The 72,089-nt window shown below is 42.9% G+C and overlaps 2 protein-coding genes across 3 annotated transcripts; both read left to right on the top strand.

Annotated features, from left to right (window-relative positions):
* Window positions 1-5,298: 5,298 nt before the first annotated feature.
* Window positions 5,299-18,023, top strand: LOC124044437 (serine/arginine repetitive matrix protein 2-like). The gene is made up of 9 exons (XM_046364072.1): window positions 5,299-5,435; window positions 6,358-6,469; window positions 10,870-11,077; window positions 11,537-11,613; window positions 11,699-12,734; window positions 12,782-14,874; window positions 15,872-16,395; window positions 17,043-17,147; window positions 17,270-18,023. Exons 2-9 carry the CDS (start codon window positions 6,454-6,456, stop codon window positions 17,270-17,272), a joined length of 4,062 nt encoding a protein of 1,353 aa, XP_046220028.1. The 5' UTR covers window positions 5,299-5,435; window positions 6,358-6,453; the 3' UTR covers window positions 17,273-18,023.
* A 10,278-nt stretch (window positions 18,024-28,301) lies between these two features.
* On the top strand, window positions 28,302-48,540 carry LOC124042953 (neuroligin-4, X-linked-like). Of its 2 annotated transcripts, none has more exons than XM_046361103.1 (9): window positions 28,302-28,638; window positions 32,991-33,645; window positions 34,197-34,349; window positions 38,841-39,026; window positions 39,167-39,447; window positions 45,030-45,191; window positions 45,365-45,726; window positions 45,852-45,998; window positions 46,858-48,540. In XM_046361103.1, the coding sequence occupies exons 2-9, from the start codon at window positions 33,159-33,161 to the stop codon at window positions 47,672-47,674; spliced, it is 2,595 nt and encodes an 864-aa protein (XP_046217059.1). In that variant the 5' UTR covers window positions 28,302-28,638; window positions 32,991-33,158; the 3' UTR covers window positions 47,675-48,540. The 2 variants fall into 2 exon arrangements, with proteins under 2 accessions (XP_046217059.1, XP_046217060.1); XM_046361104.1 differs by having other exon boundaries at window positions 39,182-39,447.
* Window positions 48,541-72,089: the final 23,549 nt, after the last annotated feature.

A 72,089-nucleotide genomic window follows, 5' to 3' on the forward strand; every position in this document is an offset into this window, starting at 1 on the left:
AACTATCATCACCGTGCACTTAAGGAAATCACAAATATTATGGACACATTAGAAAGAGTGGATATTTGGAGCTATAAAAACCCGACCTAGTGAGATATACATGGAGGAGACTTAATCAAGCTAGTCGTCTTGACTACTTTCTTGTCTCTTTCTCTCTTGCATCATAGGTTAAAAAAGTTTTAATAGGAGACAGAATGCGATTGGATCATCATCTAGTTGGCCTTCACATAACTCTTATAGAATTTCCACGTGGACGGGGATATTGGAAATGGAATCAACATTTACTGGAGGACAATTTATTTTTAACTAAGACATAGTCATTTATAACTGAATTCTTCCAGTATAATATAGGTTCAGCAAATCCCCTTATTGTTTGGGATACTTTTAAGTGTACCTTCAGAGGTCATTCAATTCAATATTCATCAATAATAAAAACACAGTTTCTGGCTAAAGAGACAAGAGTAACAAGGGAAATTCATGAACTAATAGTACAGGTAGATAGCAATAAAAATGATACTACAGAGATACAAAATAAGTTACAGGAAAAACAAAAAGAACTGGAGGAACTTATTCAAGAACGATCTAATGTAATCTATTACATAAATAAAGCAAACTGGATGGAATATTGACAAAACTGCACCAAATTCTTCCTGAATCTCCAACACAGGAACGCTAACAAAAATAATTTGCAGAAATTCGTTCCTGAAAAGGGAGTCATCTATGATTCTCCAAATTATATTTTAAAAGAGGAAGCTAAATATTTTATGCAGATGTTCTCTTTTCCTCCTCATCCTCAACCACTGAATTCTGATTATTGTAAGGAATTCTTTCCAAATAATAATTTTAAAAAATGAAAATTAACAAATGTACACAAAGATCAGTGCGAAGGCCAAATTACAGAGGAATTACTTTTTGAGGCTATTAAACCATTTCAATCTGGAAAAACCCCAGGGCTTGATGGATACTGGTAGATGTATATCAAGTCTTTTTTGATCAACTCAAAGTTCCATTGCTGGCTTGTTTTAACTACTCCTGTAGAACTGGTAGTCTGTCAGGTACTCAGCAGTAAGGTCTGATTTCACTATTATTAAAACAAAACCCAGATGGCAAATATAAAGACCCAGTATATATACAAATCTGGAGGCCTCTTACACTTCAATGTTGTGATGAAAAAATACTAGTGAAATGCATAGCACTCAGAATTAAAAAGGTTTTACCATATATTGTTCATCCTGATCAGACAGGTTTATTTTTACATGGACAATGCATTGGCGATAATATACAACTACTAGAAATAATAGAACATCATGAAACATCTAAGAAGCCAGGCCTGGTATTTATAGAGGATTTTGAAATGACCTTTGATGAAGACTGGATTTTATTTATAAATGCCTGGATTTTTTCAATTTTGGTGATTCTCTTATAAAATGGGTAAAAGTAATGTATAACAACCCCAGGTGTAAAATAGTAAATCGTGGCTACTTCTCAAGAGTTTTGAATTGTCAAGAGGAGTTAAACAAGGGTGTCTGCTGTCACCATATCTATTCGTTATGGCCATTGAAATGCTAGCTATTACAATCAGATCAAATAACAACATTAGAGGATTAGAAATCCAAGGCTTAAAAACAAAGGTGTCCATGTATGCCGATGACTCAAGTTTTATATTAGGTCTACAATCTAGATCCCTGCAATGTCTCATTGGAGATCTAGATTACTTTTCTGGACTAAAACCTAATTATAACAAGTGTACATAATTATGTATTGGATCTTTAAAAAATACAACTTTTTACATTACCCTGCAGTTTACCTATAAAATGGGCTGACGGTGAAGTAGACATACTTGGTATTCATATCACAAAATATATTAATGAGCTCTCCACAATGAATTTCAATAGAAAATGTGTAAAATGTTTACAAGATCCTGCAACCATGGAGAGGTAAATACCTGTCTATTTTTGGAAACAAATTCCCTGATTAACTCCTTAGTCATCTCAGTTTACTCACATACTTATGGCGCTGCCTACTCCTGATGATTAGTTTTTCAAATCATATGAGCAAAAAATATTTTGCTTTATTTGCGATGCTAAACCAGACAAAATAAAGCGTGCCTATCTACTGTATATAATGAATATGAATTGGGTGGGTTGAGATTATTAAATATAAAAGCACTAAACCTCTCTCTAAAAGCTTCACTTATTCAAAAGTTTTACTTGTTGTCAAGATCGTTGGAAGCATACTCGGACCAACGTGCAGCGTGATCTGGGTTCCACATCTTTTTATTTAAAGTAAGTAAACCACACAACAAAACAATAAAGACTAAACGAAGTGACAACGGAGTGCTAACATGCAACTACACATAAACAATATCCCACAAAACACAGGTGGAAAAAAAAGCTACCTAAATATGATCCCCAATTAGAGACAACGATTACCCTCTAATTGGGAATCATACAAAATCATCAACATAGAAAAACAAAACTAGAACCCCACATAGAAATAATAAAATAGACTAACCAACAGTCACGCCCTGACCTACTCTACCATAGAAAATAAGGGCTCTCTATGGTCAGGACATGACACTTGTACCCTAAATGGTTCTCAAGTAGATTACTAAGAAAAACTAATCCATTGTTTAAAAATGTCATTTTTGCCTTTGTGCAGATTGCCATATCTAATTTTCGATTAATTGAAAATTATACTTTTTCAAAGTATTTCTCTTTTTCAAACACGCATTACAGAGCTGGCTACAATTTCAATTTCATTGACCTGAAAAGAACAAATATTAGAACAAATATTCTGGCTAAACTCAAATGTGCTGGTTGATAAAATACTTGTATTTATGAGAAAGATGTTTGAGAAGGGTATTTTGTTTCTAGTAACACGATGATTGATCCTTGATTGCTGTTTGACAAATACAAATATTCTCGTTAGGCCTATATCCATAAAAATGTCATTATGTAGACTAGCCTAACCGCACTGTACCTGCGAGTTGCTGGCTAGAGCGCACGTGCCAGGACCAGAGTAGGCACATTTGCTATTTGACACAATTACAGTTTTTGTGACAGAACTATCATTAGAGTTGAAAAGGTGATGGAAACACAATGAACTTTAGATTTTTGTTCGGTAAGTTACATGAAAACCTAAGCGCAAAAGTAGGTTACATTTTGTGGAAACACACCACTGGTGTGAAAATACAGATTTGTTTAATATTCGCATGAAAATCTGCAGCTAATTGGATGGAAACCTAGCTAGTGATGTGTTTCCATCAAATTGACTTGTTGCGGATAAGATTGCCTGTGCGTAATTCCGTGGTGCATATCAAATCAAATGTTATTTGTCACATGCGCCGAATACAACAGGTGTAGGTAGACCTTACAGTGAAATGCCTTACAAACCCTTAACCAACAATGCTTTACAAAGTTTTAAGAAAAAAGTGTTAAGTAAAAAATAGATAAGTAAAAAAAAGAAAAAAATTAACAGCAGCAGTAAAATAACAATATCGAGACTATATCCAGGGGTAGCGGTACAGAGTCAATGTGCTGGGGCACCAGTTAGTCAAGGTAATATTCACATGTAGGTAGAGTTAAAGTGACTATGCATAGATAATAAACAGAGAGTAGCAGCAGTGTAAAAGAGGGGTCTGGGTAGCCCTTTGATTTGCTGTTCAGGAGGCTGTTAAGACGCCTTTTGGACTTGGACTTGGTGCTCCGGTAGCAGAGAGAACAGTCTATGACTAGGGTGGCTGGAGTCTTTGACAATTTTTAGGGCCTTCCTCTGACACCACCTGGTATAGAGGTCCTGGATGGCAGGAAGCTTGGCCCCAGTGATTTACTGCGTGGCAGATGTGTTGTTACCTACCCTTACCACCTGTCCAGGATCCAGTTGCAGAGGGAGGTGTTTAGTCCCAGGGTCCTTAGCTTAGTAATGAGCTTTGAGGGCACTATGGTGTTAAACGCTGAGCTGTAGTCAATGAATAGCATTCCTACATAGGTGTTCCTTCTGTCCAGGTGGAAAATGGCAGTGTTGAGTGGAATAGAAATTGCATCATCTGTGGATCTGTTGGGGCGGTGTGCAAATTTAAGTGGGTCTTGGGTTTCTGGGATAATGGTGTTGATGTGAGCCATGATCAACCTTTCAAAACACTTCATGGCTACAGACGTGAGTGCTACGGGTCGGGAGTCATTTAGGCAGGCTACCTTAGGCAGGTTACCTTAGTCTTGGGCACGGGGACTATGGTGGTGTGCTTGAAACATGTTGGTATTACAGACTCAGTTAAGGACAGGTTGAAAATGTCAGTGAAGACACTTGGCAGTTGGTCAGTGCATGCTGTGTTTACATTCCCAAGTAGCCTACCGAATAAAAAATACTAGTTCATTGGGTTTCCATCTCATTTTCAACTCCACTGATGGTTTGTCTCAATTTTTTTAGCCTTATACAGGCTAGTAAATGCGCCCACCGGTATTGGCGCTGCACTAGCCAACAGCTCGCAGATAGGCTACACTGCATATAAAACCAATAGTATACATGATAAGATTATTATGGACAAAAGATAGATTATTTTTAATTGTCAAACGACAGTCAAGCATCGACATCATGTCACCAGAATAAGACCCTCGATATTTCTTGGAAAGGAGCATCAAGCTAAACAGCGTGCAATTTTCACCACCGTGAAGTTCATCATAACATATTTCATATGTAGCCTAATAAACTCCATGCTTGACAGAGTCAAGTGGGAGGACCACACAACATATTATATCAACATTTGTTCTTGTATAATGTATTTTATCTACACAAAAAGAACCCACCTTATCTAGCGTATTTTGTTTTGTCAACATTTGGAAATTTTACTGGCAAATGTGCTGTTTCCACCAGGCCTTTTTTAGGCCTACTTTACTTGCGTATAATGTAGGATGGAAACCTGGTTTAGTCTCAGCTAAACTGAGGTGGTAATTATTAATTGAGGTCTCTACTAACCAAATATGTTTTGTTTTTTGAGGGACATTGTGTCACACGGTCTGCTGCATGGCTTTTTACTCTGCCCCATGCCCCAATGAATACACTGTATATAGGCTACTGTATAGAATAGGCCTACATATTGGGTTGTAGAGAAAAAAAATTACAACCTGTCTCAGCCAAAGTGTCTATTTATATAGCCCCTGTGCCCTATGCCTCTGTCATAGAAATAGCTAGAATATTTTGGTCGAATTAATAATATAATGTATGATTTCTTTGATTTTTCTTTGTTGATTTTTAAAGAAGAGCCTTCATCTCTGAGTTGCCATGGAGATTCCTCTAGGAATTTGCCGCCCAGGACGGCATTCTGGGATTACCGGGTCTCCCCAAACTATCATGGCGTCCTGTGAAGATGGCGACTACCATTAAACAGGCGTTGCTGGATTTCCTGACAATTTAAATTCAAGGAATTGGAGACATAGGTAAAAAAAAAACACAAAAAACGGTGTGCATATGCGTTATAGCGCAAGCATCGATTGTCTGCATTACATATTGTTGGTTTTGTGCGACGAGTTAAGTAAATCTACAAACTGTTAGCTAAGCTTGTCGAATGAATGAGGCCGCGGGTGCTGATACGGCGTGTCTTTGTTAGGTAACACGTAGTGGATAACTAGCTAGCTACGTTAGTAATTTTAAAGTTCACAATTTTTTAAAAATTGTTACGCTTAAGACTTAACTTTTTTTGGGACCATTGGGTGGGATAAAAACGACACAATCCTCTCGTTGATAACTAGCTAGCATTAGCGTGCCACGTTATCTAACTATACGCCAACAAGCTAACGTTAGTGCTAGCGGGGTAACGTTACTTTACTTTGGTTGCTATGTAGCTGCCCAGCAAAGTACATTTCTAACTCTTAGCAAGTGTTCAGCACAGTTGTTTTTATCTAACGTTACAGAGCAAGTGTTATTGCCAGTTGAGATGAACGATTACAAAAAGGTTGCATGTAAGTGGGTCATTGGTTATGTAATACTGCTGCAGTGTTTCTTTTTTGTTGTGTGCCCAGACTCAGTGTAACCAAGAGGACATTCATGGCTGTTTGTAGTAATGTAATTAATTTGTATTGTCTTGACATTCTGAAACAGGCAGGGGTTATTCATTAGTCAGATTCAGTTGCAAAACGTTTTGCAATGGAAACCGTTTATTATAGAAAGTAGTAACCACAGAAAAGGGAAGGGACCTACCTGAATTTGTACAATAGAAACACTGATTTTCGTTGCAAAATGTTTCAGTTCAGAGTAGACCTATAAACAGTTTTGAAACAGATGGAACATTTAACAACGGAATCTGACTAATCAACACATCCCTGTTGAGTGCCCTGGAGTAACTACTGTTTTTCCTTATAGAGTGAGAGACGAGGGCCAGGAGAACTGTGCTAGTGGCCAGAAGTTTTCAGGCCATCACTCACACCCCCACACAGAGCTGATAAAACGGAGTGTGCAATGGACACTCGGCAAGGTGTGTTATCAAGATTTACTATAGAAATATGCCTGTAATACGATGGATGGTTATTCTCACAGAGGGTTATACCTAAATACGGGAAATTCATGACCAAAACTATTTTACTTGGCAATGCTTCTTAAATTCTCATTTGGAAAGCACCAGTGTTTTATAAACGCCTGGTTCTAGTTGCTGGTGGAACTCCAATAATTAAGAAATATTCAGAAGTATATTAAATCCACGTTTTGTATACAGGTGAGAGATGCTTCTCGTGTGTGATGTAGATCTTTGTTTGGGTTGTGTGGGTGCTGTCACCTATTTATACACATGGCCACGTCTTTTAGAAATAACTAGCTCCAGCTTAGATGTTGGGAAATGTGATATGTCTGGCAGCTAAAATGACGAGGTATCGCCTCACTCAGTACAAAAGGTGGATTTAATATCTTTCTGAATATTCTCTGGTTATCAGAGTTTCACCAGTGACTGGAAACAGACACCCATGCCCAGACATGCTCAGAAACTTTGGTGGCTAATATGTATTTTTTAAACCTCCCGCTTTGGGCTGCATGTGTAAATGTGCAGTATATACAGTACCAGTCAAAGGTTTGGACACACCTACTCATTCTAGGGTTTTTCTTTATTTGACTATTTCCTACATTATAAAATAATAGTGAAGACATCAGAACTATGAAATAACACATATGGAATCATGTAGTAACCAAAAAAGTGTTAAACAAATCTAAATGTATTTTATATTTGAGATTCTTCAAAGTATGTAGCTACCCTTTGCCTTGATGACAGCTCTGCACACTCTTGGCATTTTCTCAACCATCTTCATGAAGAATTATTTTCCAATAGTCTTGAAGAATTTCCCATATGCTGAGCACTTGTTGGCTACTTTTCCTTCACTCTACAGTCCAATTCATCCCAACCATCTCAATTGGGTTAAGGTCAGGTGATTGTGAAGGCCAGGTCATCTCATGCAGCACTCCATCACTCTTTTTTTTGTAAAATAGCCCTTACACAGCCTGGAGGTGTGTTGGTCATTGTCCTGTTGAAAAACAAATGATAGTCCCACTAAGTGCAAAGCAGATGGGATGGTGAATTGCTGCAGAATGCTGTGGTAGCCATGCTGGTTAAGTGTACCTTGAATTCGAAATAAATCACACACTGTCACCAGCAAAGCACCATCACACCACCACCTCCATGCTTCACAGTGTAACTACACATAACGAGATCATCCATTTAGTCTCACAAAGACAGAGGTTTTAACCCAAAATCTCAAATTAAGACTAACGGTCCTCATGAGCGCCAGTTTCATAATAGCGCTTGATGGTTTTTGCAATTGCACTTGAAGAAACTTTAAAAGTTCCTGAAATTTTTTGACTAACCTTCATGTCTTAAAGTAATGATGGATTGTCATTTATCTTTGCTTATTTGAGCTGTTCTTGCCATAATAAGGAATTGGTATTTTACCAAATAGGGCTATCTTCTGTATACCACCCATACCATGTCACAACACAACTAATTGGCTCAAATGCATTAAGAAGGAAAGAAATTGCACAAATTAACTTTTAACAAAGGCACACCTGTTAACCTCTTACAGGTTAGGCAAAAACCTAGGGAGAAACCTAGAGAGGAACCAGGCTATGAGGGGTGGCCAGTCCTCTTCTGGCTGTGCCGGGTGGAGATCACAGTGGTTGTAGAGGGTGCAACAGGACAGCACCTCGAGTAAAAATGAACAGTTTACGGTTCCATAGCCGCAGGCAGAACAGTTGAAGCTGGAACAGGGGCAAGGCCAGGTGGACTGGGGACAGCAAGGAGTCATCATGCCAGGTAGTCCTGACGCATGGTCCTAGGGCTCAGTTCTTCCGAGAGAGAGAAAGAGCGAATTAGATAGAGCATACTTAAATTCACACAGGACACCGGATAAGACTCCCATTCGGAGTCAGTGTCACTGTGAAAGAAAATGTTCCGTTAGAATAGTTTCACATGAGCCCTGTATCAACAGGTATAATAAACAGATATATATAGAGAGTTGAAGGTTGAATATATTAGGTTGAATATATTATATTATTATTACCTGCTAGATCTACTGTCTCTTTTATATTATGACATTTCAGCTAGATCTACTGTCTCTATTATATTATGACAGACCAGCTAGATCTACTGTCTTTATTATATTACAACAGACCAGCTGAATCTACTGTCTCCATTTCACTTTGGCCATTGATGTGGTCCTGCCCTTTCCTCAACAGCCTCAAATTGGCTATTTCATGTGGGTTGGGGTGGGGCGGCAGACACACGCATCTCACATTTCATGACATTACATGTTTATATATTGCTTCTAAAATAAATAAAAAATCACAAATAATATTTTATATTATTAATTTCAAACAAGGGCATTAGCATGATACGAACTTACCAGTCCAAAACGATGTCCTCTCCCGTTCAAAAAATATTCCTCCACAATCGCTAAATGAATCGTCCTACAAGAATTTATGTCTCACCTTCTCAATCAATTTATTCTAAAATTGTGTGTACATCTGTATATCTAGACTTAGATTTAGCTTTCCCTGACTTAGTCGCCATAATGACTGATATATAAACAGCTGAATCTGCGCATTCACCAAACAATGCAGTGCGTAACATGTGTTTCTCCTTCCGGTATGAAACTTCAATAGCGAATGACTCACTTTACGCTGGAGCTTACTACATGGGTTGGTCTTGCAACACATAAACATGGCGTATTGCCGTTTAGCTCAGTTCATTGGCTATCTACCTAGGTAGATTTCAAGACGATCAGTGGTCATTGGGTTAAAAGACAGTCAATCAACGAAACAGCGGGCAAATCATTGGTGCACAATGATGACATGACTTGTTGTCTTCAAATCGGTTTATTTCAGTCAATACATCCCGCGAAATGGTCCATGTTTGATTGGGTTACAAACAAACCAGTTGATTGCAGTGAAACCAAACATGACTGGAAAAGTCACATTCTGTGTGGGTAATTTACCTGGAATGTGTCGTCGAAAATGGAATGAGACGGAATTCACGACACAAGCGGTTCACAAAATGTTTCGTGTTAGGCTATAAAAATGGATTTGATCAAACAAAGGATCATTCATTGTGTAACAATGAGCATTGGAATTGCAAACAGACGAAGATCGTCAAAGGTAAACAATTTATTTTAATGCAGTTTGTGATTATGTTACGCCTGTGCTGATTAAATTTATTTTTATGGGGCTCTATGCTCAGATAATCGCATCATATTCTTTTGCAGTAAAGGCTTTTTAAAATCTGACAACGCAGTTGGATTAGCAAGATTCTAGGCTTTCGATACATGTGAGACACTTGTATTTTCATGAATGTTTAATATGACTATTTATGTAGAGATCACCGTATGTTGTGGAATTTCAGCCTGCTAGCGGGTTCCGTGCGCAGAGGGGTTAATTGAAATGCATTCCAGGTGACTACCTCATGAATCTGGTTGAGAGAATGCCAAGAGTGTGCAAAGCTGTCATTAACCGATAAATGTAGCTATCTTGCTTTCACTTTATACAGTTCCAAACAAACTCGCTAGCTAACTTGCTAGACTAGTAACTTTAGTTAATCATGTTTCTATCATCAACATACTTTTGGATATTTGTTAGCTAATTGCCATTACAATTGTGGCAGCAATATTATAGAGCTAAATTATGTTCGTTTTTAGGTTATATCTATCTTATGTAGTTTACTAGTTGGCTAGCTAACGTTAGTCAAACAACCTAACTTACCTTTCTTGCAGTTTGTCATGCAGGATCACTCTGAGGGGATTCAAGTGAATTGTGTTTCAAGCCGCAGGGCTTCTGTGTTGTGCACTGGTTACTCGTATACTGGTCCCTGGCACGGGTGTTTCTTGAGTTGTAGGCTGCCTGCCACAGCTCACAGAGCTAAATAACCTTTAGAACTATGTTGAACCCAGACAGTTTTTTTTACCAAGAAAAGTGAATGTGCTTTACAGAACTTTATTGAAACTATGTTTGGTATTTATTTTGGTATGGTAGAAATTATTCTGCCGTGGAGCAGTGCAACACTTAAGTGAACCTAGAGGAAACCCTGCCCCAAGTAAATGTTTGTTGAAAGTTTCTTTGCCGTGCTTTCGGTAGACTATCATCTCGGCCTCAAGATAGCTATAGCTATGCCGCTGGAGGTTCGAGCTGGATTGGCTAGATCATGAAATGCCAATGACACACACACCAGAGGTTGCCAATTCTCTTCCTGGCCACCTTTCGTTAGGAATGTATGTCCCATGTTGCTGATGAAATTCACCAAACTCGTAATTTATCCAGACAAAGAAATGCGATTGGTTAATCTGTGACTAAAGAATGTGGTTGGCTAATCTGTAAATAAGGAATATGATTGGTTAATCTGTGCAGGTGGGGACGAGGCAGCAGAGAGTGAACACACTCTAGAGGAAACGTCTGCAAAAGAAGGAAGTGAGATGATGCACAAGAAGAACAAGAAGCACAAAAAACACAAGGGCAAAAAGAAGAAGAAGAAACGTGGCAAGGGAGAGCGGGAGACCAGCTCAGAGTCGGTCCCAGAGTCCGACGTAGAGAAGCCACCAGTCAGAACCAGAGCAGGGTGAGGCTCCTCCCATTAGACCCAGAACATTGTTTGATTCCTCCCGTTAGAACCACAACAATGAGGAAGTTAGATTAAGCTTAACTGCTGTGCACGTGCTTAACCTATGTCCCTTTTGTTTTGAGAAGACTTCGCCATCGGCCAGAGCAGGGCATCTGGCTCACACCCGGAAGGCAGCGCAGTTCCAAAACAAATGCAATTACTTTTCACCCGGCGCATACTCCTCCACCAGAGCAACATGGGCCAAATAATTGAATGCACTCACTGCTAGACTCTGCCCATTACACCCAGACCTGTGCTGTGCCTGGTCACCCCTAGATGGTTTCCTCACTGGAATATAGGAGACAAAGCAGCAGAAATGTTGCACTAATCAGCCAACAGGCTCTTGTTTGTCTTTATACTACTGGGACGATTGTGAATATTTGCTGTAATAATAAATGTTTTCTTTGTTGTTTTTAGCTTGAGGAGTGCTGGCCTTGTGGCTCCTGATGCAGCAGCAGGTACAAAAGATGAGGCAACAAAGGGCTTGATCACAGGTAAGGAGTGTGGCTCTGGGTTCAGGTGTAGGAAATTAACAGATACTAAAGTTATTTGTTGCTAATGCCTGTGTACCGGTCCAAGCAGATAAACCTGAGGTATGTGATGCTAAAGCCAGAAAACACAAAAGACATTTTGGGAAAAAGAAGAAAAAGAAGAGGAGAAAAGGGGAAGAGAAGCAGGAGAAGAACTCACCTTTACACTCAGAGAGCGAATCTATGTCAGGGTCAGATTCTGAGTCTGAGGAGAAGCCTGCTGGCACGGATGTGCAAGCAGTTCCCATCCTGTCTAAGGCCAGACAAGAGGAAAATGTGTCCTCCCTACGTCTAACTCTCGGCCAAAAAGAGGGATCTCTGAAAATGTGTCAAACCTTGGATGAGCAGTCTGCGGATGCACGAGGAAAGACGGAAGAGAAGGCGCCCCCTGCTGACAGGGAGGAACAGACCGTCTCCGTCATAAAGACAGAAGCTTCACGGAGCGACAGGTGCTTCAGTCACTCCCAGGAGCTTCCGGACATCATCCCCAAGCAAGGCGGCCAGAGAGAGGAGACAAACGCAGGGCAGAGGTCAAAGGTGAATAACCATGCTCCCTCACGGTCAAGGTCACAGTCACTGACGGAATCTAAAAGAGCCAGATCGAGTGTGAGTCGTTCGACAAGCTCCAAGCGGTCCATATCAAGCCGCAGTCGTTCACTAAGCCCCAAGAAATTGTCGGGTCTGCCTGTGTCTAGCAGGGGCAGGTCTCGATCCTTCTCAAAGAGCATGACTCCCAAGAGGAAGCAGTCTAATTCCCTTAAAAGGACAGGGTGCAAGTCCCCTTCTCTGTCCCCCAGGAGAGGACCCAAGTCCCCTTCTCTGTCCCCCAGGAGAGGACGCAAGTCCCCTTCTCTGTCCCCCAGGAGAGGACGCAAGTCCCCTTCTCTGTCCCCCAGGAGAGGACGCAAGTCCCCTTCTCTGTCCCCCAGGAGAGGACGCAAGTCCCCTTCTCTGTCCCCCAGGAGAGGACGCAAGTCCCCTTCTCTGTCCCCCAGGAGAGGACGCAAGTCCCCTTCTCTGTCCCCCAGGAGAGGACGCAAGTCCCCTTCTCTGTCCCCCAGGAGAGGACGCAAGTCCCCTTCTCTGTCTCCCAGGAGAGGACGCAAGTCCCCTTCTCTGTCCCCCAGGAGAGGGCGCAAGTCCCCTTCTCTGTCCCCCAGGAGAGGGCGCAAGTCCCCTTCTCTGTCCCCCAGGAGAGGGCGCAAGTCCCCTTCTCTGTCCCCCAGGAGAGGGCGCAAGTCCCCTTCTCTGTCCCCCAGGAGAGGGCGCAAGTCGTCTCCTCTGTCCCCCAGGAGAGGGCGCAAGTCGTCTCCTCTGTCCCCCAGGAGAGAGGACCCGCAAGTCGTCTCCTCTGCAAGTCGTCTCCTCTGTCCCCCAGGAGAGGACGCAAGTCGTCTCCTCTGTCCCCCAGGAGAGGACGCAAGTCGTCTCCTCTGTCCCCCAGGAGAGGACGCAAGTCGTCTCCTCTGTCCCCCAGGAGAGGACGCAAGTCGTCTCCTCTGTCCCCCAGGAGAGGACGCAAGTCGTCTCTTCTGTCCCCCAGGAGAGGACGCAAGTCCCCCAAGAGAGGACGCAAGTCCCCTTCTCTGTCCCCCAGAAGGGGACGCAAGTCGTCTCCTTTGTCCCCCAGGGGGGGACGCAAACTGTCTCCGTCTCCAAGACGAGGGCGGCGGTCTGAGTCCAGGCCTCGTGGTCGTGTCAGGAGGTCGAGGACCAGAACCCCCCCCCCTCGTCGTGGTAGACCCTCGAGGTCCCGCTCGCCTGTGAGGCTGACTCGCCGCTCATGCTCCAAATCTAGACGGCTCCGTCATTCCCGGTCCCTGAGAAGAGGCCGGCGCTCCAAAAGCAGCTCCCCGTCTCACAGGAAGAGGTCCCCCCCCAGGACACGACGGTCCCGGTCTCCGGTCAGGAAAGGCAAGCGTACTCGGTCCCGCTCTGTCGTGATCCTGAAGAGGAACAGGAAAGGCTCACTGTCCAAATCCCCAACAGGCAAGAACACCAAGTCCCGCTCCAGGAGCTGCAGGAAATCCAGTTCACCAGTACAGAAAATACTTTCTAGATCACCAAAGCGGAGCAGGACAAAGTCCAGATCCCCAATACGCAGTAAACCATCAAGATCACCATCCCCATGTAACAGGTCTTGTACTCCTAAATCCAAATCGCTGAAAAGAAACAAGTGTTCACTGTCAAAATCGCCCAAAAGAGACATATCGAAATCTAGGTCTGTCTTAAGCGACAGGCAATCTGAGAGCGTATCCCCAGAACGCTCAAGATCCAGGTCTACTGACCTGAAGTCTCTGAAATCAGTCAAACATACTGCAGACAAGACTGTGAATGATGAACCACCTACCAAGCCTGTTGGGGAGGCTGTAGCAACAGCTGCAACAGGGCCCTGGAAGCCCCTCCCTTGGGCTGCACCCTCCAGTTCTATCATACAGGGCAAGCCAGTGGCTGGGCAGGCTGACGAGAGCAGCTCTGAGATTCCATCTGAAGACCACGACTCCGCAGCAGAAGAGCCAAAGGGAGCAAGAAGCCCAACAAGCTCCTCTGAAGAAGAGCCAGATGAGCATGCTATCTCCAGGTCTGTGTCACCAGAGACCGTTTGTGCTGATCGTCGCTACAGGGTATCATCTTCTAAATCCTCCATCAAGAAGGCATCATCTTCGAAACAACGCCAGTCCTCAAAATCAGCATCTCCTGCCAGGAAGTCCCACTCACCTGCCGGCAGAAAGACATCCACCTCTCCCTCACGGAGGTGCTCCCGGTCCAAGTCTACCTCTCAGTCCAAGTCTACCTCCAGAAGGAGGCGTTCCAAGTCCCCATCCAGGAAAAGGAAGTCTGTCTCCCCGCCTGCCAGACGGAAGAAGAGGTCCAAGTCCAGAAGTCCTGTCTGGCGCAGGAGATCACGCTCTAAGTCACCGGCACGGCGCAGGAAGTCACATTCCAAGTCCAGGACCAAGCACTCAAAGTCCCGCTCCCCGGCCAGAAGGAAGAGGTCCAAATCCACAGACAGGCGCAAACGCCTCAAGTCTCGTTCTCCAGGCCGAAGGAGAAGGTCCGTGTCGCGACGGCGCCGGCCCATCATGCGAAATCGCTCGTTTGATCGCCGCGACCGATGGAAACGGGAACCAAGCCATTCACCCATCCTCATCCTCCGCAAGCGCCGGTCCACATCTCGAACCCGCCGCAGTGCCAGCAAGACCCCTCCTCGTCTCACTGAGCTGGGTAAGACTACAAGTATGGAGTTCTTTGGAACCCTCTTCCCGACAGCTTAAGCTACGAAGCTTCTGCGCATGTGCAGGATTCTCTATTTTACACACAATCTGTGCTCTACTTGTTCAGCTGCCTAGAGTGCAGGCTACTCTGGCGAAAGCGGAATCAATGTCTGCAAGATCACATAATGATAGTGTTTTACCAAATATAATAGGATAGTATAACGTTACTGTAAGACAAAAATAATCACCTAATTTCTTACGAGATTTTTGGAGGATTGTGCGAATGGTCTCAATTCTCTCATGCAGCCAAAACTCAACCGAGTGCACCACTAGGCAAAATATGTGCTTTGATTGAAACAAACACAGGTATGCTACATTTTTAACAAAAATGTACAATACATTTCACTCACTGTACATTCAAAACAACACTGTAGGTTACTTCAAACAACACTGTTGCTAGCTCAAGAAGATCTAAATGCATATCCCCATGAAACTAATTGATGCTGCATGGACGTTTCATCAGTAAAACTTGAATGTGAGAATTCTCACACCAAGTTTCTAATATTTTAGGGTGTTTTTAGTCTTACAGTGACGTTATACTATGCTATTATATTTGGTTCTGTTATGTAGAATACTATCATGCTGTCTAGTAGACATTGTTTCAGATTTGATCGAACTTTATTAAACAAGCACCATTCGCCAGAGTAGCCTGTTCTCTGGACAGCTGAACAAGTACAGCAGAGACTGGGTGTAAAGTAGAGAATCCCACACATGTGCAGAAGCTTAGAACCTTTAGCTGTCGGGAAGAGGGTTCCAGAGAACTTGGATCCGCAGCCACTCCGTATATACATACACCAATCCAATGTATTGTCATAGTTAAGTACCCTCGGTTTAATGGTGGCTGTTCTAGGCACCTTAGAACAGATTAGGTTTGAATATGTAGTCTAAAATACCACTGTTGACAGATGTCTATTCTCCACTTTCTTCTCCCCTTTCTCTCTTCACAGACAAAGACCAGCTACTGGAGATAGCGAAGGCCAATGCAGCAGCCATGTGTGCTAAAGCAGGTGTGCCCATTCCAGAGAGTCTGAGACCCAAGGCCATCCTCCAGCTTCCCCTGCCCAACCCAGCCCCAACCCCTCTGAATCTGCCTCTTCCCCTGCCCCTGCCTCTCAACATGCCCGGCATGGGAATGCCCAACATGAACATGCCCAACATGAACATGCCCAACATGAACATGCCCAACATGAACATGCCCAACATGAACATGCCCAACATGAACATGTCCAATATGGCCATGAGTGCTGCCATGGCCAGTATGAAAGCTGCCACCATGACTGCAGCCCTCACCAACATGGCCCAGATGTCAAACATGCCCCAGATGGCTCCCCTCCCCACCATCACCAACAAGCCCCCTCCTAGCCAGGCTCCCCAAACAACCCTTCCCCCCCTCAACCTGGACCACATAGAGGAGGTGAAGAGGAAGGTGACTCAGCAGGCCAACATCTACAGCATCAAGGAGCTCACTGAGGTAAGACTTACAAGAGACTTGTACTGTATGTAATAACAAAGACTTACTTTATCAATTGTGGATGTAGACCCCCCCATGATGTATTACAGCAAGAGTCAAACTTTAGCTCAGACTCCCATCTGTATTGTTTTATGTAATGATTTTGGCAATTAAGCCCTTTATCTGCTTCCCCAGAATCATGATCTTATGGATACCATTTTTATGTCTCTGCATGCAGTTTGAAGGAATTTGCTAACTGTGCAATTGCTAACTAGTGTTACCGTCATGCCTGGAAGTCTATGGTAACTGCTAGCACGCTAGTAGATGCCATAGTCTTCCAGTCCATTGTGCTAATGCTAGTTAGCATTGGCTCACAAAACTACCTCTAACTTACTTCATACTGGATGCAGAGACCTGATCTGGGGAAGTAAAGGACTTCATTGCCAAAATCGCGAAGTATCCTTAAAGGTTACAAACATGAAGAGAATGAACCTGCATCTTACTGACGAGTTAACCGGTTCCAGATGTTTTATGTAGTGTCTTAAGGTTACAAGCACGACTCAAATGTGAAGACAACTGTGTTGTTTGGGGTGTTCTCTTGTATTATTCTGACTGTGTTGACTTCACAATGATTTGTTAACGTTTCTAATATCATTCTGTGTGTGTAGAAATGTAAGATGATAGCGGCAAGTAAAGAGGAGATGGCCATAGCGAAGCCGCATGTGTCTGATGACGAGGATGAGGACAGGAAGCCTTGTGGCAAGAGCTTAAGTGTAAGAACTCCCAAGCTTCATTCTAGCATTCACCCACTATACATTCAAATATTCACCCATATTAGATGAATGATGAGTAGTAGAGTGATTTAGTAACATACATTTTTCTCTCTATTCCGCAGTAACTTTCTTTGTGGCGCATCAGAGGTACTCCCCATGGATACCATCACCAGGTGTCAAGGTTGTGTTGTGGTTATAGAGCAGGAACCTCATCAGATACTGCCAGCCCTTCTTCTCTGGACAATCATTCCCTCCCCAACCCCTCCCATCAGTACTCTAGCTGTCTGGGGAAGTGTTTGAAATGTCAGTGATCCTGTGTCCCATTGGACAGACTGACCTGAGTGTTCTTGTGTGTCATTGGACGGATTGCAGTGTGTACAGTGTGGTTATCCCTAGCTTCTACACGTTGCTCAGACAGAGCTCTCTGGACAATGACTGAAGCAAAATGATATAGGAACATATTTTCAATGTTTTGTCAACCCTTTCTAATGTTAAACTTCTGTTCCTTTTTTTATTGTGTTCAGTAATAATATTTCCACCTCATGGTTCCTTTAGTGACATTTTAACCTGTAATTAAGTGAACTGCTCGGTCTGCCCTCAGCACGCACGGGCACACTAATACACACATCAGTAATATGATGGTCAGGTGTGTCTTTAGTGACGGGCAGACGACCAGGTCTCTCCATTGAGAAGACAAACTTATCAGGTCTTTGTAGGATCCACTCTAAATGTTTTCATTTCTCTACATATTAACTGATGTAATCTTTAGCTATTTTAATAACAAATGCATTTTAGGATTTCCTTGATCAGTAGTAGAATATTATTTGGCTGACTTTGTACATAATATGTTGATTATTAAAGGAAACCAGAAAATCACCTGTTGTCTAATGTTCTTTATGTAGGAGCCTCTAACGGTTAAGGTCCCCCTTTTTTTTCTCTAAATCTTTACCTTGTGGTCAGTACGGCAGGGGTGGATTCATAACGCCAATTCTGTTGCAAAACGTTTCTCCAATAGAAACTTGTTTTAATTGTTTGGATTAAATACCCCTGATGTACTATATATTATTTGATTCTAATCAGAGACTGATTCAGACCTGGAACACAAGTTTTTTTAGTTCGCTTGAATGCTTGCTCCATTTTGAACGACACTTTACACCAAAATGTTCTTGAACAGACTTTGAGGTACGTTTGCTCCCGTTTGGTGAGTGTGGCGAGGTGTGGCTTGAAGCAATGAGTGACGTATTTAAAAGGCAGTGGCCATGCTGACAGTATTCCACAACCCCTCCCTGTTTTTCATCTGGTTGTTCAGTACAGCACCGTTTCCGTTCAATTGAATTTTCCGAACTTAAAAACGTATTGAACGTTGCTCCTGTTTGTTATTTCTGACCTCACAGCTATATGACTAACTCTGAGCCGTGTAAGTAAGTTTAACCTCTCCCATTCCAAAGGAAAACCCTATTGACCTCAGCCAGGGATCTAGTGCTAATGGGTCCTGAGTCACTGGAGGTCCTTCTGCCTTGCACTTCGTGGGTTCTAAAGATCCACAGTTCATTGTTTTACTGGCCCTTATTTGGGGTTTTCAGACCGCACGTTCAGAGCAGGGCCAGGGGTGTATTCATTACATTTACATTTAAGTCATTTAGCAGACTGTTGCAACGATAACCATTAGCCGTTTCTTCTAGGAACCAAGAATGGCAAACAAAATAAAATTGAGGGACCTACCTGAATTTGTCCAATAGAAACTTGTTTTCAGTTTGAGAAAAAAACGGATTCTGTTGCAAAATATTTTGCAACCGACTAAATGTTTTGCAACAGAATCAAATTAATGAATACACACCAGCTATGATCATGCCGTTGTGACCATGGTGGCTCAAAGGCTCATGGAAGCTCTATAGTATTTAAAAAAATGGTGGAACACTTTCGACAGCCAGACCATAGTGCCAGGAAAACGGGTCTCACACACTCATTCGGCAGCCCCAGTCAGTCCCCTAAATTCTGGTGGAGAGATCTGAGATTAACTGTTCTCAGAGTTAGATAGTGAAAATGACAGACTTTTCTGAGGAAAGGCTGGACCACTACCTCTTGAATCAAGTGAGGATCATATGCTGCTATGTAGCGTGTGTTGTGGTTATCGTGTGTGTTGATTATTGTGTATGTGTGTAATTGTGCTTATTGTGTGTGTGTGAGGTGGACCTGGTGGTACAGGACAGTGGACAGGCGTGTTGAGGTTCTGAAGTTGTCAGAGATCTGACCGCTGAGGTCGGCAATATAGATGGATGCTTCCAGTCCATTGCCCACGCTGGAGTCAACAACGAGAACATCAAGATAACACAACGACTTTGATATCTTTCACACATTAGCATTCAGTATGTCAATCTACAGAATTATGGGATCCCATCTCTGTCTGTGTGTGTGTGTTCAGTACCAGCCTGCCATGGTGTCTAAATGGGGCCACTGCTTGTGTGTTAATATTGTATGTGTTAATATTGCGTGTGTGCCTGTGAGGGGTCTGATGATTGTGTGTTAATATTGTGTGTGTGCGTGCCTGTGAGGGGTCTGATGATTGCGTGTTTTAATATTGTGTGTGTGCCTGTGAGAGGTCTGATGATTGTGTGTTAATATTGTGTGTGTGCCTGTGAGGGGTCTGATGATTGCGTGTTTTAATATTGTGTGTGTGCCTGTGAGGGGTCTGATGATTGTGTGTTAATATTGTGTGTGTGCCTGTGAGGGGTCTGATGATTGTATGTTAATATTGTGTGGTCTGATGATTGTGTGTGTAGGTCCTGACTCCCAGCCTGGTATTGGTGAGAGGGTTGATTGGATATCATGAGCATGTGACTTGTCAGTGAAGATCACAGGAGGCTGGTGGCACCTTAATCGGGGAGGACGGGCTCGAGGTAAAGATTGGAGCGGAATTAGTGGAATGGTATCAAATACATTAAACACATGGCTTTCATGTGATTGATGCCATTCCATTTACTCCGTTCCAGTCATTCATGAACCGTTCTCTCCTCAGCAGCCTCCACTGGTAGAGATACTATTCTCTGACTGGCTCACTCCTCCCCACTCCTGTCCATGAGCCAGAGAAACTCTACCAATGGTTGGAGCTGGAGAGCTTCACAAGACCCGCCCAGGACTTGCAGGTAGGATGTCTTAAAGCAGTTCAAAGAGTTAGCCAGTAAAATGTATTAAATATTCTCAAATAACTCTATTGATCTGCGTGCGTTTGTATGTTTGTCTTTTATAGGATGCCAAAGTGTGTGGAGGGAGACATTGTTTGTTGTTGCCATAGAGACAGTGGAAGGTGTGACGGAGGCGGAACTTGTTCCAACAGTAGAGCTGATCAACTATTATCTGAAGAAGGCCCACTGGAGCGCTGGCCAACCACAGAGAGAGCCCACTGCATCAATGTCAGCTGGGAGTCATGCTTACTAACCCCTACTTCCCTACACCTAAAGGACTCTCATACCATGAGAAACAAGATTCTCTGGTCTGATGAAACCAAGATTCAACTCTTTGGCCTGAATGCCAAGCATCACGTCTGGAGGAAACCTGGCGCTACAGTGAAGCATGGTGGTGGCAGCATCATGCTGTGGGGATGTTTTTCAGTGGCAGGGACTGGGAGACGAGTCAGGATCGAGGGAACGATGAACGGAGCAAAGTACAGAGAGATCCTTGATGAAAACCTGCTCCAGAGCGTTCAGGACTTTGGACTGGAGCGAAGGTTCACCTTCCAACAGGACAACCACCCTAAGCACACAGTCAAGAGAACACATGAGTGGTTTCAGAACAAGTCTCTGAATGTCCTTGAGCGGTCCAGCCAGAGCCCGCTATTGAACCCAATCAAACATCTCTGGAGAGACCTGAAAATAGCTGTGCAGCGATGCTCCCCACCCAACCTGACAGAACTTGAGAGGATCTGCAGAGAAGAATGGGAGAAACTACCTAAGTACTGGTCTGCCAAGTTTGTAGCATCATACCCAAGAAGACTCGAGGCTGTAATCGCTGCTAAAGGTGCTTTAATAAAGTACTGAGTAAAGAGTCTGAATACTTATGTAAATGTGATATATCAGTTTTTAAGTTTTATAAATTAGCAAAAAAATCTGGTTTTGCTTTGTCATTATGGGGTATTGTGTGTAGATTGATGACAATTATTATTATTTTTTAAATCAATTTTAGAATAAGGCTGTAACGTGACAAAATGTGGAAAAAGTCAAGGGGTCTCAATATACTTTCCGAATGCACTGTAAAACCAATACAGGGTGTGTTCAGTAGGGCACAGCATAGCAAAATATTTTGCATCAGAAAATGAATGTCCTTATTAAACAAGTCACAAGTGTATTTATTTTTTACTGAATCAAGTTTTGAGTTTATTATGTTGCATACATTGTTGAGTCTGTTGAAATGTTGGTTAAAAAGTTTCATAGATTAGAATTTTCATGTAACACACATCAACTGCCTCTACGTTTATGATCCAGCAGAGTGCAGCATCGCTCCACTCCCTGTGTGTCATCAAGTAAAATGTTATTTGTCACATGCTTCGAAAACAACATGTGTAGATGAACAATGAAGTGCTTACTTCCGGCTCTTGCCTACAATGCAGAGAGTACAATAATAACACAAGGAAGGAATTACACAATTGTTAACAACACCTTGGCTATATACACAATGCACCAGTACCAAGTTGATATGCAAAGGTACGAGGTAATTGAGGTAGATATGTACAGTACCAGTCAAATGTTTAGACACACCTACACCTTTTTCTTTATTTGTACAATATTCTACATTGTAAAATAATAGTTAAGACTTCAAAACTGTGAAATAATACATATGGAATCATGTAGTAACCAAAGAAGTGTTAAATAAATCTAAATATATTTTTGATTCTTCAAAGTAGCCACCCTTTGCCTTGATGACAGCTTTGCACACTCTTGGCATTCTCTCAACCAGCTTCTCCTGGAATGTTTTTCCAATAGTCCTGAAGGAGTTCCCACATATGCTGAGCAATTGTTGGCTGCTTTTCCTTCACTCTGCTGTCAAACTCATCCCAAATCTCAATTGGATTGAGTTCGGGTGATTGTGGAGGCCAGGTCATCTGATGCAGCACTCCATCACTCTTCTTCTTGGTCAAATAGCCCTTACACAGCCTGGTGGTGTGTTGGGTCATTATCCTGTTGAAAAACAAAGATAGTCCCACTAAGCGCAAACCAGATGGAATGCCGTATCGCTGCAGAATGCTGTGGTAGCCATGCTGGTTAAGTGTGCTTTGAATTCTAAATGAATCACTGACAGTGTCACGAGCAAAGCATCATCATACCACCTCCGCCATGGTTCACGGTGGGAGGTGGTATGAGATCATCTGTTCACCTACTCTGCGTTTGACAGACAAGGGAGTTGGATCCAAAAATCTCAAATTTGGACTCAACAGACAAAAGCAGATTTCTCCCGATCTAATATCCATTGCCATTATTTCTTGGACCAAGCAAGTCTCTTCTTATTGGTGTCATTTAGTAGTGGTTTCTTTGCATCAGTACGACCATGAAGGCCTGATTCACGCAGTCTCCTCTGAACAGTTGATGTTGAGATGTGTCTGTTACTTGAACACTGTGAAGCATTTATCTGAGGCTGGTAACTCTAATGAATTTATCCTCTACAGCAGAGGTAACTCTGGGTCTTCCTTTCTTCTGGTGGTCCTCATGAGAGCCAGTTTCATCATAGCGCTTGATGGTTTTTGGGACTGCACGGGAAGAAACTTTCAAAGTTTTTGAAATTTTCCAGATTGACTGTCCTTCATGTCTTAAAGTAATGACAGACTGTCTTTTCTCTTTGCACATTTGAGCTGTACTTGCTGTAATATGGACTTGGTCTTTTACTAAATAGGGCTATCTTCTGTATAGCACATCTACCTTGTCACAACACAACTGATTGGCTAAAACGCATTAAGAAGGAAAGAAAATGCACAAATGAACTTTTAGCAACTTACACCTGTTAATTGAAATGCATTGCAGGTGACTACCTCATGAATCATGTTGAGAGAACGCCAAGAGTGTGAAAGCTACCATCAAGGCAAAGGGTGACTACTTTGAAGAATCTAAAATCTAAAATATATTTTGATTTGTTTAATACTTTTTTGGTTACCACATGATTCCATGTGTTATTTAATATATTTATTCAACAATGTAGAAAATAGTACAAATAAAGAAAAACCCTTGAATGAGTAGGTGTGTCCAAACTTTTGACTGGCACTGTACTTATACAGTTAAAGTCGGAAGTTTGCATACACCTTAGCCAAGTACATTTAAACTCAGTTTTCACAATTCCTGACATTTAATTCTGGTTAAACTTCCCTGTTTAAGGTCAGTTAGGATCACCACTTTATTTTAAGAATGAGAAATGTCAGAATAATAGTAGAGAGAATTATTTATTTAAGCTTTTATTACTTTCATCACATTTCCAGTGGGTCAGAATTTTACATACACTCAATTAGTATTTGGTAGCACTGACTTTAAATTGCTTAACTTGGGTCAAACGTTTTAGGTGGCCTTCCACAAGCTTCCCACAATAAGTTGGGTGAATTTTTCAGTTCTGCCCACAAATTTTCTATAGGATTGAGGTCAGGGCTTTGGGATTGCCACTCCAATACCTTGACTTTGTAGTCCTTAAGCCATTTTGCCACAACTTCGGAAGTGTGCTTGGGGTCATTGTCCATTTGGAAGACCCATTTGCGACCAAGCTTTAACTTCCCGACTGATGTCTTGAGATGTTGCTTCAATATATCCACATAATCTTCCTCCCTCATGATGCCATCTATTTTGTTAAGTGCACCAGTCCCTCCTGCAGCAAAGCACCCCCACAACATGATGCTGCCACCCCTGTGCTTTATGGTTGGGATGGTGTTCTTCGGCTTACAAGCCTCCCCCCTTTTCCTCCAAACATATCAATGGTCATTATGGCCATTCAGTTCTATTTTCTTTTCATCAGACCAGAGGACATTTTTCCAAAAGTCCGATCTTTGTCCCCATGTGCAGTTGCAAACCGTAGTCTGGCTTTTTTTATGGCGGTTTTTGAGTAGTGGCTTCTTCCTTGCTGAGCGGCCTTTCAGGTTATGTCGATATTGGACTCGTTTTACTGTGGATATACAGTATATCACAAAAGTGAGTACACCCCTCACATTTTTGTAAATATTTGAGTATATCTTTTCATGTGACAACACTGAAGAAATGACACTTTGCTACCATGTAAAGTAGTGAGTGTACAGCTTGTATAACAGTGTACATTTGCTGTCCCCTCAAAATAACTCAACACACAGCCATTAATGTCTAAACTGCTGGCAACAAAAGTGAGTACACCCCTAAGTGAAAATGTCCAAATTGGGCCCAAAGTGTCAATATTTTGTGTGGCCACCATCATTTTCAAGCACTGCCTTAACCCTCTTGGGCATGGAGTTCACCAGAGCTTCACAGGTTGCCACTGGAGTCCTCTTCCACTCCTCCATGACGACATCACGGAGCTGGTGGATGTTAGAGACCTTGCACTCCTCCACCTCCCATTTGAGGATGCCCCACAGATACTCAATAGGGTTTAGGTCTGGAGACATGCTTGGCCAGTCCATCACCTTTACCCTCAGCTTCTTTAGCAAGGCAGTGGTCGTCTTGGAGGTGTATTTGGGGTTGTTATCATGTTGGAATACTGCTCTGCGGCCCAGGCTCTGAAGGGAGGGGATCATGCTCTGCTTCAGTATGTCACAGTACGTTGGCATTCATGGTTCCCTCAACAAACTGTAGCTCCCCAGTGCCGGCAGCACACATGCAGCCCCAGACCATGACACTCCCACCACCATGCTTGACTGTAGGCAAGACACACTTGTCTTTGTACTCCTCACCTGGTTGCTGCCACACACGCTTGACACCATCTGAACCAAATAAGTTTATCTTGGTCTCATCAGACCACAGGACATGGTTCCAGTAATCCATGTCCTTAGTCTGCTTGTCTTCAGAAAACTGTTTGCGGGCTTTCTTATGCATCATCTTTAGAAGAGGCTTCCTTCTGGGACGACAGCCATGCAGACCAATTTGATGCAGTGTACGGCGTATGGTCTGAGCACTGACAGGCTGACCCCCCAACCCCTTCAACCTCTGCAGCAATGCTAGCAGCACTCATACGTCTATTTCCAAAAGACAACATCTGGATATGTCGCTGAGCATGTGCACTCAACTTCTTTGGTCGACCATGGCGAGGCCTTTTCTGAGTGGAACCTGCCCAGTTAAACCGCTGTGTGGTATTGGCCACCGTGCTGCAGCTCAGTTTCAAGGTTTTGGCAATCTTCTTATAGCCCAGGCCATCTTTATGTAGAGCAACAATTATTTTTTTCAGATCCTCAGAGAGTGCTTTGCCATGAGGTGCCATGTTGAACTTCCAGTGACCAGTCAGTATGAGGGAGTGTGAGCGCAATGACACCAAATTTAACACACCTGCTCCCCATTCACACCTGAGACCTTGTAACACTAACGAGTCACAGGACACTGGGGAGGGAAAATGGTTAATTGGCCCAATTTGGACATTTTCACTTAGGGGTGTACTCACTTTTGTTGCCAGTGGTTTAGACATTAATGGCTCTGTGTTGAGTTATTTTGAGGGGACACCAGATTTACACTGTTATACAAGCTGCACACTCACTACTTTACATTGTAGCAAAGTGTCATTTTCTCAATGTTGTCACATGAAAAGATATACTCAAATATTTACAAAAATGTGAGGGGTGTACTCACTTTTGTGATATACTGTAGATACTTTTGTACGTGTTTCCTCCAGCATCTTCACCACGTCCTTTGCTGCTATTCTGGGATTGATTTGCACTTTTCTTACCAAACTACGTTCATCTCTAGGAGACAGAATGTGTCTCCTTCCTGAGCAGTATGACGGCTGCGTGGTCCCATGGTGTTTATACTTGCGTACTATTGTTTGTACAGATGAAAGTGGTACCTTCATGCGTTTGGAAATTGCTCCCAATGAGGAACCAGACTTGTGGTCTACAATTTTTTTCAGTGGTCTTGGCTGATTTCTTTTGATTTTCCCATGATGTCAAGCAAAGAGGCACAGAGTTTAAAGGTAGGCCTTGAAATACATCCACAGGTACACCTCCAATTGATGTACCTGTGGATGTCTAAAGCCATGACATCATTTTCTGGAATTTTCCAAGCTGCTTAAAGGCACGGTCAACTTAGTGTATGTAAACTTCTGACCTACTGGAATTGTAATACAGTGAATTATAAGTGAAATAATCTGTCTGTAAACAGTTGTTGGAAAACTTGTGTCATGCACAAAGTAGATGTCCTAACCGACTTGCCAAAACTATAGTTTGTTAACAAGAAATTTGTGGAGTGGTTGAAAAACAAGATTTAATGACTCCAACCTAAGTGTATGTAAACTTCCGACTTCAACTGTAGGTAGGGATAAAGTGACTAGGCAACAGGATAGATAATAAACCGTAGCAGCAGCATATGTGAGGAGTCAAGAGTTAGTGCAAAAAGGGTCAATGCAGATAGTCTGGTTAGCTATTTGGGTAACTAATAAGTAGATTTATGGCTTGGGGGTAGAAGTTGTTTAAGGTCCCGTTGGTTCCAGACTTGGAGCATCGATACTGCTTTGCTGTGCCGTATCAGAGAGAACAGTCTAGGATTTTGGTGGCTGGAATTTCTGAAAATGTTTTGGGCCTTCCTCTGACACCGCCTGGTATGGAGGTCCTGGACGGCAGGAAGCTTGGCATCAGTGATGTACTGGGCCGTACGCACTACCCTCTGTAGCGCCTTGCGGTCGGATGCCAAGCGGTTGCCGTACCAAGCAGTCAGTCAAAATGCTCTCAGTGCTGCAGCTGTATAACTTTTGGAGGATCTGAGGACCCATGCCAAATCTGTTCAGCCTCCTGAGGGGGAAGAGGTGTTTTTATTTTTTATTTAACCTTTATTTAACTAGGCAAGTTGGTTAAAAACAAATTCTTATTTACAATTACTGCCTACCCCGGCCAAGCCCTAACCCGTTCCTAAAAGGCCACATCAGGGAGCCAGTCCTCACATTGCCTCATAGCAGACACCTGAGGCAGGCTTTATATTGGAAGGCATACCAGTCTACTGAATGACAAGGACTGCACTCTGTCCTCCTAGGCACCCCTTTTAGGGATTTGTGTGTTTATAAAAGTACCCTCATGCACTGTACTGTTTTGGGCTTATGTTTGCATACCCTGGTTTTGGTGAATGTTTTTCTATGTTTGCTGAGAAGGTGAAGAGAGGATGGTTGGAACACGGGGATCTGAGAGGATGGAGAGAACGTGTGGAGGAAACTAAATGTGTCTGACATGGTGAATGTTCCCAAACCCACTGAAAGAACGACACACACACACACACACACACACAACAGTATTTCTACTATAGCTGTTACCATTTGCACCTCTACATCTTCAGGATCCCATCCATACTGAGGCCTACTGCTCCTACCAGCGTTCTAGCTCTTGGGGGCCGCAAAGTCAGATTTGTGCAGTGTATAATTTGTTTATAGAACCAGATGGTCTATGTAGGGAGAATCAGCTTTGTTGTGTGGCATCGTGGGTTAGGGTTAGAGTTAGGGTAGCGTCATGGGAGGGGACATGAATCACTGAGCTGACATTAAGGGTTAGGGATTGAGGTGACTGGGTGAGTCATGTCATGTCATGTCTCTCTCACTCATACACACACACTGTCCACCGGAATGGCCCCAGGAAAGAATACAGACATAGGGTAGTTATTGGAGACAGAAAAACACACTAATGTGATGTCATCTTGTGACTTAGTTTCATTGAAGGTTGTTTGTCACAAAGTTGTGTGTGTGTGATTGTATGTATTTTACTGCAATGATACAATGTGTGGTTTTGGCAAAGCCTAGTGTTTTGAAGATATCCCATTCCATTTATGTTCCATCTTGTCTGAGACACAGTTCTCCCAACATGGATTCAGAAGTTAAGATGGGCTGTGTTGTTGTGATTACTGCCTTACTGCCTGTCCTGTGGTGTGTGTGTGTGTGTCTGTCCCAGCTGATGAGGGTGCATGAATCTATTGGCTGCAGGCTCCATTCAACACTGTCCAATAGCATCTGGAGAGAGACAGAGAGAGAGAGAGAGAGAGAAAGAGAGCGAGAAAGATGTGAACGTCGTAGTTTTTTTCTTCTGTTAACGATAATCACGTCCTGTACGGTATTCAGTTGTTGCGGGGTTCAGACCACAAATACTTAGGCTATTCCCGGGAGCTCACGGCAACGGTGGAATTTACCCCAGGCACGTCGCTGGTGCACGAGGCTCTGCAGTCATCGACACACGGTCCCAGGATTTCTCTCACCGCTCTCCTGTCCTCTCTCCCCATCTTCTTTTCAGTTTTCTTCGCAGTGAGGGATGAAACGCTCTGTCAGCTGACATTTTTACTGCAGCAGCTGCGTGAACAGACCAATGGAGCAATGACGTGTGTCGGTGAGTCTCATTTATCAGCATGTTCTACTGTGTGTGTGTGTGTGTGTGTGTGTGTGTGTGTGTGTGTGTGTGTGTGTGTGTGTGTGTGTGTGTGTGTGTGTGTGTGTGTGTGTGTGTGTGTGTGTGTGTGTGTGTGTGGGTGTGTGGGGGGGGGGGGGGGGGGGGGTGTATGCTACAGTACGCTCATTACTATTCATCTGATGTTGCGCTTCACAGTCACATTTTTTTGTGACTAAAACCCCGCTATAGAATGTATTTCACTATTGGCTGTATATAATAGATAAATAGCTGGATTTCAGATGGATAACAGGTTGATTGTCTTTAGACATGTCCTGAGTCTAAACGTCATGATTTAAGCAACACAACCGGTGTCATGGCCCCTGTAGCACCTGGGGGTGTCACTGCAGCGAATGGAGAGGAATGGGCTCTGATTAAAATATCCAGCCATATGCCGCTGATACAGGTCCAGATATTAGGATACCTGATGATGCAGCTGCAGTACCAGTCACAGCCAAGACAGCCAAGAGATAACATTTAAATGTTACATATTCATTTCTCTCTCTCGCGCACGCTCTCTCCATCTCTTTCTCTAAAATCGATTCAATTCAAATTACCTTTATTGGCACGAATGGGAACGACCAATACAAAATCAATGCTATAGCTGCAACAACAACTTGTGTGGACCTTTTAAACATTCATACTAATTTCCCCAAAAGAGCAGGGGGTTTCTGAGATTTAGACACTAAAGACTGATATTTAACAAAAATTACAATACGGAAATTACATGAATGACAATTGCAATAACTAGCACATACTGTGCTGCCAGCGCCAATACTATTGCCATGTCGATTTTGAATGAAGGCACAAATGATTATTCCACTGAAACAATAATATAGATTATTACACTGAAGTTAAGTGGTAACTGGGCAAAATAATGCCCCAATGGTGAGTAACTATAACTTGTTACCATGATATTGCAATGCTATTACCATTTTATCCTGTGCTGTAATCAGTGGGGATTTAAGCATCTAAGTCTTGGTGGGGCTAACTCCACACATTTATTTTTTAGATGCATGCCAGCAAAGCCACTACACAACACAACACTAAACAATACATTAATTGCACTATAACGGTGACAAACGGGGCCCACAAACTGTTAGGGCCTACATAAAGCTGTCCCAACAGCAGAGCTTTCTTTTCAGCACCATGGAGTGAATCCTTACCTCCACTACACCTGGCTATCAGCGGAGCCTTGTCTGGCAGCGAAACAGTTAATTCAGCCTCATCTACTGGCTTAAAAAAAACATAGCTGATATGGTTGACTTGCTTAAAGAAATGTGATTTCTTCTGACAATTGAGATGTACAAACTATGGCATAAAGGAACGATGAGCGGATGAGAGGTAATCGTAATTTCGATTAAGACATTTAATGAATGAGCTAAGATGGACGTAGTCAATACAACTATTTGTTCAGCACTTTTGAAATACAGTGCCTCAAGGGGGCCAGTATTCGGCCCCTTGAACTTTGCGACCTTTTGCCACATGTCAGGCTTCAAACATAAAGATATAAAACTGTATTTTTTTGTGAAGAATCGACAACAAGTGGGACACAATCATGAAGTGGAACGACATTTATTGGATATTTCAAACTTTTTTAACAAATAAAAAACTGAAAAATTGGGCGTGCAAAATTATTCAGCCCCCTTAAGTTAATACTTTGTAGCTCCACCTTTTGCTGCGATTACAGCTGTAAGTCGCTTGGGGTATGTCTCTATCAGTTTTGCACATCGAGAGACTGAAATGTTTTCCCATTCCTCCTTGCAAAACAGCTCGAGCTCAGTGAGGTTGGATGGAGAGCATTTGTGAACAGCAGTTTTCAGTTCTTTCCACAGATTCTCAATTGGATTCAGGTCTGAACTTTCACTTGGCCATTCTAACACCTGGATATGTTTATTTTTGAACCATTCCATTGTAGATTTTGCTTTATGTTTTGGATCATTGTCTTGTTGGAAGACAAATCTCCGTCCCAGTCTCAGGTCTTTTGCAGACTCCATCAGGTTTTCTTCCAGAATGGTCCTGTATTTGGCTCCATCCATCTTCCCATCAATTTTAACCATCTTCCCTGTCCCTGCTGAAGAAAAGCAGGCCCAAACCATGATGCTGCCACCACCATGTTTGACAGTGGGGATGGTGTGTTCAGGGTGATGAGCTGTGTTGCTTTTACGCCAAACATAACGTTTTGCATTGTTGCCAAAAAGTTCAATTTTGGTTTCATCTGACCAGAGCACCTTCTTCCACATGTTTGGTGTGTCTCCCAGGTGGCTTGTGGCAAACTTTAAACGACACTTTCTATGGATATCTTTAAGAAATGGCTTTCTTCTTGCCACTCTTTCATAAAGGCCAGATTTGTGCAATATACGACTGATTGTTGTCCTATGGACAGAGTCTCCCACCTCAGCTGTAGATCTCTGCAGTTCATCCAGAGTGATCATGGGCCTCTTGGCTGCATCTCTGATCAGTCTTCTCCTTGTATGAGCTGAAAGTTTAGAGGGACGGCCAGGTCTTGGTAGATTTGCAGTGGTCTGATACTCCTTCCATTTCAATATTATCGCTTGCACAGTGCTCCTTGGGATGTTTAAAGCTTGGGAAATCTTTTTGTATCCAAATCCGGCTTTAAACTTCTTCACAACAGTATCTCGGACCTGCCTGGTGTGTTCCTTGTTCTTCATGATGCTCTCTGCGCTTTTAACGGACCTCTGAGACTATCACAGTGCAGGTGCATTTATACGGAGACGTGATTACACACAGGTGGATTGTATTTATCATCATTAGTAATTTAGGTCAACATTGGATCATTCAGAGACCCTCACTGAACTTCTGGAGAGAGTTTGCTGCACTGAAAGTAAAGGGGCTGAATAATTTTGCACACCCAATTTTTCAGTTTTTGATTTGTTAAAAAAGTTTGAAATATCCAATAAATGTCATTCCACTTCATGATTGTGTCCCACTTGTTGTTGATTCTTCACAAAAAATACAGTTTTATATCTTTATGTTTGAAGCCTGAAATGTGGCAAAACGTCGCAAAGTTCAAGGGGGCCGAATACTTTCGCAGGGCACTGTATATAGCGACAGAATTCAGATCATGGGCCGTTCTTAACGTATTCTCAAGTCAGAACCTAGGATAAATAAAAGGGGCATATAAGCAGACAATGAAAGCAGCTATTTCAATATTCAATGATGACGTTTCTCTAAAACAGGCTATAGGCTACATGTGCACCACTAAGTCAGAACAGTAGGTTAAGTTCTGAGGGGGATAGGTGCCAAATTATTAGGGTGAGGCACATGGGTTACTAACAGCTTATTACACAACATAGTAGCACGTAGTATTACTTTCTTAGCTACAGTATACATATCTCCCTAGCAAATTACATTATTTATTATTTAATGAATTTTTGGAATCACTGTTGTGCTGTGCTCACTTGAACAGGAATGTGGTGCAGCAGTCCTTGTGGGCAAATTTTGTCATGATGATGACTGCTTGTCTAGCTTGGAAGCTAAGATTTTGAAAGTTCAATCAAAGCTACGGTAGATATAATGTGATTTGACGTCATTTTATCTGTGACCAATGACCTTGAGGATTCTTGGATGTGTACTTGAAATGTAAGTCTATGACAGCACCCGTTAGGGCTTGAAATTTCTAGCTCTCCCTGTAGATTTTGAGGTGATGTAGTGTCCCCATGAGTGACAGAACACTGAGCCAATCACGGCACAACTAGAGAAGATGACCAACCCCTATGCTCTGTGTTTCCTGCTAGCTGCCCCTACACCACAGAAAGCACTGAGCTAGGCTGAAGCACTTGCATGTTTGTACGTGGCTTTATTAACTCAATACATTTAAAAATATATATTGTTTGCCAAAATAACATGCAAAACAGGCAACAAAAAAACAAGTGGGGCTAAAAATGACAGGTCGCCACTGGCTGCTATGTAAAATTATACCAAGATTCCTCTCAGTTTCTCTTTAGTTGGAGCATGAGAGGAGAAATGTCTCTCAGTTTCTATCACTCTGCACCCTGAGAGGTTGCAACTTGTTCTCTCTGGCCAGTCATGTTGTTTTAATGAGGTCTTCATGTCTATACAAAGTCCGCCTTTATTTGTGGTATTGTACTCTTTCAGACTAGGCTGTGTCAAAACTTGCATGCTTTTTTTCAACTGGCAGTGGAAGAGCGAATTTTCCCAGTTCAGCCCGCACGCTTGGAGGAGAACCATTGTACATGCAGTATGTATATATAATTCAAGCTCTGTCTCTGCTTTTTCTCTCTGTCTGTCTCTGTCTCTCTCCCTCCCTCCAGGCAGAACAGTGTGACTGTACGAAGAGAACCGGGAGGTGACTGGCTGACCCAGGGAGGAGAGAGACATATTCTGAGACAAACACACACAAAAAACTGAGCAGGGCTGTGTGAGTGTGTGTTAAACTCTCAGACGGAGTCCTGATCTAAACCGAACGCCGACACTCCCACATGTCTCCCCCGTCTCCCCCCACCCCTATCCTCTCTCTGCCCTCCTATCTACTGTGTGTCCTCTCCATGTTCCTGTTCCTGTCCAGACTGAGGGGCATCCTCCCCCCTCTCCTCTCCCTTGTCCTGTCCCTCCCCCCTGCTGCTAGCCAGTCAGTCATCACCACGTCCCAGGGCAGACTGAGGGGTCAGTTGACCCCCCTGCCTTCTGACCTGCTGGGCCCTGTGGTCCAGTACTTGGGGGTCCCCTACGCCCGCCCCCCAACCGGGGAGAGACGCTTCCAGCCCCCCGAGCCCCCACTGTCCTGGCCAGGGGTGAGGAACGCCACCCAGTTCTCCCCCGTCTGTCCCCAGCCTGTAGAGGAACACAGCCTGTTGACAGAGATGTTACCTCTCTGGTACTCTGCCAATCTGGACATAGCCAGCGCATACCTGGCACAGCAGAGTGAAGACTGCCTCTACCTCAATATATACGTCCCTACTGAGGAAGGTATGTAGTATATACAGTACACACAATCAAATCAAAGTTTATTTGTCACCTGCGCCGAATACAACATTTAACCTTACAGTTAAATGCTTACTTACAAGCTCTAACCAATAGTGCAAAAAATGTATTAGGTGAACAATAGGTAAGTAAAGAAATAAAAACAACAGTAAAAAACAGTAGCGAGGCTAAATACAGTAGCAAGGCTATATACAGTAGCAAGGCTATATACAGTGGCGAGGCTGTATACAGTAGCGAGGCTACATACAGTAGCAAGGCTATATACAGTAGCAAGGCTATATACAGTGGCGAGGCTGTATACAGTAGCGAGGCTACATACAGACACCGGTTAGTCAGGCTGATTGAGGTAGTATGTACATGTAGATATGGTTAAAGTGACTATGCATATATGATGAACAGAGAGTCGAACTAGCGTAAAGAGGGGTTGGAGGGTGGATGCATCCATCTCTACATATTTAAGCATGCACCCACATACGTTTCTTTGCATACTGCAAGAGCTCTGAAAATCTGGCTTGTGTGTGTGTGTGTGATTCCAGACATCCACGATGAGGGCGGTCTGCGGCCAGTGATGGTGTATGTCCATGGAGGTTCTTATTCTGAAGGGAGCGGCAACATGATGGACGGCAGTGTCCTCGCTAGCTATGGAAACGTCATTGTCATCACAATCAACTACAGGCTGGGAGTACTGGGTTAGTCAACTTCTTCATCAACGTCGTCGTCATCTTTACCATCATCATCGTGAGATTCCGCCTAATCACCTTTCTGGCTTACTCTCTCACTGGTTGAAATGTCACCGGTCTGTGTTGCCACTGAGTAGCTAGCAGCCTGTAGACAGCCAGATTCATCTGTGTGTATGCCTGGTTAGAGGGGAGCCATCAGCTTTGTGTTTATGGCTCACAGTAGGTAGGGTTAAATGAAGTTTTATGAGAGGAGGAGAGAGAGACTAGACACATTGGAAAGAATTAACCAAAAAACAGAGCAAACTAGAATGCTATTTGACCCTAAATAAAGAGTACAAAGTGGCAGAATACCTGACCACTGGGACTGACCCAAAATGAAGGAAGGTTTTGACTATGTAAAGATTCAGTGAGCATAGCCTTGCTATTGACTGAGGTCACCGTAGGCAGACCTGGCTCTCAAGAGAAAACTGACTATGTGCACACTGCCAACACAATGAGGTGGAAACTGAGCTGCACTTCCTAACCTCCTGCCAAATGTATGACCATATTAGAGACACATATTTCCCTCAGATTACACAGAACCACAAAGAATTTGAAAACAAATCAAATTTTGATTTAAAAAAACTCCCATATCTATCGGGTGAAATAACAGTGTGCCATCACAGCAGCAAGATTTGTGACCTGTTGCCACAAGAAAAGGGCAACCAGTGAAGAACAACTATAATAAACCTTTTGTTCTTTAACTATTTGCGCATCGTTACAACACTGTACATAACATTTGAAATGTCTATTCCTATGAAACGTTTGTTAATGTAATGTTAACTGTTCGTTTTTTATCATTTATATCACTTATAAAATATCTATTTAATTTGCTTTAGCAATGTAAATATATGTTTCCAATACCAATAAAGCGCTTTGAATTACATTTAATTGAGATAAGAGAAGCAGGGTGTGAGGCAAGGAAGGGGAGGGAATAAGAGAGAGGGTAAGAGAGGAGGTGATCTAGAGAAAGAGGTAGTGCGGAAAGGGTTAAGAGGAAAGAGTGGGAGGGGGGGAGGAAAACAAGAGGGGAGAAGAGGAGGTGATCTAGAGAAAGAGGTAGTGCGGAAAGGGTTAAGAGGAAAAGAGTGGGAGGGGAGGAGGAAAACAAGAGGGGAGAAGAGGAGGGCTAAGTGATCGGATTTATAATCATTGAAGGTCACATGTATCTTGTGGCTCAGCCCTCAGTAACACACACACACTCCAGCTCATCCTGTTAGTGACACACTCATGTCCCTAGTGTGGCGTGTGAATTAGTGACACACTCATTTTGCGTGTGCATGTGTTCAGTGACACATGGATGTTCTGCTGTCCCAGGTCTACCCCAGGTCTGACTGAGGGTGGTGAGCAACGGTCACATGACATCATCAGTCACTGAGTCATGTCACCACATTACCCAGGTTCCTCAGGGTTTGGCTACACTGTAAAACATGTCTGTCAATCTGTGTTTAGACAATTCATTTGTTCTACAGTATAAGGGTTAGTGTGCAACTTTAGCCACTTACTGGATTAGGTTTAGGTTATAACGACATACTGTAATACTTGTTATTATTGATTTATTAAAATCACTAATGAGAGATTTATAAGTATCTGCCGTATTAACCAATCCACAGTGAGAATACTAGTCTCATAATTGTAAGGAATCAAATCTAGTTTCAAGTGGAGATCGGCCTTTAGTTCCAAGTCCATATTTACATCCTGCTGTTCATGTCTTTGATGAAAAGTATTTTTTTAAATACAATACAGTGCATTCCATACAGTGTATTCAGACCCCTTCACTTTTTCAACATTGTGTTACATTACAGCTTTATTCTAAATTGGTTTAAATAAAATGTTTCCCCCATCAATCTACACATAATACCCCATAATGGCAAAGCGAAAACAGGTTTTTAGAAATGTATGTCAATTTATAAAAACAACCAAACAGAAATACCTTATTTACATGAGTATTCAGACCCTTTGCTATGAGACTCGAAATTGAGCTGAGGTGGATCCTGTTTCCATTGATCGTCCTTGAGATTTTTCTACAACTTGATTGGAGTCCACCGGTGGTAAATTCAATTGATTGGACATGATTTGGAAAGGCACACACCTGTCTATATCAGGTCCCGCAGTTGACAGTGCATGTCAGAGCAAAAACCAAGTCATGAGGTTGAAGGAATTGTCCGTAGAGCTCGGAGACAGAATTGTGTCAAGGCACAGATCTGGGGAAGGTTACCAAAAATGTCTGCATCATTGAAGGTCCCCAAGAACACAGTGGCCTCCATCATATTAAGTGGAAGAAGTATGGAACCACCAAGACTCTTCCTGGAGTAATCCGTCCGGCCAATCGGGGAAGAAAGGCCTTTGTCAGGGAGGTGACCAAGAACCTGATGGTCACTCTGACAGCGCTCCAGAGTTTCTCTGTGGAGATGGGAGAAACTTCCAGAAGGACAACCATCTCTGCAGCACTCCACAATCAGGCCTTTATGGTAGAGTGGCCAGAAAGAAGCCACTCCTCAGTAAAAGGTGGACCAATTATGATTTTTCAACACTGATACCGATTTATTGGAGTACCAAAAAAAAGCTGATACCGATTAATCGGACGATTTTTAAAATATATATATATTTGTAATAATGACAATTACAACAATACTGAATGAACACTCTTATTTTAACTTAATATAATACATCAAAAAAATAAATTTAGTCTCAAATAAATGAGGAAACATGTTCAATTTGGTTTAAATAATGCAAAAACAAAGTGTTGGAGAAGACCGTAAAAGTGCAATATTTGCCATGTAAAAAAGCTAACGTTTAAGTTTCTTGCTCAGAACATGAGAACATATGAAAGCTGGTGGTTCCGTTTAACATGAGTCTTCAATATTCCCAGGTAAGAAGTTTTAGGTTGTAGTAATTATATGAATTATAGGACTATTTCTCTCTCTACCCTTTGTATTTCATTTACCTTTGACTATTGGATGTTCTTATAGGCACTTTAGTATTGCCAGCCTAATCTCGGGAGTTGATAGGCTTGAAGTCATAAACAGCGCAATGCTTGAAGCACAGCGAAGAGCTGCTGGCAAATGCAGGAAAGTGCTGTTTGAATGAACGCTTACGAGCCTGCTCAGTCAGACTGCTCTATCAAATCATAGACTTAATTATAATATAATAACACACAGAAATACGAGCCTTAGGTCCTTAATTTGGTCAAATCTGTAAACTATCATTTTGAAAACAAAACGTTTATTCTTTCAGTGAAATACGGAACCGTTCTGTATTTTATCTAACGGGTGGCATCCCTAAGTCTAAATATTGCTGTTACATTGCAAAACCTTCAATGTTATGTCATAATTATGTACAATTCTGGCAAATTAATCACAGTATTTGTTAGGAAGATATGGTCTTCACACAGTTCGCAACGAGCCAGGTGGCCCAAACCGCTGCATATACCCTGACTCTGCTTGCACAGAATGCAAGAGACGTGACACAATTTCCCAAGTTAAAAGAAATTAATGTTAGCAGGCAATATTAACTAACTATGCAGGTTTAAAAATATATACTTGTGTATTGATTTTAATAAAGGCATTGATGTTTATGGTTAGGTACACGTTGGTGCAACGACAGTACTTTTTTCGCAAATGAGCTTGTTAAATCATCACCAGTTTGGCAAAGTAGGCTGTGATTCGATGATAAATTAACGGGCACCGCATCGATTATATGCAACGCAGGACAAACTAGTAATATCATCAACCATGTGTAGTTAACCTGTGATTATGTTAAGATTGATTGATTGTTTTTTATATGAGAAGTTTAATGCTAGCTAGCAACTTACCTTGGCTCCTTGCTGCACTCGCATAACAGGTAGTCAGACTGCCACGCAGTCTCCTCGTGGAGTGCAATGTAATCGGCCATGATCGGTGTCCAAAAATGACGATTACCGATTGTTATGAAAACTTGAAATCGGCCCTAACTAATCGGCCATTCCGATTAATTGGTCGACCTCTGCTCTGGAGAGACCTGAAAATAGCTGTGCAGCGATGCTCCCCATCCAGCCTGACAGAGCTTGAGAGGATCTGCAGAGAAGAATGGGAGAAACTCCCCAACTACAGGTCTGACAAGTTTGTAGCATCATACCAAAGAAGACTCGAGGCTGTAATCGCTGCCAAAGGTGCTTCAACAAAGTACTGAGTAAAGGGTCTGAATACTTATGTAAATGTGATATTTGCTCCAAAAAAATGAAACGGTTTTTGCGTGTCATAATGGGGTATTGTATGTAGATTGATGAGGAAAAACTACAATTCAATCAATTTAAAAAATAAGTCTGTGACGTAACAAAATGTGGAAAAAGTCAAGGGGTCTGAATACTTTCCGAATGCACTGTATTTCTGTTTGTTGTGTTTATATATATATATTTTACTCTAATATATACTAGACTTTCCTTCTATATTGATGTGTATTTTATATGTGTTATTCCTTCAGGATTCCTCAGTATGGGTGACCAGGCAGCTAAAGGCAACTATGGTCTGTTGGACCAGATCCAGTCTCTGCGCTGGGTGAAGGAGAACATTGCTGCATTCAGCGGAGACCCAGACAGAGTCACTGTGTTTGGCTCCGGGGCTGGAGCCTCCTGTGTCAGCCTACTAACTCTGTCCCACTACTCTGAGGGTAAGTAACCTCTAACTCCTGAACCCAACCTACGAACCCTTACCCTAGACCTTTAACTTCTAACTGTTAGCCTGGTCACACTTCTCAAAGAGTCACCTCCAATTCTTGACCCATAACCTCTGACCTCTAACCTCTGTCAGCATGCTGTGTATCAGATCTGTTCCAGAAGGCGATCATCCAGAGTGGGACAGCCCTGTCCAGCTGGGCGGTCAACTACCAGCCAGGGAAGTATGCAAGGCTGCTGGGGGACAAGGTGGGCTGCAGCCTGGAGGACTCATCAGAGCTCATCGTCTGTCTGCAGGGGAAGACCTACCAGGAGCTGGTGGAACAGAATATCACTCCAGCTAAATACCACACCGCCTTCGGACCTGTCATCGACGGTGATGTCATCCCTGATGACCCCCAGATACTCATGGAGCAGGTGAGAAAATATAGAACACTCTATGGCTTATATATATTATACATGTATTACAAGTTATTCTTAAAATGTTAGACCTGGACATAGCACCATTTCAGCAGCTGCGCTTGTCTTAAATTTTATATTAAATTGCTTGGATCATAGGAATCACTGTGCTGCCATATTTATAGACCTAGCCTCAAGCTCATTACCATAACGCAACGTTAACTATTCATGAAAATCGCAAATGAAATTAAATAAATATATTGGCTCTCAAGCTTAGCCTTTTGTTAACCTCTTAAGCGCACCCGACACGCAGGCGTGCCATCTATCCATCTGGAAATGCAAATGCGCTACGCTAAATGCTAATAGCTCTCGTTAAAACTCAAACGTTCATTAAAACACTGAATTAAAGCTACACTCGTTGTGAATCCAGCCAACAAGTCAGATTTTTTAAATGCTTTTCGGCGAAAGCATGAGAAGCTATTATCTGATAGCATGCAACACCCCGAAATACCTGAAGGGGACGTAAACAAAATAATTAGCACAGCCGGCGCTACACAAAACACAGAAATAAAATATAAAACATTCATTACCTTTGACGATCTTCTTTGTTGGCACTCCTAGATGTCCCATAAACATCACTATTGGGTCTTTTTTCAGATTAAATCGGTCCATATATACCCTAAATATCAATCTATGAAAAGTGTGTGATACAGGAAAAAACACAGTTTTAAAACGCAACGTCATTTTTTAAAATTAAAAAAGTCGACGATAAACCTTCACCAAACACTTCGAAATACTTTTGTAATCCAACTTTAGGTATTAGTAAACGTTAATAATCTATCAAATTGATTACGGGGCGATGTGTATTCAATAGCTCCACGTCTTAAAATCATGGTCGGAAATTTCTCTGCCAAAACATCCTGTCGGAGACCGGAAGGAATGGGCTCTCTCTTACTCGTTTGACCAAGAAACAAAGCCCAGGCAATTGACAAGACTGGCGACATCGTGTGGAAGCTGTAGGACTTGCAATCTCAGCCCCATGTAATTTGATTTCCAATAGACAATATATGCAAGTGGCGGATTGATATTTTTTCCAGATTTTGGTGATCAGTTTTTTTCCGCTTTTCGATGAAACACACATTCTGTTATAGTCACAGCCGTGATTGAACCAGTTTTAGAAACGTCAGAGTGTTTTCTATCCACACATACTAATCATATGCATATACTATATTCCTGGCATGAGTAGCAGGACGCTGAAATGTTGCGCGATTTTTAACAGAATGTTCGAAAAAGTAGGGGGTAGGCTTAACAGGTGTTTTGCAAAACTCACTCTGAGAGCCTCCACCTATCCACTTACTCAATGTGATCTTTCTCGCTCATTTTTCAAAATAAAAGCCTGAAACTATGTCCAAAGACTGTCGACACGTGAGGGAAGCCATAGAAAAAGGAATCTGGTTGATATCCCTTTAAATGGAGGATAGGCATGCATAGGAACAGAGAGGTTTCAAAATAAGAGGCACTTCCTGATTGGATTTTCCTCGGGTTTTCGCCTGCAATATCAGTTCTGTTATACTCACAGGCAATCCTTTGACAGTTTTGGAAACTTTAGAGTTTTCTATCCTAATCCGACAATTATATGCATATTCTAGTTTCTGGGGCTGAGAAATAGGCCGTTTCAAATGGGTACGTTTTTTAGCCAAAAACAAAAATACTGCCCCCTACACGCAAAAGGTAAAGCTACATATGTTAACGTGGGCTATTTTGAGCACTTTTCTGGGAGGCTTGCTTCTTTTCATAGCTTTATTGGGAAGCTTAGCAGAAGTAGATATTCTCATGGTATTTATGTTAGTTCAGGGTGAGCTGCACACAGTGGACTTCCTACTAGGGCACACCACCTCATTGCTAACAGCATAAATCTGGTTAATAGACAGATGATTGCTGCATACAATAGCTGTAGCTTCAGTAGAGGCATTCAGGGCAGTTAGAGGGACATATATTAGGTTACTTACATTGTGTCTACCAATGCCCCTGGTATAATGTACATTTTCTAAAGCATTATGATGACTCAGCGACACAATGGTAGGGATTAACTGAGCTGGGCTTGGGTCATTGAGCAGGTTCCCACCTATACATATCTGGGCTTTTGGACTGACAATATGTTTGTAAAAAACATATGGTTAAGAAGCTGACATTTAAAGTGGGCTTCTTTTATAGAAATAGATCATGCTTCTCCCTGATCAACAAGAGGCAGATTTGTATCGTCAACTTTCCTGCCAGAGCTTGACTAAGGTGACCATTTATTGGAATGCAGCAGGCACTACTCTTAACTCTTTGGATGCCGTCTACCATAGCACCCTTCGCTTTATCACAGGTGATAGTTTTAATACGCATCACTGCATCCTGTATTAAAAGGTTGGCTGGTTCTCATTAAAGTCCCGTAGATCACTTCATGAGTCCCTTTTTGAGTCCCTACTATACAAGCTCTTGACTTACCTAACTTAGTTTTTTAAAGTATAAAAACACGAGATACCAAACCCGTTCACAGGGCTGGTCTCCACCAAACTAGGTATATCTGTTTTTTGTTTTAATGCTCCACATTTTTGGAATCACTTACAAAATTGATTACATTTGGATTCCCTGGTGCCAGTAGGGCAGTTTAAAACTCTGATGATGAATGAGTTCACTGAGCTGTGCAATTGTTTTGATTGACTTTAATAATTTGTTAATGATGCCTGTGATGTTCTAATGTGATGTACTTGTTTTTTCTATTTTATTTTATGTCCTCAGGACACCATTGAAAAAACAGATATCACCCAAGAAGAAATATTAGATACTGTTAAAACATTCACATGGAGAAAAGCATCAGGAATGGATGGCTTTAACATAGAATTATATTCAACATTTTGGGACAAAATAGCCCCACACAAATGACAAAGCACAAGTCACTCAATTCAATACTTCCTAGTTTCATGTATCAAACGGTTATTTCAGGTGTATTAAAACCAGGAAAACCTGGAGAGTCCCCTGCTGATTATAGACCCTTAAGTTTAATAAATTGTGACAATAAAATAATAACAAAGCTTATAAGCAATAGAATGGCAAAAATCTTAACAGACTTGATACAGTATATATTGATTAAACAGGGTTTATTGAAAATATACACAAAGAAATACAAGATCATGTTTCAGTTCAATACAATACCCCCAAAAACACGATTTACATTTATCAATAATGTCTGTTGATGCCGAGAAGGTTTCAACCATCTTGAATGGTCTTTTCTATTCACAACTTTGGAAGCTTTCTACTTTCCAGCTGAAATAATACATTTATAAAAATATTGCATGAATGTCCCAAAGCCAAAATATACACAAATAATAAATTATCTGCTGAAATTGCTTTAGAAAGGTGCACAAGACAGGGGTGTCCCCTCTCCCCACTCCTGTTTGCACTGGCTATTGAACTACTTGCAGAAAGAATTAAACAGGACCCAAACGTAACAGGTATCAGTATTGGTAAACATTAATAAAAAAATGATCTTATTTGCAGATGATCTCCTGATATACCTGACCAATATTGAAAACTCAATGCCCCCTTTTCTAAAAATATTTTATGAATACTCAAATCTCAGGATCCAAAATATATGTGGAAAAAATGAAATAATGGCATTAGGAAAAAGTAAAAGAATAAGTCACGATCTACAGGAATCCTTTAAGTGGACCACAAAAAATATGAAATATTAAGGATGCTTAATAAATAACAACAAATAACTTTATTCCATTACTCTATATGAAAGCAGGTCTAATTAAATTGAAATATCTTCCCATAAATCTTACAGGTAGGATAAACCTCTTTAGAATGGCATGGCTGCCAATGATTTTGGATTTAATACCAAGTACCCTACCAAAGACATTCTTTAAAAAAGTATACTTGGTCATAACATAATTTATATGGGCAAATAAAATGTATAGAATTTAAAAAAAAGTTGAACATCTTCCTAAGTCTGAGGGTGGTTTTAACCTTCCAGACATGGAATTGTATCAACTCACTACCCAAGGCTTTTATTTGCAACATATGATAAAATGCACTAAAGAGGAACACTGGTACATATTGAAAATGCAGATGCTCATCTCCAGGATCAACTTCATAGTTAAGAACACTATAACAGTATAGAGGAAAATGAAACATTCTACCATAAAAAATATAATTGTTACAATAATGAGTGAAGAGGTGTGGAGTCAGGCGCAGAGAGCAAAAGATGTGGGAAAAACAACACGCTTTAATGTCCCGGAAACATAACATGTACAAAAGTGAAAACACAAATGAACAGAAATATAAACGGACAGCGTGAAACCCAAATGCAAACAAAAATACACTCAACCAACAAAACAGACGAACAAGCCCGCACGAAACAGAAGCGGGCTAAACAGACTATATATAACCCTATCCTAACAACCAAACTAGAAACAGGTGCTACCAATTAGACAAAACTAAACGAACACAGAACAACGGATCGGCGATAGCTAGTAGACCGGCGACGACGACCGCCGAGCGCCACCCGAACAAGAAGGGGAGTCACCTTCAGTAATATTCGTGACAATAATTCCCTAAAAACACAACCTTATGGAACAATCCTTGGATAGCTTTTCACAATTCACATTGAATTGGTCCACATGGAAAACCAAAGGCATAGAAACCCTAAATGACTTGGTAACAGAAAATACATGTATTTCCATGACAGAATTAAAAAGTAATTTTGGACTGACCAGTGAAGATACAGTAGTTTTAAATATATGCAACTTAAAATTTACGGAAACAGATGCTCAAATGATAGGGAACATACAAAACCTTGCAGAGGGCATATCCAACTGACAGTATCTTAGAAAAATATATAAACTATTGCAACCAAGACTTATAAAGAACTGATGATGGTACAAGATGGAGGTATAAACTACTGTATATCATTTTTTATACAAGATGCAAAATCCATGTCTTACGTGTAAAACTAATAATGAATCAATAATCCATGCTTTTTGGGAATGCTATAAAGTCCAGAAGTTGTGGGCGGAGCTATAAAGTTTGCTGTCAGAAGTATTTCAATGTAACTTACTTTTAATCCGTCTGCATATTTCAAGACATGGCATATTGGGGTGTAGTTAGATGCCAATGGACTGGACAATTATCTTCTCATCACTTGAAAAAACCTATTGTAAAAACTTGGAAATAAATCAATCCGCCATCATTAACACAATGGAAAAATCTAATGATTTATTATTAAAATATATAAATAGCATTGGCGACTGAGAAAAACAAATCGATACAATTGCAGGCCAATTAGCAAACAATAATGCAGGCACTAGGGATGGGGGTGTGAGCATGCTGGTCCGGGCAGATGAAATGTACTCATTTTTTGTGTGTCTGTAAGTTGATGTTCGTATAAGTTTGTATATGGAGTAAAAAAAGAAGAAGAATATAATTGGGCTCCCCTGATTAAATAAAAGTGAATAATAAAATATGGTTTATTAGATTTAGCAAGATTTGGTTCTGAGTCAGGGTTAAGGATGCATAATGTTTTTATTGTCAACCCTGTTCGTCACACATAGGGAGAGTTCCTCAACTATGACATCATGCTGGGTGTGAACCAGGGGGAGGGGCTTCAGTTTGTTGACGGGATGGTGGACAGTGAGGATGGTGTCTCCAGCGACGATTTTGACTTTGCCGTGTCGGACTTCGTGGACAGTCTCTACGGCTACCCAGAGGGGAAGGTAGGCTGTAGGAAAATATATATGCCCATCCAGTGTTTCTACGCAAGGTGCTGGAGGGAAAAGAATAAGTTCAGCAAAAAGTAGAACTACACTCTGCATACTGCAATCTGTCTATGCTCTCATGTGCTTTATTGACAAGGTCTTTTTTTACCTTGTTTTTATCCTTGCGGCAGGACACGCTGAGAGAGAGCATCAAGTTCATGTACACAGACTGGGCCGACCGGGAGAACCCTGAAACGCGGCGGAAGACGCTAGTCGCGTTGTTCACTGATCACCAGTGGGTGGCGCCGGCGGTGGCCACAGCAGACCTCCATGCCCAGTACGGATCGCCAACATATTTCTACTCCTTCTACCACCACTGTCAGAGTGACGCGTCGCCCGCCTGGGCTGACTCCGCCCATGGAGATGAGGTGCCGTATGTGTTTGGTCTGCCGCTGATCGGCCCCACGGACCTCTTCAACTGTAACTTCTCTAAGAACGATGTGATGCTCAGCGCCGTGGTCATGACATACTGGACCAACTTCGCCAAGACAGGGTGAGAAAAATCTCTTGTCTAACTTCTTTGCTAAGAAATATCTTACTTCCCTCTAATGAATGGTAAAGTAACAACAGTTCACTTTTAAGATCCCGTTTTCTGATTGTGTTTGTGCTGCGTCTCAGAGATCCTAACCAGCCGGTGCCCCAGGACACCAAGTTCATCCACACCAAACCCAACCGTTTTGAGGAGGTGGCCTGGGCCAAGTACACTCCCAAGGAACAGCTGTACCTGCACATCGGCCTGAAGCCACGCGTCAGAGACCACTACAGGTAGATCAGATAATCACAGTCCACAACAGAACACTACAAGTAGATCAGATTATCACTGACCACTACAGGTAGATCAGATAATCACAGACTACTACAGGCCACTACAGATAGATCACATAGTCAGAGACCACTACAGGTAGATCAGATAATCACAGTCCACCACAGAACACTACAGGTAGATCAGATAATCACAGGCCACTACAGGTAGATCAGATTATCACAGACCACTACAGGTAGATCAGATAATCACAGACTACTACAGGTAGATCAGATAATCACAGACTACTACAGGCCACTACAGGTAGATCATATAGTCAGAGACCAGTACAGGTAGATCAGATTATCACAGACCACTACAGGACACTACAGGTAGATCAGATAATCACAGTCCACTACAGAACTCTACAGGTAGATCAGATAATCACAGACCACTTCAGACAGATCACATAGTCACAGGCCACTACAGGTAGATCAGATAATCACAGGCCACTACAGGTAGATCAGATAATCACAGGCCACTACAGGTAGATCAGATAATCACAGGCCACTACAGGTAGATCAGATAATCACAGGCCACTACAGGTAGATCAGATAATCACAGACTACTACAGGTAGATTATTCCTTTGCCTACCTTTCCAAGAGCAATATATATCTTGCTGCTTCCATATCTTGTTAAATTATGTATAATGAACCACTTTGCAGTGTTAGCACTTCATGCAAGCAGCACTTGCCACTTTCCCCTTCTGACTGTTTAATGTATAATAACTATAATTTATAATTTATGATGTTATTGTGTATATTATCCGATTCCTTGTTAAATTTATTTTTTCTTTGTATGGATGATGATTCTGACTCCAGAGCCGCCAAGACAGCTTTCTGGCTACAGCTGGTGCCCCACCTCCACAACATCAACGAGTTGCTGCAGTATGTGTCCTCTGCAACCCACAGCCCTCCCCAGGACACCACCCCCCACTCCTACACCAAGCGGCTGTCTAAAGGCCTGGGCCTGGGTAGCACGCGACACCCCAACCCCAACCCCCCTGCCACGCCCCAGGCTCCAGCACTGCAGGGGGAGGAGCTGCAGGTCCCCCACCCCGTCATGGAGGACTACTCCACTGAGCTGAGTGTTACCATCGCAGTGGGAGCCTCACTCCTTTTCCTCAACATCCTGGCCTTTGCAGCTCTGCTCTACAAGAAGGACAAACGCAAGATGGAACACCGGAGGCTGCCACGCCCACCTCCACGCCGTGACATCATGAACGCTGACATCACACACCAACTGCAGGGGGAGGGACTTCTGAAGCAGCTGGAGGCTGAGGCTCTGCACCAACACAACACGCTGGAGATACACGACACACACAACATACACCACACACTGGAGGCTCTGGACACGCTGGACACACAGGACATCTACAACACTCTGGACACCCTGCGACTGACCTGTCCACCTGACTACACCCTGACCCTGAGACGCTCCCCTGACGACGTGCCCCTGATGACCCCCAGGTCCCTGCCCATGACCCCTGGTTCTCACCCTGCCACCCCCATGACCCCTGGATCTGTTGTGGGGGTGCAGCCCATGCAGGGCTATAGTCCTTACAGTAACACTCACCTGCCCCATACACACACGCACACACACCCCAACACACACACACATTCTACCACACGTGTATAACCACAGACAGAGATGGGGCAGAACGATGCAGGATAGTTTCTCCAGCACCTAAGATGGCGGAATGATCCAGTGTGCCGTGTTGCATGAATAGAACAATGAGGGAGCGGAAGTGATGAACTCTGGGAGATTAAGTAATGTGCATCAGTAAAAAGAACATTATAAATGAGAACGTCCAATATGGCTGTCAATTTGGTCCATACATCATGGAAACATTGCTTCTATAAGCTGCGTCCGAAATGGCTGAAGTTGCCATGTGACTCGCCCTGGAGCGGGGCTGCTGTGATGTCCAGATCAGACTACTGACTGAACCCTCTGGGAACAACTTGAAGAACCTGTGAAATGTGAATGTAGAATATTTCAATTGCAATGAAATCCTTCAGAGGATCAATGTTCCCTGTAGCTCTGTGCTCAGCCAGGCCAGGGATGTAGTCTGAAGGACAGACAGACACACAGACAGACAGAGAACAACAGATGGACAGGGGCAGAGACAGACTGTATTCATAGCACCTGGGACAAATTCCTCTGAATGGTTCAACAATAACAAGTTCAACGGTCCGAAGATCTACCAACCAGCAGTCTGTTCAAATATGTAAATAACTTGTAAACATAATGGGGAAAAGATGGTAAGATTTAAAGCTTTTACTGTTTTATTGCATTCAAATATGTTATTTAACGACCGTAGGTTTTAATTTGAGTTGATTATAAATGTATAGGTCCCCAGAAAAAGATGTAACTTGACGCTTGACTAACCCTGACCACATCTAACAAGATGTAAACCCTGACCCTAACACTAACCCTGACCACATCTAACAAGATGTAAACCCTGACCCTAACACTAACCCTGGCCACATCTAACAAGATGTAAACCCTGACCCTAACACTAACCCTGGCCACATCTAACAAGATGTAAACCCTGACCCTAACACTAACCCTGACCACATCTAACAAGATGTAAACCCTGACCCTAACACTAACCCTGACCACATCTAACAAGATGTAAACCCTGACCCTAACACTAACCCTGACCACATCTAACAAGATGTAAACCCTGACCCTAACACTAACCCTGACCACATCTATGCCCAACCTCTTCCCTGATCTGAAACTTGTACTGGGACATGGAACTGGGTCTATTTTTGGCCCCATCTCTCAGCCATGGAACCTTACTTTTGTCCTTACCCCTGACCTGTAACATTTGACCCTGACCTCTAACCCTATCCTCATCCTAACTTTGACCTACATCCTAACTTGGACCCTCAACCTGTCTATGAACTCTTATTTTAGTCCTTACACTTATTGACCCCTTACCTCTAACCCTGTCTTCTAACCCTGATCCTGACCCTACCTACTTCCACCATGTCTCCCAGAGACAAAACTGATCAGATAATAATAATATAATGACCTGAGACCCAAATTCAATCATACTGAAGTCTAAAACGTTGCGAATAAAATCCGTCCCGACACAAATCCTGCATTTGTGAGCTTTTTGAACCATAAAATAAAACAAATATGAAATCATATACTACCATAGGCTAGATTAAAAGATGATTTTTTTTCAAAATATTTACAGTTTCTGCCTTAACAGATGGAAGGAGTCTTTGCTGTATGTACTGTATGAACTTTCTGCTCCATTTTGTTAAATAAAGTATCAGTATTTTACCATTTATATGTTTCTCATATACAGTGCCTTCGGAAAGTATTCAGAACCCTTGACATTTTCCACATTTTGGTACATTACAGCCTTATTCTAAAATGTATTAAATCGCCCCCCCCCCCCTCATCAATCTACACACAAAACCCAATAATGACAAAACAGGTTTAGACATTTTTGCAAATTTCTTAGAAGTAAAAAATGGAAATATCACATTTATATAAGTATTCAGACCCTTTACTCAGTACTTTGTTAAACACCCTTTGTTAGCGATTACAGCATCGAGTCTTCTTGTGTATGACGCTACAAGCTTGGCACATCTGTATTTGGGGTTTCTCCCATTTCTCTACAGATCCTCTCAAGCTCTGTCAGGTTGAATAAGGAGTGTTTCTGCACAGCTATTTCCTGGTCTCTCCAGAGATGTTCGATCAGATTCAAGTCTGAGCTCTGGCTGGGCCACTCAAGGACATTCAGACACTTATCCCGAAGCCACTCCTGCATTGTCTTGGCTGTGTGCTTAGGGTCATTGTCCTGTTGGAAGGTGAACGTTTACCCCAGTCTGAGGTCCTGGGTGCTCTGGTGCAGGTTCTCATCAAGGATCTCTGTACTTTTCTCCGTTCGTCTTGGCCTCATTCCTGACTAGTCTCCCAGTTCCTGCCACTGAAAAACATCCCCACAGCATGGTGCTGCCACCACCATGCCTCGCCGTTGGGATGCTGCCAGGTTTCCTCCAGACGTGACGCTTGGCATTCAGGCCAAAGAGTTCAATCTTGGTTTCATCAGACCAGAGAATCTTGTTTCTCATGGTCTGAGAGTCTTTAGTTGCTTCTTGGCAAACTCCAAGTGGGTTGTCATGTGCCTTTTACTGAGGCGTGGCTTCCATTTGGCCCCTCTACCATAAATGCCTGATTGGTGGTACTGCAGAGATGGTTGTCCTTCTGGAAGGTTCCACAGAGGAACTCTAGAGCTCTGTCAGAGTGACCATCGGGTTCTTGGTCACCTCCCTGACCAAGGCCCTTCTCCCCCGATTGCTCAGTTTGGCCGGGCGGCCAGCTCTTGGAAGAGTCTTGGTGGTTCCAAACTTCTTCCATTTAAGAATGTTCGAGGCCACTGTGTTCTTGGGGACCTTCAACGCTGCAGCAATGTTTTGGTATCCTTACCCAGATCTGCACCTCGACACAATCCTGTTTCGGAGCTCTACGGATAATTCCTTGGTTTTTGCTCTGACATGCACTAACAATTGTGGAACCTTTATATAGACAGGTGTGTGCCTTTTCAAATCATGTCCAATCAAGTTATGAAAACATCTCAAGGATGATCAATTGAAACAGGATGCCTCTGAGCTCAATTTCGAGTCTCATAGCAAGGGTCTGAATACTTACACCACCGTTCAAAAGTTTGATGTTACTTAAAAAAAATAAAAAAATAAACATTTTTTGTCCATTAAAATAACATCATATTGATCAGAAATAAAGTGTAGCCATGGTTAATGTTGTATATTCAATTAAATGTATTTTTATGGAATATCTACATAGGCGTACAGAGGCCCATTATCAGCAACCAGCACTCCTGTATTCCAATGGCACGTTGTGTTAGCTAATCCTAGTTTATACATTTTAAAAGGCTAATTGATCATTAGAAAACCCTTTTGCAATTCTGTTAGCACAGCTGAAAACTGTTGTTCTGTTTAAAGAAGCAATAAAACTGGCCTTTAGACTCGTTGAGTATGTGTAGCATCAGCATTTGTGTGTTCGATTACAGGCTCAAAATGGCCAGAAACAAAGCACTTTCTTCTGAAACCTGTCAGTCTCTTCTTGTTCTGAGAAATTGCCAACAAACTGAAGATCTCATACAATGCTGTGTACTACTCCCTTCATAGAACAGGGCAAACTGGCTTTAGCCAGAATAGAAAGAGGAGTGGGAGGTGCACAACTGAGCAAGAGGACAAGTACATTAGTGTCTAGTTTGAGAAACTTTTAAAAATCAATTTTTGAATAAGGTTGTAATGTAAAAAACTGTGTAAATAGTCAAGGGGTCTGAATACTTTCCGAAGGCACTACATATACTATACTCTCATAGGTATACTGTCTTCTGGAATAAAAATCCTGATGTTCATAAACAAACCCACTGTTTTTCAGGACACACACACGCACTCTCTCTCTCTCTCCCTCTCTCTTCACTAAATGGCTGTGTGGTTATCTGATGCCCTTCAGCTGATCTTGAAGGATCACAGTAGCTGAGGAGCAGACCAGCCGTTTTCAGAGAAAAACCTTCAAACTGAATCAGTCATGATTTCTCCCCTCTGCCCTGGAAAATACCAACGAGCTGAGTGTAAAAGAGGAGATATTGCACTGTAAAACATTTTATGTAAAATGTACAGTAATTTATGGCAGCAATTGGCCAGTAAGTTACTGTCATTTATTTGACAGTAATCCATTTTATGGTAATTTAATTTACAGTATAATACTGGAATTACCCACACAGCAACATATTACCCAGTGATCTTTGCATGTTTTAATATTTACATTTTGGTCATTTAGCTTGGCATTCTTACAGTCAGTGCATTCAACCAAGGTTGATTAAAAAAACATATCACAGTCATAGTAAGTCAAATGTTTCTGTAACTGACTCAAAATGTTGTTGTAGTTAGGGATACATTGATCTTCAAAATAACTGTAATTACAATTAGATACCTTATGATATACAGTGCATTCAGAAAGTATTCAAACCCCTTGACTTTATCCACATTTTGTTACATTACAGCCTTATTAAAAATTTATTAAATAAATGTTTTCCATCAATCTAAACACAATGCCCCATAATGACAAAGCGAAAACTGTTTTTTTAAACATTTTTGCAAATGTATCAAAAATGAAAAACATAAATACCTTAGTTATTTAAGTATTCCTAACCTTTGCTATGAGACTCGAAATTAAGCTCAGGTGCATCCGTTTTATTATTGATCATCCTTGAGATGTTTTGACAACTTGATTTGAACCACCTAAATTCAAATGATTGGACATGATTTGGAAAGGCACACAACTGTCTATACAAGGTCCCACATTTGACAGTGTATGTCAGAGCAAAAACCAAGCCAGGAGGTTGAAGGAATTGTCCGTAGAGCTCCAAGACAGGATTGTGTTGAGGCACAGATCTGGGGAAGGGTACCAAAACAATGTCTGCAGCATTGAAGCACCCCAAGAACACAGTGACCTCCAGCATTCTAAAATGGAACAATTTGGAAGCACCAAGACTCTTCCTAGAGCTGTCCGTCTGACCAAACTGAGCAATCGGGGGAGAAGGGCCCTGGTCAGGGAGAACCCAATGGTCACTCTGACAGAGCTCCAGAGTTCCTCTGTGGAGATGGGAGAACCTTCCAGGAAGACAATCATCTCTGCAGCACTCCACCAATCAGGCCTTTATGGTAGAGTGGCCAGATGGAAGCCACACCTCAGTAAAAGGCACATGACAGCCCACTTGGTGTTTGCCAAGAGGCACCTAAAGACTCTCAGACCATGAGAAACAAGATTCTCTGGTCTGATGAAACCAAGATTGAACTCTTTGGCCTGAATGCCAAGCGTCATGTCTGGAGGAAACTTGGCAACTTGGCACCAAACTTGTCTGTATCACAACAGACTGTGATTTGTAGTCCCATAGGGTGGCGCACAATTGGCCCTGGGTTTGGCTGGTGTAGGCCTTCATTGTAAATAAGAATTTGTTCTTAACTGACATGCCTAGTTAAATGAAGGTTAAATAAAAAATAAATACATACAGTGAAGCATGATGGTGGCAGTATCATGCTGTGGGGATGTTTTTCAGTGGCAGGGACTTGGAGACTAGTCAGGATAGAGGGAAAGATGAACGGAGCAAAGTACAGAGTGATCCTTAATGAAAACCTGCTCCAGAGTGCTAAGGTCCTCAGACTGGGGAGAAGGTTCACCTTCCAACAGGGCAACGACCCTAAGTACACAGCCAAGACAATGCAGGGGTGGCTTCGGGACAAGTCTCTCAATGTTCTTCTGTGGCCCAGCCAGAGCCCAGACTTGAACCAGATCAAGCATCTCTGGAGACCTGAAAATAACTGTGCAGCGGCTCTCCCCATCCAACAGAGCTTGAGAGGATCTGCAGAGAAGAATGGGAGAAACTCCACAAATACAGGTGTGCCAAGCTTGTAGCATCAAACCCAAGAGACCCGAGGCTGTAATCGCTGCCAAAAGGTGCTTCAATAAAGTACTGATTAAAGGGTTTAAATAATTCTGTAAATGTGATATTTCATTTTTTATTATATTTTTTATATGGTAAAATTGTCTTTATGGGGTATTGTGTGTAGATTGACGAGGGAAAAAAACTATATAAGCAATTTTAGAATAAGGCTGTAATGTTTCAAAATGTGGAAAAAGTTAAGGTGTCTGAGTACTTTCCGAATGCACTGTATATCTGACTATCTCTGTTTTTCCGAACTCACTTCACTCGTGCATAACATAAGGGGGAGGCTTGCGCTACCAGTGCAGGCATATGCACAGATCAAATACACCATAACATAAGGGGGAGGCTTGCGCTACCAGTGCAGGCATATGCACAGATCAAATACACCATAACATAAGGGGGAGGCTTGCGCTACCAGTGCAGGCATATGCACAGATCAAATACACCATAACATAAGGGGGAGGCTTGCGCTACCAGTGCAGGCATATGCACAGATCAAATACACCATAACATAAGGGGGAGGCTTGCGCTACCAGTGCAGTGCAGGCATATGCACAGATCAAATACACCACTGGATTGCCGTTTACATGTCCTAGTCATTTGAAAGATTGATTAGAAAACCAGGTGTTTTAATCGGTATATGCTTACTTTGATTATGACCTTACGCCGATTAGGATAAACAGAGTAAAGTGTTTACATAACTATTGCCATACTCGGCCTACTGCCATAATCAGTTTAATACCGTATTATTAGTGTGCATGTAACTGTACTCAATACAGTAAAAGTGACTATTAAACTATAAGATTTTTTTTACAGTATTTTACTATAATTACAGGGGATTAGAAAAAGCAAGCAGGTTGGCTGTAGGTATTTACATATTACAGCACATTAATGAATACTATGTGTTTTATATCACTTTCATTTCCAGAGGCCTAACAAAGGTTTCCAAACTGATTACAGGGCAAAATAGATCAAATGGGTAAATATTGAACCATTACATTTTTTAAAACCCAATGCACTCTGATCTGGTCCCTATATACAGTACATTTAATTGTTAGAGAACTACTATGCCATATCACTTCAATTGGTACAGGGCTCAAATATAGCCACCTACAAGGCACGCCTTAAACTATGTTAATGAACCAACCATTATTATTAAGTTACTGTAAAGTTTCAGGACAAGGTTTGTAGAATTCCTAAAATAAAGTATATTACCATATTCTGTGGGGGTACAGCAATCTCACTCATGGGACAAGACCCTCCTTAAAATATGTTAATTAGATTCTTTCACCGCCCACAACATTTCCCCACAATGCACCATAATTAATACTGTAAATGATTTTACTGTGCATTATACAGTGTTTACTGTTGAATTTACAGAAGGGTTTTACAGTGTGCTGTAAAACAAATGTACAGTATTTTATTGTGCATTCTACGGTAGTCTACTGTATTCAGTTTACTGTACCTCTAATATCCTTGGTTATGAAAAGCCAACTGACATTTACTCATGAGGTGCTGACCTGTTGCACGCTCCTATAACCACTGGTCATCTATGAATGTTTGAACATCTTGAAGAACGATCTAACCTTAATGGCCATGTACTATTATAATCTCCACCGGCACAGCCAGAAGAGGACTGGCGGTCCTGTGTAGCTCAGTTGGTAGAGCATGGCGCTTGTAACGCCAGGGTAGTGGGTTCGTTCCCCTGGACCACCCATACGTAGAATGTATGCACACATGACTGTAAGTCGCTTTGGAGAAAAGCGTCTGCTAAATGGCATATATTATTATTATTATTATTAGGACTGCCCACCCCTCCGAGCCTGGTTCTCGAGCTTTCTACCTTCCTGCCTTTCAATTGAGTTTTTCCTAGCTACATGCTTCTACATCTGCATTGCTTGCTCTTAGGCGTTTTAGGCTGGGTTTCTGTATAAGCACTGTGTTACATCTGCTGATGTAAAAAGGGCTTAATAAAAACATTTGATTGATTGAAGTTACATGTTTAAAGACCCTGTGCTCCTCTCCTCTCCTTGTCCTGTGTGCTTCATGAATTATGAGAAGAAAATCATCAGTGCTCTTTGTGGTGGAAATTAAAGTGCTGTTCTGGAGAGAAATTGAGGGGAAATGTGAAGCTGGAGATGTAGTGATTAAACATTTGCTCCTTCCTCCAATCTCTCTTTTCTCACTCATCACTAAGCCTCCCCCTCTGCCTCACTATTTTCGGATTGTGCCCTCCTTTAGATGTGACCAAGCATGATGCTGTGACCTTGCAACAACAAAAAAAACGATTTTCTTGAAGGTGAAGTTTTCTAACAACAGGGATGAGAAAAGGGGGGGCTTTTCACATTGTACATTTTCATGCCTAATCCAGCACTGGAACCTAAACTACCCTGGTCCGTTACTGTCTATTTGGGGCTAGCCCCAGAAATTACACAAAATTGCTAGTGTGAAATGTTCAAATATTTGTTTGGTGTCAACATTTATTATCAATTACACTGCACCACCATTACTACATTTTAATATGTTCTCATAATAATTTGTTAGCAAGGCTGGAGTTGTCACAAAAGACTCAAAACTTCTCCATTTCTATTTATCTCGCTCTCACCATCCCTCCCTCCTTTCTCACTGTAACGCTCGTCGAAATGGGTAGACCAAGGTGCAGCGTGATTTTGGTTCATCATAATTTATTTAAATGTGAACCAGCAACGAACAATAAAGAGAAACAAACAAACGAACGTACAGCCTTGTAGTGCTCAAAATCAACAATACAAAAAAACAAGATCCCACAAACAACAGGTGGGAAAAGGCTACCTAAATATGATCCCCAATCAGAGACAAAGATAGACAGCTGTCTCTGATTGGGAACCATACCAGGCCAACATAGAAATACAAAAACTAGACTACACATAGAAATAATAAACTAGAACACCCCTCAGTCATGCCCTGACCTACTCCACCATAGAAAATAAAGGCTTTCTATGGTCAGGACGTGACACTCACGTCCTGGCAACAGTAACTACACGAAGTGACCTGAACATAATGCATTTTCTCATGGAGCCCTTCTCTTCCCTAGATAGATACTGCTGCACACACATGTGCACACACACACACCCAAACTACAGTATATTTACATACAGGTTGGGTGCAGGTGCTGAATGTTGCCTGAGATTGAAGTGAAACTAGTAATTACATTATTATATCTGAGATTACAGTTTCATTAGGTATGAAATAGTAATGGAGTAAAATCCTTTGAGAATCCTTATTCCCTTATTTTGAGTTTGTGTTTAATTGTTGCCTGAGGCTCAGTGACTAAGCTGTGCTTTGATGTTTCTCCTTAAAACCACCTCTCTGTTCTATTTCTGTTCGGATGCCGCAGCTGATACAAGAACAAAACATATTTTTTAAAGATGAAATGAAACTGCAGACGTACGCCAAACCTCTTGGTGATGTGCATCCGGCTTAGAGGCCCTTTAGTGAGATACCCAATAGTCCATTAGGTCTACAGACAATTTGAATAACATAGTCATTAGTCCATCAGGTCTACAGACAATTAGAATAACATAGTCATTAGTCCATCAGATCTACAGACACTTTGAACAACATAGTCATTAGTCCATCAGATCTACAGACAATTAGAATGACAGTCATTAGTCCATCAGATCTACAGACAATTAGAATGACAGTCACTAGTCCATCAGATCTACAGACAATTAGAATGACAGTCATTAGTCCATCAGATCTACAGACAATTAGAATGACAGTCATTAGTCCATCAGATCTACAGACAATTAGAATGACAGTCACTAGTCCATCAGATCTACAGACAATTAGAATGACAGTCATTAGTCCATCAGATCTACAGACAATTAGAATGACAGTCATTAGTCCATCAGATCTACAGACAATTAGAATGACAGTCATTAGTCCATCAGATCTAGACAATTAGAATGACAGTCATTAGTCTATCAGGTCTACAGACAATTAGAATGACAGTCATTAGTCTATCAGGTCTACAGACAATTAGAATGACAGTCATTAGTCTATCAGATCTACAGACAATTTATTTGAATGACAGTCATTAGTCCATCAGGTCTACAGACCATTAGAATGACAGTCATTAGTCCATCAGGTCTACAGACAATTAGAATAACATAGTCATTAGTCCATCAGGTCTACAGACAATTAGAATAACATAATCATTAGTCTATCAGGTCTACAGACAATTAGAATAACATAGTCATTAGTCTATCAGGTCTACAGACAATTTGAATAACATAGTCATTAGTCCATCAGGTCTACAGACAATTAGAATAACATAGTCATTAGTCTATCAGGTCTACAGACAATTAGAATGACAGTCATTAGTCCATCAGGTCTACAGACGATTTGAATAACATAGTCACTAGTCCATCAGATCTACAGACAATTTATTTGAATGACAGTCATTAGTCCATCAGGTCTACAGACAATTAGAATGACAGTCATTAGTCCATCACGGCTAACTCAGTAGTTATCAAATCAAATCAAATCAAATCAAATTTATTTATATAGCCCTTCGTACATCAGCTGATATCTCAAAGTGCTGTACAGAAACCCAGCCTAAAACCCCAAACAGCAAACAATGCAGGTGTAAAAGCACGGTGGCTAGGAAAAACTCCCTAGAAAGGCCAAAACCTAGGAAGAAACCTAGAGAGGAACCGGGCTATGTGGGGTGGCCAGTCCTCTTCTGGCTGTGCCGGGTAGAGATTATAACAGAACATGACCAAGATGTTCAAATGTTCATAAATGACCAGCATGGTCAAATAATAATAAGGCAGAACAGTTGAAACTGGAGCAGCAGCACAGTCAGGTGGACTGGGGACAGCAAGGAGCCATCATGTCAGGTAGTCCTGGGGCACGGTCCTAGGGCTCAGGTCCTCCGAGAGAGAGAAAGAAAGAGAGAATTAGAGAGAGCATATGTGGGGTGGCCAGTCCTCTTCTGGCTGTGCCGGGTGGAGATTATAACAGAACGTGGCCAAGATGTTCAAATGTTCATAAATGACCAGCATGGTTGAATAATAGTAAGGCAGAACAGTTGAAACTGGAGCAGGAGCATGGCCAGGTGGACTGGGGACAGCAAGGAGTCCTCATGTCAGGTAGTCCTGGGACATGGTCCTAGGGCCCAGGCCAGTTGAAACTGGAGCAGCAGCATGGCCAGGTGGACTGGGGACAGCAAGGAGTCATCATGTCAGGTAGTCCTGGGGCATGGTCCTAGGGCTCAGGTCCTCCGAGAGAGAGAAAGAAAGAGAGAAGGAGAGAATTAGAGAACGCACACTTAGATTTACACAGGACACCGAATAGGACAGGAGAAGTACTCCAGATAAACAAACTGACCCTAGCCCCCCCGACACATAAACTACTGCAGCATAAATACTGGAGGCTGAGACAGGAGGGGTCAGGAGACACTGTGGCCCCATCCGAGGACACCCCCCAGACAGGGCCAAACAGGAAGGATATAGTTATGACATTTATGAACCGTTCGTCTATCAGAGATAATCTGCCTGGATAATGTAGTTTATTAGTCCATTAGACACATATCCAGCAAATAGAAAGACACAAATACAGAAAACGTAGGTCTAAAATGCCATCCTCAACTGTACATATCAATATCCACACCCCACACACTGACAAAAAGCTCCATTGTCCAAAGAATATTGTATTAACACTGCATAAAGGGACACTAGGTTCTACGTGCTATATGTTTTGACCACAGGTGGCTGCTGGCACCTTCATTTGGGAGGAAGGGCTCATAGTAATGGCCGGAACTAAATTCATGGAAGGGTATCACTTTGTTACAGATATTATTATAAACTCTCCTCCCCTTATCAGCCTCCTGTGGTTTGGACTTCAGTTGCAAAATAAATAAATAAACCATTCAAGTGATTGTCCAACTAACTGTGTGCTTCTAATATCAACAAATGCCACTAGATGTCATTCCTGCTTCATAAACCCAAGAGGATGTTACTGCAATAAAGCCAGTGAAATGGTGAAGAAACACACAACTGGACAAGAGTACAATATCAAATATCAATATGGTACTCTCAATCTTTTCAGCTCAGCCTAAAATGTTTATTAATTATTCAAAAACATGTTACATTTTATACAAGCCTTGAAGGGTTTATATCAACAATAAAAATGGCAGGATCTACAGCGATGAGTGTGTGTACTGTTCACATGGCCAGTCTTCTGGTTGATGAGTGTGTGTACTGTTCACATGGCCAGTCTTCTGGTTGATGAGTGTGTGTACTGTTCACATGGCCTGTCTTCTGGTTGATGAGTGTGTGTACTGTTCACATGGCCAGTCTTCTGGTTGATGAGTGTGTGTACTGTTCACATGGCCAGTCTTCTGGTTGATGAGTGTGTGTACTGTTCACATGGCCAGTCTTCTGGTTGATGAGTGTGTGTACTGTTCACATGGCCTGTCTTCTGGTTGATGAGTGTGTGTACTGTTCACATGGCCAGTCTTCTGGTTGATGAGTGTGTGTACTGTTCACATGGCCAGTCTTCTGGTTGATGAGTGTGTGTACTGTTCACATGGCCAGTCTTCTGGTTGATGAGTGTGTGTACTGTTCACATGGCCTGTCTTCTGGTTGATGAGTGTGTGTACTGTTCACATGGCCAGTCTTCTGGTTGATGAGTGTGTGTACTGTTCACATGGCCAGTCTTCTGGTTGATGAGTGTGTGTACTGTTCACATGGCCAGTCTTCTGGTTGATGAGTGTGTGTACTGTTCACATGGCCAGTCTTCTGGTTGATGAGTGTGTGTACTGTTCACATGGCCTGTCTTCTGGTTGATGAGTGTGTGTACTGTTCACATGGCCTGTCTTCTGGTTGATGAGTGTGTGTACTGTTCACATGGCCTGTCTTCTGGTTGATGAGTGTGTGTACTGTGTCTGTGTGTGTGGGTGAATGTGCGTGTGCTGTCCTGGCTGATGTCTGATCACTCACTATGTGTGTGTATTTGCATGCGTGCATGTGTGTGTGTGTACTGTCATTGTGTGTGTGTGTCATTCAAACAGGAAGGAAGTTTGGAATTTCAGCTTTTACTCTCCTCATGGCAAACACTCCATATGTCATGTTTTGTCCCTGTGCTTTCTCTTCTATTCGTTTCCCCCTGCTGGTCTTATTAGGTTCTTTCCCTCTCTCTATCTCTCTCCCCCTCTTTCTCTCTCTCTATCGTTCCGTTCCTGCTCCCAGCTGTTCCTCATTCTCCTAACTACCTCGTTTACTCTTTCACACCTGTCCCCTATTTTGCCCTCTGATTAGAGTCCCTATTTCTCCCTCTGTTTCCGCTTCTGTCCTTGTCGGATCCTTGTTTGCTGTACTGTGTCCTTGTTCCGTCCTGTCGTGTTTTTGCCTTCTTCAGATGCTGCGTGTGAGCAGGTGTCTCTATCAGCTACGGCCTGCGCCAACCCGAAGCGACCTGCAGTCTGTGGTTGCATCTCCTGTTGTTCCCCTCTACTGACTAGAGGATTTCAGTTATTCCTGTTTGGACATTACCTGTGAAAGAATTCAGGATTAATTGTTTTTTGGTTAAGACTGTAATAAACTCTGTTTCTGTTAAGTCGCTTTTGGGTCCTCATTCACCTGCATAACACCATATGTCCAAGTCAAGAGACACACACACACACACACACACACACACACACACACACACACACACACACACACACACACACACACACACACACACACACACACACACACACACACACACACACACACACACACACACACACACACACACACACACACACACACACACACACACACACACACACACACACACGCACACACACACACACACTGTGGTGAACTAGGGGGGGCAGAGAGGAAGAGAGATAGAGACAGAGAGAGAGATTGAGAGTAATACAGAGGCTGGATTTACAGAAGTCAGAGGTGATGACCTTTATAAAGACAGAGTGACTCCACCTACTGAGGTCAGCCTCTATAACTTTCACCTCTGAAATCTTAGCTATGTGTGTGTGTGTGTGTGTGTGTGTGTGTGTGTGTGTGTGTGTGTGTGTGTGTGTGTGTGTATGTGTGTGTGTAATTCTGTCAGTTAGTTGTCTTCCTTCGGTTCAGTGTAACACTCACATAACCCACTCTGGGGGAGCTGTATGTGGTGGTAGGGGTAGGGTTAGTTTTAGGGCTAGGTGCCCTGGGACGTGGTCAACTCTGGTGTGGGGCGTCATTCAGATGGTGTGTGTTGCAACTGCTAAACAGCTGTTCGGGGAGGAACTGTCAGTGATAACATACTGTGAAGTGTTTCACTCACTAAATCATCACACACCCACAGACACACACAGCCAGCCTCTAGGTCAGGACTCAGGAAAGGAGAGCATCACTCTTCTTGCTCCAAAGACATATGACAGCTCTAGCAGTAGAGGTTGTGTGTGTGTGTGTGTGTGTGTGTGTGCGTGTGTGCGTTTGTTTTTATATTTTTACCAAAAGCTTCCAGCTGATCTGCTTTCTCCTGCTGACACACTCCCTCTTCTCTTTCTGCTCCCTCCTCTCTTTCTGACTGTCCCTCTACTCTTTCTGCTCCCTCTTCTTTTTCTGACTCTCCCTCTTCTCTTTCTCTTTCTGCTCCCTCTTCTCTTTCTGTTCCCTCTTCTTTTTCTGACTCTCCCTCTTCTCTTTCTCTTGCTGCTCCCTCTTCTTTTTCTGACTCTCCCTCTTCTCTCTTTTTCTGCTCCCTCGTCTCTTTCTGCTCCCTCCTCTCTTTGACTCTCCCTCTTCTCTTTCTGCTCCCTTTTCTCTTTCTGCTCCCTCCTTTTTCTGACTCTCCCTCTTCTTTCTCTTTCTGCTCCCTCCTCTTTTTCGGACTCTCTCTCTTTCTGCTCTCTCCTCTCTTTCTCCGACAGTCCCTCTCCTTGTTTTTTCTATCTTACAGAGAGGTTCCATCCAACCCACATGAACAGTCCGATTGTAAGGGTTTATGACTCAAGCTGATGTCAGCACATGTCCTACACTCACACACGCACGAACGAACGCACGAACACACGAACGCACGTATGCACACACGCACACACACACCCAAACGATGTCAGTCTGATGTTTTTAGACTAGAATGCCTGTGTGTCTGTCCAGGCTGGAGTTTGTCTGTGCATCTGTCCAGTGAAAGGTTTTGCTGTCATGATTCAGCGTGAGCCATCACACATGGAAAGGTGCTTTATATGTTGGATGACAGACAGATGGAGCCAATCATACATTTTTCTGTCTGTCCTGTCCTGACCTAACCTAAAGTACTCATAACCATGCACGTATGTGTGTTTGATTGTGCGCGTGTGTGCGTGTGTCACGACTTCCACCGAAGTCGGTTCCTCTCCTTGTTCGGGCGGCGTTCGATGGTCGGCGTCACCGGTCTTCTAGCCATCGTCGATCCACTTTTCATTTTCCAGAGGTGTGCCGAATACCATTATGGTTTCTATAGCCACATCTGCCCGTCGTAATATAACAATATCTTGGGATTAAGTTTAATTACAGATAAGCAGAGCCCCTTACTAACAGGCTAATAACACTCTGCCTCTTATTAACTCTGGCCTCATTCATTATCCTCTCTTCCCCTCCAGTGACTTCTACGGAGTATGTTTACATGCACACTAATAATTCAATATTAAACTGATTATGGGAGTAGGCCGAGTATGGCATTAGTCATGTAAACACCTTACTCTTCTTATCTTAATCGGTTTAAGGTCATAAACGAAGTAAGCATACACTGATTATAACAACTGGTTTTCTGAGCAATCTTTCAAATTATTAGGACATGTAAACAGCTTAATCAGAGTTCAAGCGGTGTATTTGATCTGCACAAGTGGCAGCACCAGAGCGCAAACCTCCCTCTTATGTGCAAGTGAAGTGAGTTCAGAACATCTGAAAGCATGCATCTTCGAAATAGTTTGCACATAAAACTTTATATGCCCCAACTCAGAGTCAACTACGCTTCTAAAAAAGAACATTTGTCAAAGTCCCATCAGGTACTCTGTTTTTATATATATATATAAACTCAGCAAAAAAAGAAACGTCCCTTTTTCAGGACCCTGTCTTTCAAAGATAATTCGTAAAAATCCAAATAACTTCACAGATCTTCATTGTAAAGGTTTTAAACACTGTTTTCCATGCTTGTTCAATGAACCATTAACAATTAATGAACATGCACCTGTGGAACGGTCGTTAAGACACTAACAGCTTACAGACGGTAGGCAATTAAGGTCACAGTTATGAAAACTTAGGACACTAAAGAGGCCTTTCTACTGACTCTGAAAAACACCAAAAGAAAGATGCCCAGGGTCGCTGCTCATCTGCGTGAATGTGCCTTAGGCATGCTGCAAGGAGGCATGAGGACTGCAGATGTGGCCAGGGCAATAAATTGCAAAGTCCGTACTGTGAGACGCCTAAGACAGCGCTACAGGGAGACAGGACGAACAGCTGATATTCCTCGCAGTGGCAGACCACGTGTAACAACACCTGCATGGGATCGGTACATCCGAACATCACACCTGCGGGACAGGTACAGGATGGAAACAACAACTGCCTGAGTTACACCAGGAATGCACAATCCCCCCATCAGTGCTCAGACTGTCCGGAATAGGCTGAGAGAGGCTGGACTGACGGCTTGTAGGCTTGTTGTAAGGCAGGTCCTCATCAGACATCTCCGGCAACAACGTCGCCTATGGGCACAAACCCACTGTCGCTGGACCAGACAGGGCTGGCAAAAAGTGCTTTTCACTAACGAGTCGCGGTTTTGTCTCACCAGGGGTGATGGTTGGATTCGGGTTTATCGTCGAAAGGAATGAGCATTACACCGAGGCCTGTACTCTGGAGCGGGATCGATTTGGAGGTGGAGGGTCTATCATGGTCTGGGGCGGTGTGTCACAGCCTCATCGGACTGAGCTTGTTGTCATTGCAGGCAATCTCAACGCTGTGCGTTACAGGGAAGACATCCTCCTCCCTCATGTGGTACCCTTCCTGCAGGCTCATCCTGACATGACCCTCCAGCATGACAATGCCACCAGCCATACTGCTCGTTCTGTGCGTGATTTCCTGCAAGACAGGAATGTCAGTGTTAGATTGGAGGGTGAGGGCTAGGGCCATTCCCCCCTGAAATGCGGGAACTTGCAGGTGCTTTGGTGGAAGAGTGGGGTAACATCTCACAGCAAGAACTGGCAAATCTGGTGCAGTCCATGAGGAGGAGATGCACAGCAGTACATAATGCAGCTGGTGGCCACACCTGATACTGACTGTTACTTTTGATTTTTGACCTCCCCTTTGTTTAGGGACACATTATTCCACTTCTCTTAGTCACATGTCTGTGGAACTTGTTCAGTTTATGTCTCAGTTGTTGAATCTTGTTATGTTCATACAAATATTTACACATGTTAAGTTTGCTGAAAATAAATGCAGTTGACGGTGAGAGGACGTTTCTTTTTTTGCTTAGTTCATATGTATATTTTTTATTTAACCTTTAACCTTTAGGGCACACATCACAACAATAGAGACAACACTACATAAAGATATACTTAAGACAACAACATAGCAAGGCAGCAACACATGACAACACAGCATGGTAGCAACACAACATAACAACAACATGGTAGCAACACAACATGGTGGCAGCACAAAACATGGTACAAACAATATTGGGCGCAGACAACAGCACAAATGGCAAGAAGTTAGAGACAACAATATATCACACAAAGCAGTCCATGTAAACATTGTTATTTTTGCAAAGAATTTAAACATTTAAATCAAACTATTCAATTTTTTAATTTTGCACGCCAAATCTTTCAGTTTTTGATTTGTTAAAAAAGTTTGAAATATCCAATAAATGTCGTTCCACTTCATGATTGTGTCCCACTTGTTGTTGATTCTTCACAAAAAAATACAGTTTTATATCTTTATGTTTGAAGCCTGAAATGTGGCAAAAGGTCGCAAAGTTCAAGGGTGCCGAATACTTTCGCAAGGCACTGTAGTGTAGAGAATAGTCTATGACTTGGGTGGGGTGGCTGGAGTATTTGACTATTTTTTCTTCCTCTGACACTGCCTGATACAGAGATCCTAGATGGCAGGGAGCTCGGCACCAGTGATGTACTGGGCCATATGCACTACCCTCTGAAACACCTTGAGGTCGGATGCCAAGCAGTTGCCATACCAAGCAGTGATGCAGCCAGTCAAGATGCTCTCAATGATGCAGCTGTATAACTTTTTGAGGATCTGAGGGTCCTTGACAAATATTTTCAGCCTCCTGGGGGGGGGATGCATTGCCCTCAGTGATGAGCTTGCAGGGCACTATGATGTTGAACACTGAGCTGTCGTCAATGAACAGCATTCTCATGTAGCTGTTCCTTTCATCCAAATGGGAAAGAGCAGTGTGGAGTGCGATTGAGATTGTGTCATCTGTAGATCTTTTGGGGCGGTATGTGAATTGGAGTGGGTCCAGGTTGTCTGGGATGATGGTGTTGATGTGAGCCATGACCAGCCTTTCAAAGCATTTAGTGGCTACAGATGTGAGTGCTATGGGGCGATAGTCATTTAAACAGGTTACCTTGATGTTCTTGGGCACAGGGATTATGGTGGTCTGCTTGAAACATTTACACAGCAAAAAATAAAAGTTTTAATTTAACTCCTATAGAGTTGAATTCAACACTGTTTCAGATAACATTTGGTCCCAGTCTACATATTGTTGAAGTTACTCTACTGGTAGTGTCACATTTTAATTTGACACACAATGGTGTTCATATTCCACTGAATTGAGTTGAATTTACACCTGTATTGTCACTTTGCCTGTTTAACGGTTCATCGGAGGGCATAGTGAGATGTCTTATAAGCGTGCCGGTTAGTGTCCCGCTTCTTGAAAGCAGCAGCTCCAGCCTTTAGGTCAGTGGAGATGATGCCTGTAATCCATGGCTTCTGGTTGGGATATGTACATACGGTCACTGTGGGGATGACATCATCGATGCACTTATTCATTTTTACATTTTAGTAGACGGTCTTGCCCAGAGTGACTGCATACATTTTCATATTTTGTTTGTCCTGGTCGTCCATTGGAATCAAACCTACAACTCTGGTTGTTGCAAGTGCCATACTCTACCAACTGAGCCACACGGGACAATGAAGCTGCTGACTGATGTGGTAAACTCCTCAATGACATTGGATGCGTGCTGGAACATATTCCAGTCTGTTCTAGTGAAACATTCCTGTAGCTTAGCACCCGCTTCATCGGACCACTTCCTTATTGAGCACGTCACTGGTACTTCCTGTGTGATTTTTGCTTGCAAGCAGGATTTTACAAATGGAGGGCGAGAGAGAGCTTTGAATTGCGTCTCTGTGTGTGGAGTAAAATGTGATCGAGAGTTATTTTGCATCTAGTTGCAGAGGTGACATGATGGTAGAAATTAGATAAAATGGATTTCAGTTTTCCTGCAATAAATTCACCGGCCAATAGGAGCGCCACCTCTGGATTAGCATTTGCTTGTTTGCTCAAGACGCTATACAGCTCATTGAGTGCAGTCTTGGTATCTGCATCGGGTTTTGGTGTGGTAAATAGACTGCAATGGGTGCGTGCAGGGAAGTCAGGCGCAGGAGAACGAACTTGGTATAAATGGAGTCGTTTAATGAGTGCTTACAAAACTCCAATAACCAAAATATACAAAATAATAAAGTGGATACAAAACCCGTCGGACACCAACACCTAACTTGTACATAACATGCAATCAAACAATCTCCGACAAGGACATGAGGGTTAAATACACAACATGTAATTGATGGGATTGGAACCAGGTGTGAAGGAAGACAAGACAAAACCAATGGAAAATTAAAAATGGATCAGCGATGGCTAGAAGGTTGGTGACGTCGACCGCCGAACACCGCCCGAACAAGGAGAGGAGCCGACTTCGGCGGAAGTCGTGACATAGACAGCTATGAAAAATATAGATGAAAACTCTCTTGGTGAATAGTATGGTCTACAATTTATCATGAGTAGGGTAGTGGCCTTCACAAAATTTTGTCAGCCGGTGATTGTCGATCAAATAACTGTCAGTCTCTAATTGACCACTAATTACCATAAACACATTTAGCATCTCCCGACTTCCTACAAGACACTGATACAGACCTTCAGAACATCTACATTTAAAAAAAAGTCTAATAAATCCATGTAATATAGCCTACACCTTCACAATAAATCCATTATTTATTTTAGACTGGTCTAAAGAAGCATGATAGGAAGAAAATGTAGTCTATTTCAGAAGAAGAGAATAGTATATTCTGAGTTGTCCTTATGTTAGGTCCTGATCTGGCTTTGATATATGGTTGTGGGCTACACTAGTTCATTTAGCAGACAAGATTTGCTTAGAATTCCAGTGGCATTATTTTATAGTATGAAGAATACAATTGAACAAAGCTGAATAAAATAGAAAGGATATTTTCTCCAAACGATTTGAGGGAGTGCGCACATGCTGTTATTCTGTGTTGAGCAGTTAACAAAGAAATAGGTCCTCCTTCTTGCTTCATTTAGAGTTACTCATTTGACTTTAGTTGTTCTACAAACGTTGGGCTATATGTTTGGATTTTTCAATTATTGTAAGGTTGTATGATGTGACTAATGATGATTTGAAAAAAGTTGCTTGAAAGGCATGAGCTCTGCTTTGTTTATGTGCAGGCTGAGAACACTGCATCAGTCACTCATTCACAATTTGACAAGCACTTGATAATGAATAGAATTTCACGGAGGCATCCCCTTTGTGTGGCCGTAATGCACCCTAAAATAATCAGCCAACAAGATGAGTAGGCCTAAAGGACAGAAAAAGCACTAGCCTATGTCAATCTATTCTATTCTGTGCGTGAAATAAGTATTTCAAACATAGTCTGGGACAGTTGTGGGATGCGATAGATCCCAATTTAATACAACCACTAGCATCAAAAAAATGTTTTGTTGATCAGGACATTTAGCTTAAAACGTTGACAAACTATTAGGCTATTTCTTCACATTATAAGCGCAGCAATGCGCACCCGACAGCGCGAAAGTTCCATAGCAGAAAACACCATTAAAACACAATTATTATTACAAAGGTGCATTTCTATGGTGAAAATGATCTTCACCAAACTTGAAACTCACGAGCTGCTTATATATGCCAGTTAGGCTACACCCCTTGGAAAGTGGATTAATGAGCTTACTTTTAAGAAGTTATTTAGCCACTTTAGTTGTGATACAAACCTTATTAAAATATATAGGCCTATGGGCTAGGCTACATGTCACTCCCTGACCTGAGTATTCTTTGTTTTCGTTTTATATTTTGGTGAGGTCAGGGTCTGACGAGGGTGATATGTGTGTTTTGTCTCATCTAGGGTTTTGTACTGTCTAGGGGTTTTGTAGATTTATGGGGTTGTTTACCATCTGGGTGTTTATGTAGGTCTATGGTTGCCTGGATTGGTTCTCAATTAGAGGCAGGGGTTTATCGTTGTCTCTGATTGGGAAGCATATTTTGGCAGCCATCTTCTTTCGGTATTTTATGGGTTATTGTCTATGTCTATGTCTAGTTGCCTGTGTATGCACATTTATAGTATAGCTTCACGTTCGTTTTGTTGTTTTTGTGGTTTGTATAGTGTCTGTCTTTATTAAAATATATAACATGTATTCTAATCACGCTGCGCTTTGGCCTCCTCTTTACGACGAACATGACAGAATAACCCACCATAAAAGGACCAAGCAGCGTGGTAAAAGGCAGCAGCAGCGATCGCAGGACTCATGGACTTGGGAGGAAATTCTGGACGGTGGAGGACGCTGGGCACAACCAGGGGAATATCGCCGCCCCAAGGCAGAGCTGGAGGCAGCGAAAGCATAGAGGCGCCGGTATGAGGAGGCAGCATGGCTGCGCGGCTGGAAGCCCGAAAGGCAGCCCCAAAAATGTATTGGGGGGGGGGGGGGGGGGGGGGGGGGCACTAGGAACAGTCGACGAAGTTGAGGGGGGGAGTCTGAGATTGTCGAAAATTATTGGACAGATTGGAGGAGATTGAACGGAGGGGAGATTATGAGACATTCGAGGAGTTGTTGACGAGATTGGAGGAGAGTGAAGAGAGAGAGCTGTTGGTTTGGCGTAGTATGCACAGCATTCGCCCTGAGGAGCGTGTTAGCTGTTCGGTGCCACCTGTGTCAGTTCCTCGTACTCAGCCTGAAACTTGTGTTAAAGTTCTGGAAGATTTGATGCCGGCTATACACACCAGGTCTCCAGTGCACCTTCACAACCTGGTGTGTCCTGTTCCTGCTTCTCGCACTCATCCTGAGGTGCGTGTTCTCAGCCCGGTACCACCAGTACCGGTACCACATACCAGACCTATAGTGCGTCTCGACAGTCCAATACGCCCTGTTCCTTCTCCCGCACTCGCCCTGAGGTGCGTGTCTCCAGCCCGGTACCACCAGTGCCGGCACCACGCACCAGGCCTATAGTGCAACTCGGCAGTCCAGTACGCCCTGTTCCTCCTTCCCGCACTCGCCCTGAGGTGCGTGTCCTCGGTCCAGTACCACCAGTGCCGGCACCACGCACCAGGCCTACAGTGCACCTCGCCAGTCCAGAGCGTCCAGCGACAGTACCCAGTCCAGAGCGTCCGGCTACAGTACCCAGTCCAGAGCGCCCGGCAACAGTACCCAGTCCAAAGCGTCCGGCAACAGTACCCAGTCCAGAGCGCCCGGTACAGTCCAGAGCGCCCGGCAGTACCCAGTCCAGAAGAGCGTCCGGCACAGTACGTCCAAAGCGTCCGGCAACAGTACCCAGTCCAGAGAATCCGTCCAGAGCGTCCGGCAGTACCCAGTCCAGAGCGCCGGCAACAGTACCCAGTCCAAAGTCCGGCAACAGTACCCAGTCCAGAGAATCCGGCAACAGTACCCAGTCCAGAGCAACAGTACCCAGTCCAGAGCAACAGTCCGGCAGACAGTACCCAGTCCAGTCCAAAGCGTCCGGCAACAGTACCCAGTCCAGAGAATCCGGCAACAGTACCCAGTCCAGAGCGTCCGGCAACAGTACCCAGTCCAGAGCATCCGGCAACAGTACCCAGTCCAAAGCGTCCGGCAACAGTACCCAGTCCAGAGAATCCGGCAACAGTACCCAGTCCAGAGATTCCGGCAACAGTACCCAGTCCAGAGCGTCCGGCAACAGTACCCAGTCCAGAGCATCCGGCAACAGTACCCAGTCCAGAGCGTCCGGCAACAGTACCCAGTCCAGAGTGTCCAGCAATAGTACCCAGTCCAGAGCATCCGGCAACAGTCTACAGACCGGAACATCCTACGACGGATCGCAGTCCGGAACCTACCACAACGGGTCATAGTCCGGAACCTACCACGACGGGTCATAGTCCGGAACCTACCACGGCGGGTCGCAGTCCGGAACCTACCACGACGGGTCATAGTCCGGGACCTACCACGGCGTGTCGCAGTCCGGAACCTACCAGTCCGGATCCGCCAGAGTCTCCCGTCTGTCCTGAGCTGCTAGAGTCTCCCGTCTGTCCTGAGCTGCTAGGGTCTCCCGTCTGTCCTGAGCTGCTAGAGTCTCCCGTCTGTCCTGAGCTGCTAGAGTCTCCCATCTGTCTGAGCTGCTAGAGCCGCCAGTGTATCCTGAGGCGTCAGTCAGCCAGGGCCTGCCAGAGCCGCCAGAGCCGCCAGCTGGCCAGTAGTCGCCAGAGCCGCCAGTCAGCCAGGAGCCGCCAGAGCCGTCAGCCAGACAGGACCTGCCGGAGCCGTCAGCCAGCCAGGAGCTGCCAGAGCCGTCAGCCAGTCCGGAGCTGCCCCTCAGTCCGGAGCTGCCCCTCAGTTCGGAGCTACCCCTCAGTTCGGAGCTCCCCCTCAATCCAGAGGCATTCCTCAGTCCAGTGGCGCCCTCTACGATGATCTTCAGTCCAGGGCCTGTGTATGCACATTTATAGTATAGCTTCACGTTTGTTTAGTGTCTGTCTTTACTAAAATATATAACATGTATTCTAATCACGCTGCGCTTTGGTCTCCTCTTTACAACGAACGTGACACTACATGAGCCGTGTGACTATGATTAGAAAAAGTAGCAAAAATGCCTGGCCTCATTCACAAGTGATATTATATAATACACAAGTGATATTGTAATATTGTCACCCATCAGATATTCTTGATTTAATCTTGTATTTACATGTATGAAATAATATATGTGTGACATTTGTTTTGATTTAGAATGGACCATTATCATGCACCTGTATGGAAACATGGGCAGCGGGAAACAATACATCTTATCTCTGCATTTAAATAGCGAATGGAGGACACTTTTAGTAGTAGGCCTAGTAGTACTTTTATATAGTAGGCCTAGTCTATAGAAAGCTGATGGGATCCTCCTCTTTTATTAGTGGCCATCACTCTGTTTTCTCAAGCAATTTGACTGCCTTCATGACTCGTGACCACTGGTGTGGCGGTAATATGGTCACCGCAACAGCCCTACTCATGAGGCGTTTTGATAGTTACTGATGTTTGGTTAAAAAAGTCTGTGCCATACTCTGATGTGTCTCT

Source organism: Oncorhynchus gorbuscha, linkage group LG09 (assembly GCF_021184085.1).
Source record: "Oncorhynchus gorbuscha isolate QuinsamMale2020 ecotype Even-year linkage group LG09, OgorEven_v1.0, whole genome shotgun sequence".
In the NCBI taxonomy this organism is placed as follows: Eukaryota; Metazoa; Chordata; class Actinopteri; order Salmoniformes; family Salmonidae; genus Oncorhynchus; species Oncorhynchus gorbuscha.

Bases quoted from the DNA above. Each gene is read 5' to 3' on its own strand.
- LOC124044437 (XM_046364072.1), top strand. The intron at 11,614-11,698 runs GTAAGGAGTGTG...TACCGGTCCAAG, and splicing joins AACAAAGGGCTTGATCACAG to CAGATAAACCTGAGGTATGT. The intron at 16,396-17,042 runs GTAAGACTTACA...CTGTGTGTGTAG, and splicing joins GCATCAAGGAGCTCACTGAG to AAATGTAAGATGATAGCGGC.
- LOC124042953 (XM_046361103.1), top strand. From the start codon at position 33,159: ATGTCTCCCCCGTCTCCCCCCACCCCTATCCTCTCTCTGCCCTCCTAT. The intron at 34,350-38,840 runs GTTAGTCAACTT...TTATTCCTTCAG, and splicing joins CTACAGGCTGGGAGTACTGG to GATTCCTCAGTATGGGTGAC. The intron at 45,999-46,857 runs GTAGATCAGATA...TTCTGACTCCAG, and splicing joins CGCGTCAGAGACCACTACAG to AGCCGCCAAGACAGCTTTCT.